Below are 72,089 nucleotides of genomic sequence, written 5' to 3' on the forward strand. Positions count from 1 at the left end.
TAGACATAAGGCTAATTTTAGGATGGAGAACATGTGCTAAAACTGTATAATGAAAATATAGAAGAAGACTGAGTCCCTAATGATTATAGAGTCACTACGACAGCCCAAATTGCATAGATTTTCTCTGCACATAAGAATAGGACCCCCTAATATCTTTGGGCTTCCTAGTTTCTGTTTTTAACAACTGAACATAGTTCCTAACTGATAAAGTCCCTGTGGCAATAGGGACCACTTTTCTCCAGTAGGACCATAATTCTTCATTTACATGCCATCTTCTCAGGAAAGCCTTTTTTGATTGGCCCGTCTAAAATGACACTTAAGTATCATTTCCTCCATCGTTCTCTGTCTTCATACCCTTATTTAATAACATCTTCTTTGGGGCTAAATGAAGTAATATTTATAATTGCCTTGTACAAAGTCATCAAACAATAAATGGTATTCACTATTATGCCCATGTTCACATGAGAAAACAGAAGCTCAAGGAGTGGACATCAGGTTGCTTTAAATCATTGATCACTAGAAATGACAATGATTGCCACACTTTACAGAGGGTCAGTGGAAGTATTTGCTTCCTTAGGGTCTTAATCAACAATGAGAGGTTTTCCTACAGTGGATTATTTGCACATGCACTTGGAAAGAAGTCCAAATTGTACTGAAATTTAGAAGTAAAAGGACATTATGTGTGCAACTTTCTTTCAAAAGATTCTGCAACTTTTCTTTTAAGTTTGAAATTGTTTCCAAATACAAAACTAAAGTAGTGAGGAGTTTCCTAATAGTTTAGGAATCACAGATCTAGTTCAACCCCTGATTTGTAGATGAAAAAACTAATGCCCAGCGACCTGCTGAAGCAGTAATAGCCATCGTTTAACTGTGTCTTAAGATATTCAACATTAGCACAAATATACCTCGCAACTCAAAAGAGAATACTTTAAGTTAATATGATACATAAACTATCACATCCACAATGCTGTTCCCTTCTATTTGTGCTAATAACATAGAGTTAATTCTATAGTTTTTAAAATATCAAACTTCATATTGTTCACAAACTTTAGACCAGTTTGGACCTCCCTTATGTTTTTCACCTTAAGAAAAGGGTCCGTACTTCTCTGGTGCCCCAGCTATTTATTTTGGATGACTTAGAACTGTAATATAATCCTGCCTTGGGGTGTGATCGTGTTCCATGGGCTGGGGGTGGGGGACTTTCTGTCTCTCGCAGTTGTTTGAAGGGGCAGGTGGAAGTTTGAAGGGGAAGGACTGGCAGTGGGCAGGTGGGAGCCAAACTTCCACTCTTTCTTCAATGTTTCTCTCTATGCCAAAGAGATTTTCTTTCTTTCTTTCTTTCTTTCTTTCTTTCTTTCTTTCTTTCTTTCTTTCTTTCTTTCTTTCTTTCTTTCTTTCTTTCTTTCTTTCTTTCTTTCTTTCTTTCTTTCTCTCTTTCTCTCTCTCTCTCTCTCTCTCTCTCTCTCTCTCTCTCTCTCTCTTTCTTTCTTTCTTTCTTTCTTTCGCTTTTAAAAATAGCTTTGAAGGAATGGAAAATTTCTGTTGAGGCTGATAGCAAATACAGAAAAGCTCATTTGCATATAGATGTTTCAGCTTGCAACTCCATAATCCCCTGAGAGAGGCCTTGTTTAAATGGGCAGGCAGGCTGGCACAGGGCTGCCCAGTTCCTAATGAAAACTAAATTGAAACTTGGGAAACATTTGCCTTGGAGGTGGCCAGGCTTTTTAGAGTATTGATTTAAATCTGAAAGACACAGGCAGGCCCATGCCAAGTTGCCCCTCACTTTTTAAAAGCCCTAAGACAGAAGGGAGATGGGGAATGGAGAGAAAACAATAAATGATCGGGTAAAACCTGTGTTAACTAATGTGCCTCTTCTACTTAGAACTCACGCCTGAAGAATTCAAAGCACTGAGCAGGTGGGATCTTGGAGAAGAGCCGAGAAGAGACGCGGGGGCTTCATCTATTCTAGAAAGGCCTTCGTAACAGAAAGGCTCTTTTCCAGATATCTGGGTGAGCCAACCCTCTTGAGACAACTGGTAATCCATTTATAGGCTAAAGACTTTTCAGATTGAATGTTCCCCTGAACTTGACTGTAGGCTAAGCAGATAAGGACAACTCTGAAAACAAGATAATGTGGAAAGAAAAGAGATTACAAAAAGGTCAAAAGATTAGCTGGGGGATAAGAAGAAGTCTGAGGAAAATAAGGGAAAAGGTTAGAAACTGATACCAAGCAAGGAAGATAAATCAAGTTAGCAAGTGGAGGAAGTGAACATAGGAGGAAAACAAGAAATGGAGTCTGGGGAATTGGCCACAGAATAAGAGGACTGTAAAGATGATTAAAAATAAAAACGCAAGAAAACAAAAGAACTGACAATGTGGATGAAGGAGGTAAAATAAAAATATCAAACTGGGTACCTCTAAGGCATCTATGTCTGAATCTAATGAGAATTGGTAATGAGAATTTTTTTTTTCCTAGAAGAACTAGTCTTTATTTGTTGTCATTACCAAAAACATTGTTTTCCTTTGATCAAACTATTTTGTAATCTTTTTTATTCAACATCTGGAATTGAGTATAGTATCCTCACTCATTAGCTAAATCATTACGGGATTGGATCAAGCTTTTGATAAATGAATATCTTAAAGGAGTCTTTAATGTGAGTGTGAGAAAGGTAACACCACTTCTCCAAGGCGTGTGCATGCACACAAACACAGCACATGTATGGATTCTGCCCAAGATTGACTATGGAGAATCCCACCTACCCATAAGGATGCATCTGTTATGCAAAGAGTGAAATCAAAATGAAGAGGACATGACAAGCTCAGCACTTATTTATTCAGCATGAACTCAGTCCCAGGCCAGGGTTAAAACAGTAACTAACCAAGTCCCTATGCTGAATAGGACCATCATCTATAGGACTTGAATAGAAAAATATCTGATCCATCTTTCAATCCATCATTCACAATCCAAGACTTTTTAAAAACGTAATAAGACAAATAAGCAAAACTAGATTCAAACAAGTACAGAATCTAAGTATCTGTAGCTAAATGCATTGTGTGGTAACTATATGTCAGATGCTATATTGAGCACTTTATGTACAATATCTCATTTAATCCTCACAACCAATTTTTTGAGGTAGATATTTTATCTTCATTGTGTAGATGAAGAAACTGGAGCTCACAACTATTAAGTAACTTTTCAAAATCATGATTATTAAATGACAAATCTGAGGCTGAACCTATATCTGTTTCATACCAAAGCTCATGTGCTTAAAAACCTCATAGACATTCTTCAAAATTCAAGGTAGCATATCTTAAAAATTGAAACTATACGTTTTAGTCTGTTTTGTGCTTCTGTAACAGAATACCTGATAATGGGTAATTTATAACAGACCAAAATTTATTTGGCTTGTGGTTCTGGGGCCTGGGAAGTCCAAGGTCAAGGAGACTGTACTAGGTAAGGGCCTTCCTGATGATCATCCCACAGAAGAAGGCAGAAGGGGAAGAGAGCACTTGCGTGAAAGAGAAAGCAGGGAAGGGAACAAAACTCATCCTTTTTATCAGAAACCCACTCCTATAATAATAGCATTCATCCATTCATGTTGACAGAGCTCTCATGACTTAATCACCTCTTAATGGTCTCACCTATTAACACTGTTGCACTGGGGATTAAGTTTCTAACACATGAACTTTGGCAGACATACACAAACCATAGCACCACTTTAACTAGTTCTTTATCATCCACTAAAGGCCTAATACAAGGGAAAAGTACTCAAGTTTAGACTGACAACTCCAGTTGAAATTCATATGAGTAATGTCTATATTATATCCATGAAAATTTTTTAAAAAAGTATTTAATCATTCAAGTGTGTGGTTGTGATATTACCGAGAGAGTTAACTAGCTTTTTCACTTAGGTGTTTTGGTATAGAATTGACACAGAAAATCATCATTGCAATCAATAGTTCAAATTCAGTCCTGAATATCAAAGATGATATAATTATATGGCACATAACTTCAGGATATTATCAAATCTGGCTCTTTTGTCTATAAAAAATATCATTTGAATGTGACAAAATATTCACATATTGTTTGTGTTTACAAAAAAAAAAGAAAGGAAGGAAGGAAAGAAGGAAGAGAGGGAGGGAGGAAAGAAGGAAGAAAAGTAAATGAATCCCTTTGGATTTGGGATTTGGGTGCCTTCCCTTTTATTTCACTAGCTCAGTTGGTATACCTTTATCCTTGTCACTGATCCCAAGTGACTCCAAAACCCCAAGCCAGATTTCTTCTAGGGCATGTCAAGGATTTAAAAAAAAAAAAATTAAGTATTTATAGTTAAACCAAGCAATTAAAGGTAAGATGAAGTGTATATATTAAATAATATTCCCCTATAAAGGAAAAAAGCCAGCTGAAGAGAAATACTTTCTCTCAGGCATTTTAATAACTATTGGACTAAAATCACTCATTACTCTCAGGCGCACTGCATTTTGGTTGACCTTGTGGAATGTCTATTTGATGGTTTTCGAAATCACTTATCCATGCAGTTTTGGCACCTCTGTGCTGTGTTAGCAATCTCAATTTTGTATTAGATTTTACTTCAATCTTTTATGTAGGTTCCAAATTTCCTCCCTTCTTCCCCATCAAAATATGTAAGCAGGTACACTGCATTTGCAGATGACAACAAAGGAGTAATTGGGGGCTATGAAATGATCCTAATATTTCAAAATATTTCTCCTAAACCCTGCAGATACTTGTAATAAAGGTGCAGAAGAAACTCACCATGAAGAACTGATATCCTAACATCTATTCTCCCCTTCTTTTGATCAAAATGTTCTTATCTTTCCTGGGAACCAGACCCTATGCCCAGTCACGTGGTCCATGTGGGACTGACCCCGCTCCTTGGTTCCCAGGGTAGACACATGATGCAGGCCTGGCCAATCAGAGCATTCTCTGACCCTGGCCATCATCACTGAATGGAATGCTGCTTGAAGTCACTGTGTGGGCAGAGATCACCTGACATGAAGCTTGGCTCCTAAAAGCCAAGAAAGGAAAAGGGCTGTGGGCTTAGGGACAATATTCAAATCCCTACCTCCAGTCATACCCTGGATCCTTGAACCTCCCAGGTACAAGAACCAGTAGATATTATGCTTACTTTTGTGTTTCTTAAGCCAGTTTGAGTTGGGGTTCACTTACAACTGAGAAAGGCCTGATGAAGACACACAGACAGCCTTCAAACGGTCAAGAGGCAATGCCGGCAGGAAACACCTTGGAGCGCACTGGAATCTCATACTTTAGTCTCTTGCACTTCCCCAACTAATTATCCTGTACCAAAGCACTAGTGACACCACTTCTTTCAGCTTGGTGTTAAAACAAGGGTGGCATTTTGAAGTTTAAACTGCTCCTTTTTTCCCTGGTAAAGTCCTTGAATAAATACATACTATTTTCCTGCCTTTGACAGTTTTTTGGTGTTGCTATTGTTGTTCTTCCCATTACTGACACATAGATCCGCAACACAGATGGGGCCAGGTCAAGGAGTTTTGTAAGGAACACACTTAGAAGTTTGGCAATGAGTAGTTGTCTTAGCCATGTTAGTCTGCTATAACAAAATACCATGAACTGGACTTATAAACAACAGAGATTTACTGGTCTCGAGGCTGGCAAGTCCACCATCAAGGTGCTGGCAGATTTGGTGCTGGTGAGGGCCTGCCCTCTTGCTCATGATTCCTTCTTGCTGTGTGCTCTTATGGCTGAAGAGGCCAGCTAGCTCTCTGCGGTTTCTTTCATTAGGACACTAATCTCATTCTTGAGGGCAGAGCCCCCACAACAAATCATCTCCCAAGGCCCCCTCCTTCTCTTACTATAAGATTTCAATGTAATTTTGGAGGACACAAATACTCAGATCATAGCAGTGGTTTTATGGATTGACGTTTGTCTTCCCCCAAATTCCATATGTTGAAGCCCCAATCCCCAATGTGATGGTATTTAGGAGGTAGAGCTTTTGGGAGATAATTAAGTTTAGATAAACCGATGAAAGTAAAGCCCCCACAATGAGACTAGTGTCCTTATAAGAAGAGGAAGAAACACCAGAGCTTTCTCTCTCTATCACATGAGGATACGCAAGATGATTACCTGAAAGTGGGAAAGAAAGCCCTTGCTAAAAACCCGACCCTTCTAGTGCCCTGGTCTTAGACATGTTGGCTTCCAGAACAGTGAGAAATCAGTGTCCGCTGTTTGAGCCATCCATTCTATGGCATTTTGGTACAGCAGTCCAAGAAGCTCAGAAACCATAGCCAGGGAAGAGTTTTTCATTGTAGTTCATTGCAGTCATTTCATGAAGCAACCAATAAATTTCTGAGAGTAAGAATCATTGGAAAATTAACAAGTTATATTAAATGTTACTTCTTTGAATATTTTGATTCAAATGGCCACAAAATTCAGGTTACATCCTTTAAAGATGGAGATTGGCTTTAGAGATCAAGTACAAATGTCTCTGTCCTCTAATGTAGAAATATGCTCAATAAACATTTATGGACTTGAGCAGTGAAAACTAAGTACAGTCCCTGTATTAGTCAGGGTTCTCCAGTAAGATAGAGCTAATAGGAGATAGATAGATAGATAGATAGATAGATAGATAGATAGATAGATAGATAGATAGAAAGATTAGAGGAGATTGATTAGGGGTATTGACTCACACAATTATGTAGGCTGAGGAGTTCCATGATATGCTCTCTGTAAACTGGAGAACCAGGGAAGCCAAAGATGTAACTCTCAGTCTGAGGCCACAGGCCTGAGAATCAGGGGGTGCTGGTGCAAGTCACAGAGTCCAAAGGCCAGACAACCTGGAGTTTTGATGGCCAAGGGCAGGAGAAGATAGGTATTCCAACTCCAGGAGAGAGAGAGGGAGAGAATTCACTTTTCCTCTGCCTTTTTGTTCTATCTGGCCCTCAGCCTCTTGGATGGTGCCTGCCCACACTGAGTGAGGGTGAATCTTCCTTCCATAGCCCACTGATTCAAATGTCCATCTCTCCAGGAAACACCTTACAGACATACGCCAAAATAATGTTTTACCAGCTATTTGGGTATTCTCTAATCCATTCACATAGACACTTTAAATTAAGCATCAACATCTCCTGGTCCATAACTAAGTTAAGGTATCAGAATCTCCAAACCAACTAGACCATGGCATTTGTCAAAGTAGGGATTTTGTTCTTCAGCTGGGCCTTTATGTTTGTGTGTGTGTGTGGGGGGGGCTTGTTTGTGTGTGTGTGTGTGTGTGTATATATATACATGCATGTATGTATGCATGCCTCTATCCATCTATCTATAGATGTAGGAAAAGTTGGGTTCAAAACTTGTCATCTTACTTAGCTGTATAATCATGTATGTATTTATGGATGTATGGGTTTATAATCCATGAAAGTTTTATAAGGCACTTTATCTACGAAAGATGTTGCTGGTAACAATGAACAGATCCCTTTGAATTTCAATTTCAGTAAGAAGTCATCAAACTACTGCTCTCTTTGAGATGAATGCCCTAGCAGACATAGGCTGCATTTCCACAATCTGATCAAAATGCAATAAAAAGTAGGAAAATAGTTTGCAAAGCAAAGAATGCTACACAAATACAAAGTGTTTATCAGCAGAGAGAGCATGGTCTAGAAGTCATTGCCAAGAAATTTGGAATTAAAAAGTATATATCAAGGCATTCTGTGAATTCTGAGAAGCATATAGAGGTAAAGGGAGAAGAAATTCTCTTTTAAAAAGAATATACCTCTCGACCAAATATCATTAACATGCATCCATCCTGAAAATAGGCTCAAGGAACATGCCTAAGTTAGATTATGAGGGCCAGAAGCTAGATTCAAATTCAAGTCTCTTTGATTCTAAACCCTGAGCATACATTGCTACACTGCAGAAATGAAACCTTAGGTCTCAAAAAAACAACATCCTAATTCTTGATTTCCAATCTGACACCACCACAACTCATTATAATATAGTCATTATGATCAAAGCCTGATGATGTGACTCAACAAGGATTCATTAAGCACCACAGAATACATTCTTGGAGGAAAGATTATAAAGAAAGGATACCGTCCTTGCTCTCTGAAAACTGTTTTAAAAAAAGCAAATACCCAATTTTTGTGTTGTAAATACTCCCACTATGGCTGACTTGAAGCAACAAGCAATTTATTTTGCTTGGCTTCCAAAATTCTTGAAAATTTAGCAAATCAGCTCTTATGAACCAATGTAAGCCTGGTGATCAGCTCTGTACCAGAGCCACATGCCTGATGTTAGTGAGAAACAGCCTCTGAAAGTTCAGAAAAAAAGAAATGTGGATTGGACAGCCTAAACTCAATGTGCTGTAAAATCCCTGGGAGAAAGACAAGGTATACAAACATGCAATTCAGCCATGACAAATATGTGAGTATGACCACAATACTGCAAAGAAGAATTGAGCCGAACAAGGTATTTCAAGAACCCACTAGAAAGCAAAGATGTTCCTTGCAAAGAAAACAGAGGAATACATTGGAGAACCTGTATGAGTTAAATTTTAAATACCTCGAGCTTGGCTTTGTTCTTTAAGATAAAGTGCGGAAATGGACCGAGTGTTCGCTTCCTCAGGAAACTCATACAGGGGACATTTAGACTAGAAACACATATTAAGTATATTGCTTGTTTAAGGATGGCTGAGGTGCTGAATATGAGTTGTTCAATTAGCACAAACACAGGTGTATTTTAAATGCTTCAGTCCCCAGCAGTTCTCTCACAATAGGCTCTACCTTTGAAGCTTTGTTTTGATCATTTTTTGGCTCCAAAAAGAATTTTCTTTTTTGTTCTGTTATTCTATATTTTGCTTTTTTGATGTGGGGCTTGACTGCCATGTTGCAAAAGCACACTTCACAAGCTTAAGAAAAAACAAACAATGCTCAACACCTACACATTTGGCCTCATTGAGCAGTTTCTTTCCTCACAATTAATCCAAAGAGAGTGGAGATGCGGTGCTTCCTCTATTCATCAAGGCGATTGTCAATTGAAAAGGGGAAAAATAGCATATGAAGCTAGAAGCTTACACTTTTTAGAAGCTCTTAGTGGGGGAAAAAAGCCAGGAAGAGAGGGACTCTTTAGAAAGCATTTAGAATTTAGAATGCATTTTTAATTATCCTGGTGGAATGCCCAGTATTTTCATGTGTATTGCAGATTGTAGAATCTGCAGACATAATATGTCTGCAGATTGAATTATTGAATATGTCCTTTAAATTTTTTTGTGTTAGCTTGAGCTTAAGCTATTCTGAAAAACTTTGCTGACACCCAAAGCAGAGATGTTCTTTGCATTATTGTTTATAAAAGAAAACAATTAGAAACAACTTAAATGCACAAATATGGAGGATGTTTAAGTAAATTACAGTGTATCTACTAATGCAAATTAGGCAGACATTTAAAATGATATTTCTGAAAATTTTAAAAATAATTGATAAATGCTTCTGTTTTATATTAAGCGAAAAATGTACCACTTGAATTTTCATGTATAATATATGAATATTCACGATAGCTTTATTCCTAACACCAAAAAACTAGAAACAATTCAAATGTTCCTCAGAAGGTAGATGAATAAACAAATTGTGATGAATTCATGCAATGAAATACTACTCAACAATAAAAAGAACAAACTACAGATGCATGAATAACTCTCACAAACACTATGCTAAGTGAATGAAATCGAGACAAAAAAAATTACATACTCTATGTTTTAATATATGAATTTCTAGAATGAAAAAATGAATCTATTAAATATAAAAACAAAAAATAGATCAGTGGTAGCCTGGAGCATGGCTTAAGAGGGGAGTCACAGCAAAGGGGCACAAGGGACCATTTTGGGGTGATATAAATGTTGTGTATCTTAATAGAGATAGCAATTACCATGACAGTACATTTTTGTCAAAAATTATCAAATTGTATATTTAAAATTTATACATTTTATTGTGTAATAATACCTCAACAAAGTTGATTTTAATATCTTAGTCTATTCAGGCTGCTATAACAAAATGTAACACTGTAAACTGGGTAGCTTATAAACAATAGAAACTTATTTTTGAAGATTGTATAGATTAGGAAGTCCACAACTCAGGCACTAGCATATTTGGTGAGGGTCTACTTTCTGATTCATAGATGGTATCTTCTTGCTATGTACCCATGCAGTAGAAAAGGGTGAATGAGAGATTGGACCTGTTTTCTAAGGGCACTAATTCCATTCATGGGGGGCTTCCCCCTCATGTATTAATCCCCTCTCCAAAAGCCCCACCTCCTAATATCATCCCCTTGGGGATTAGGATTTTAACATGAATTTTGGGGGGGTAACACAAACTTTCAGCTTTTAGCACAGTATAATTCAATTTTGTAAAATAAAGAAGAAACTATACATAGAAAAATACTATAAGAAACATTAATAAGTGTTAAAGCATTTGCATTCATTATCTCTAAGTATGGAATTAAGAGTAACTTTTTTGCTATCTTCTATTTGAATGAACTGTTAACAATCTATACTGGAAGCATATATCATATTTTTAATTTTATATTTCTATATGTTATAGCTATCTGTCTCTGTATCTATCCAGCCATTGGCCCTCTGTTTTTTCTGCCATCTTTCCATCCTTCCATGCATCCATCCATGTACTCTCTTTTACCTTTCTATATTATAACTCTCTTATGAAGAATTGCAGTAACCGGAATATATAGATATATAATGCTTTCAAGTGTGCTTGCAAGCCCCTAGCATTGTAACAATTCCGCTTCATGATGATTTAACTTTAGCATATCTTCTTGGTTCGTTTTGTGGGCATGCCTGCTGCTAATCAACCTGATTTGGGTAGTCACTTCAGAGAAAAAGAATAAAATTCTTGATCTTTTTAAAGAGAGTCAGGCTCACTGACTGATTAGAATGCTTTGATCACTCATTTTGTCAGGATCAAAGAATAGGGACTATTGATTACCCAGTGTTCTATGCAGACCTACTGGTATGACACAAAGATTACTTGAAGAGCATCGATTGTTGTCTCTGGGATCCCAGTGAAAATGGTTCTCCTGGGAGGATGTCATTCTAAACAATAACAACAACAACAAAACAACATCAACTCCTATCGCTCCCCCCAAAAAACTTTAAAATAATGATAATAGTGATATTAAAATGACTTGGGATACTCACATGTTTTCAAAACACTTACCCACAATTACTCTTGAGACTTGGCAGCCCTGTGGGGTAGGCAGGAGATGCATTTCAGACCTATTTTTCAGAAGACTCTGAGGTTCAGGAGGCACATCTCACAATTAAAATGGCAAAGCTAGCCTGCAAGTCCAGGACTCAAGAAATTTCCACTATATTACACTGTTGGTCTCAATGAATATTAAAATATCCCCTTTTTAAAAATTTCATATAGACATTGATCGCAGTTTCCTTTTCTTCTGGTTTGAATGAACAGAAAAAGTTTATTGGGAGTTTTGGTTGCTATTATTATTGTTATTAAGATTTTCCCTGTTTTGCTCCTAGCTTGAAGGAGGAGAAAATGAAATGCAGCCTATTATAACTTACAAATAGTTTTGGACCAGTTCTATCAAATTCTCTCAACTCTGAAGACTCTGGTATATAAGGACAATCAAATTAGTTTGACCATGTTTTCCTTCTTCTGGCTGAAGTGTCAATATTTTAGATCTAACAGAGACCTGACTGATTTGTGAGTGTGAATTATTGACAGGGGGATAGACATAATGAGTAAGGTAACTATAAGCACAAAGAAAATTTCAATGGAGCATTTAAACCCAAATATCTCCTGATTTGGATAGAGAAATAGATGCTTATTTTTGACTCTACAGCTTACACAGTTTCTGTAATTATCGGTTTTAGGAAGGTTTCCTTCACAAAACCTTTTGTTTCCCAGGAAAAGACTTTTTGTTGCCAGCTAAATTAATGACAAAAAGATATATTTAACCAAAAGATTTGTTATATAGATTTCTTGTTTACATATCCAGAAACATGATTCCTTTTTTCTTATTGGCACAAAGACTTCTTTCTTATCTAAAACTTTTAGATGTGTACCTAATAAGAAAGCGAATGAGAATATTTCAAAGATAAAGTAGTTACTTCTTCATTATTACATAGGCTAAAACACAATGAAATATTAATGCTATTAGCAGCGTAGAATCCTAACCCACATCATCTGGGTTTATGATTTTAATTAACTAACTTTGCTCTTTCCAAAGTAATGCATATCAAAGATGCCAAAATCACTTATGAGGAGAAGGAAACACTATTTCTAAGTCATTAAAGAAAGCCAAGAGAAACTGCCTATGGACAATTGGCTTAATCTAAGAGTTCATCTTTCTCTGCCTGAATTTTCACTGAGCAGATGCTCCATTTTTCTCATTTTTCTTATCTTCTCGAAATATGATTTTAAAAACATCCAGAGGAAAATTTAAAATTTCATGAAGGATGATAGTTTAGGTCTCTTTTTGTACCTTCCAGAATTTTCTTCTTCAGGCATATTATTCAATTGGAGTTCATGTTTGAAAATAATTGTAAACCCTGAGAATTCCTGTGCCCGAAAAGAAAGAACTTGTTTCAGCAAAGTGTAGAACACCAGCAGACTCAAGGGAGGATGACTGCTTGCAATGTAGTTGCTCTACTTCCTGAAATATTTTTTTTGCTCCCCACTTTTTTAGTGTGTGTAGGGACAAATCCTGTCAGCCACATTACCTCCTTCTTTTATTTTTAATTCCAAAGTTAGTTCATGACTCAAGTATAATTTATTTGCTTAGGGTACAGACAGGGATGTTCGTCCAATGTACATGTTCTTCTGCCTTCCAGCATTGTTACCATTATGTAATGCCTGAGCAAAAGGTGGAAATTCAGACTTTGGAACAAGACTGAGAACGTGGTTATCAGAATGTGGGCTGAAGCCACAGCAGGACCAGTAGAAAATATGACAATACAGAATTTGCTCATTTATTCTATTCATCCATTCAACAGTAACTGGTATTTTAAATTATTAAAGTTAGAATATTGCTATTTTGCAAGTGACAAAGTCTGGGTCTTGGTTTGTCTCTTAAGATTAGTAGTTAGAACACTGGTTTTCAGGGGATAACAAGCTCTTTTTAGGCCATTCTCAGGCACACTGTAATGCATTAGAACAGCCAATTAGCCAGCAAAATAGATCTTTTTCTGCCATCTCAACATGATCATCATCACAAAAACATGTTAAGCTTTATCTTTTTATGCATGTAACTGTTTGAAAACAAGTAGAGAGCCCCCCCACCCCCCCTACCCTGCAATAGCTCATCTCTTAAGCTGAAAAGACGACCGAATTGATGTAAGAATGGACTACTTTTATACAAGCAGACTGGGTAAGTTCCTCTTATCTAATGCATAACCATAGATATGCTACTTTACTTTTCTAAGCTTTAGTGTCCTAACATGGAAAACAAGAATATTAACAGTCCCTGCTTTGGAGTGTTATGATCAAGCAATCAACAAGGAACCTAGCATACGTATGCTCAAAAATATTTATTATTAATTTTTTTCATAGTCTAAGTATTAACTAGCACAAAAGCAAATGAAATAAATTTATTTAGCTTTGAGAAATACATATGTATATATATATTACATATATATACCTGTATATAGAGATATATATACTTACCTATGTGTAAGTGTATATATATATATATATATACACATATATACAAGTGTGTGTATATATATATATATATATACAAACCCTTACCTATGTGTTTATATCTCTATATACAGGTATATATGGATATATTAATACATATATATAACCTGTGTGTTTATATATCTACATATGCACACATATATATGTGTAATATTTTTAAATGAAAGTGTCTTTATTGCTGTGTCTTCTAAACAGTTGTTGTAGTGAAATTCAAATAATACAGAGAAACTAACTTACATGTCTGTACATTGACTAGAGGTAGATGATAAAACAGTTCCAATCATCACAGAGGAGACTGAGTTGGGCCTCTGCACTCTGCCTCCATTTTGTAGTAATCACTTCACAGGTAAAAGGAAACCGCGGCATGAGAACTGGACAAATGTACACAAATGAGTGCAGATGCCATTTTATTGTAATAAAGTCAAAGCCCTGTTTGAGTAATCTACATTTTGCTTGACCCTATTTTCTCAAGATTGCATGATCTTTCATGGCATTGGTTGAGAATTATTGTTTTAAGCCTCCATGGAATCTTGTGCTGAGTTGGGGTACCTGGATTAACAAAACAAACTCTAGATTCAAGAATTTCCAGAAGACCATTCACTAGGAGCCTGGACAAAATCATGGTTTTATTTTTGAGACAGAGTCTCATTCTGATGCAGACAGATCTCACTCTGAGTGCTGTGACGTCAGCCTACCTCACAGCAACCTCGAACTCTGTGGCTCAAGCAATCCTCCTGCCTCAGCCTCCCAAGTAGCGGGGACTACAGGCGCTCTCCACAACACGCAGCTAATTTTTCTATTTCTAGTAGAGACAGCGTCTCACCATTGCTCAGGCTGGTCTAGAACTCCTGAGCTCAAGTGATCCTCCTGCCTCAGCCTCCCAGAGTGCTAGTGTTACAGGCGTGAGCCACTGCGCCTGGCAAAATCATAGTTCTTAAAATATGATTAACAAAGATTTCTCTAGTTAACATTCAAGGGATTTTTTCCCCTAAGGTTTTCATGATATTTCATAATTTTCCCTCATAGACTTTTTCTGTCACACTTTCCAGCTATAAGATTGCCCCCTCCTCATCCCTTGGAAGGAGGTTGGGAATAAAACTCACTTCTCCAATCATGTACCATAAGTGGTGCTTGTAGATCGCAGAAGAGAAGACTAGTGTCACTGCTCCTCCCTCAGGGACTTTACACATAAAACCTGTGGTCCAATAGAGGGCGAACTCAATGTCATGGCCACCTCATTTTCTGATACACCAAGACTGGTTCTATAGGAATGGCAGGACCTATGTTGAACTGAGAGAGTGAAACCACAGCAGCATATATCTTGTACATACTAGGGATTTGATGAGTATTTATTGAATAAGCTACTCAGTAATGAATGATTCATAGAGTCTTGCCTCAGCTTTTTCCTTGAGTCTTAAGTTCCTCATCTGTATGTGGCTTGGATCAGATCAGGGCTATACAAAATTTTGGGGGGATGACAAATGAATAGGCGATGGTTGGCCAAGCCATCATCCCCCCGCCAGGATGTACTTAAACCTGGCACCCAAAGCTCAGTCTTCACACTGCAGTGACATTCCTCTGGGTGTCTGTTTTCAGACAGGAGCCCAGCCAGTTGTTGGGAAGGCAATGGCTGCCACCAGCAAGGAAGAGAGGAAAGAGAATATGGGAGCATGTTTTTTCTCCCCAGGGGAAAAGGTCTTTGAGGAGCCAGGCAACACGTAGGGCCTCAGTCCAGAGTTTTGTGACTCGGCAAAGGGCTGAAGTCCCAGCAGGAAGCTGAGGCAGAAGGCCAGGCCATGTGGACCAGGCCCGGCATGCGGAGGGAAGAAGAGGACTACCATTTGGTCAGGCCCCAGGTGCCCAGCACTCACACCAGGAGTACCAGATTCTGAATTTATGGCTAAACAGCTATTTTCAGGCCTCTCCTGCTAGCAGAGCCATGACTCCTCGCATACTGCCTGCTTTGGTTCAGGAAATAGGAGGAGTTTTCTGCAGGTGGAAAAGCACAGCTGAAAAGGGAGAGAGAAAACAGCTCTGACAGACACAGAGCAGAATCCTTTCTATGGTACTAATTTGAAGAATTCTTTCGGTATCGTTGCTTTGAGGGCAGTTGCACAACCGGAGAGACAAAGGTGACATGAAATGAATATTTTCCTCAGTCTGGATAGCAACCCAGGCCACATTGAGACTTACAAAATCATCTGCTGGGGGACTCATGTCCATGTGCCCCCCCCCCAAAAAAAAGAAGAAGAAAAGAAAAACATAGAGTGCAAAGAGTTATTAAAAAATATTATTTTATTTCTGACCAAAGACATGCCCATGGTGTCCAGAATGAGCGCCTGGCAAGCAGTTACAGCAGTTAACATATTAGTTTAACAGAGTCTGTAAAATAGCTGGACCCAAATTATTAAACATAGAAGTAAAATGTGATATATAAACTTTAACATTAACTTCTATCATTGGACATTAGTGTGATTCCAAATCTTAACCAAAGTAAAGAACCCCAAAATTCAGATGAAGATAGGCAAATTTTTCCATTGTGTAAGGGTCAATCAAGGTACAAGACTTGTCACCTTGCTCAACCCTAAAGAATGCAAACCCCAGAGACTTGGGCTGCCTGTGGCAGATCAGGACATTCCCAGTAAAGCCTTAGGGAACTTTCTCAAGCTGAGAAGCCATTTTAGTGCAGCCAATAGATACAGACATACGGGTATCTTTGAAGTTTGTATTTTATTTGATTCCCAGCTGTTGCTAAAAGGTGTGCTTAATCTCCAAATACAGTCACACTGCAGGGTTAGGGCTTCAACATGTGAATTTCGGGGGAGGGACACAATTCAGTCCATAACATTCTTTAATGAATTTGGTTTTGCAAAAGCAAGTGGGAGATACTAGCTGTGAAAACTAGAACTTAATTCTAATGGAGTAAGTTCCCCAATGGAACTTGGAGGCTGAAAATAGCAATGACCCATGTGCAATGTACCTTTATATTTTTTCTCAAAATACCTTTACATAGATTTTTAAAATTTTTCATGATCGCCATGAGAAGTAAATTGGAAAAATATTATTATCCTTGTTTGACAGGCGAGAAACCTGAGGGGGTGATAGGGAGCATGTAAAGTGACTTGCCTAAAGTGAGTCTGAGAGCTCAGAGGAGCTGGAATCTCTATATAGACCCTGCTGTATACTTTCCACAGCCTTGTCTCCATCACTCGTCTTTCCTTTGCATGCTGCCAGTAAAATATTTTTCAGATGTCCCACAATGACGCAACAGGACAAATATCTATAGCAATCCCAGACACCAGCAGTTATTTAAAATGAGTAATATGAAATCATGCCCCCAAAGGTTGAGGCTCTGCAAGTTATTTCACTCTTGGTATAATTTCATTCTCAAAATATTTTCTGGGCACGGTTCCTCAAGTAAATGGAAGAAAAATACCCTGGAGGAAGATAAAACTTTAGTGTGAGATCTATTGTGTGTGTGTGTGTATATATATATATATATATATATATATATATATTTTTTTTTTTTTTTTTTTTTTTTAAGGAAAATGAGCAAAGTTCAGACAGAGACAGAAAAATTGAGCACCTGGGAAGCGGGGGTGGGGGGGTGGGGGGGAGTTTTCCTATGTAGCGTCTGTAGATGATCTGGCATCCTAGCAGGACTGTGACAATAGACTCTGTTTGGAATATTCTCAAGGGCAAAGTGCAGACTCCCTGGGATTTTATGGGAGATATCTCTATGAAAACAAGGTGCCTTGTCCTTCAGAGATTTTTCTAAGCTCTGCTGAGTATCATTGGTCCAATCCTCCTCTTCTTCCTCCCCTTTACTTCCTTGATCTAGCAGCTCTTGTGGATAAACACACATGTGTTCTGGAAAAGGAAAACAAGTGGTTCTCTGATGCTGTCACAGGGGCAACAGGAGGTTTCTTCTGATTGCCAGTTCCATGTTCCAGTGATCCTATGTCACAGACCAATGGATTCCGCTCCGTAACAATGAGCCAGACTTACATTCTCTTTGCACAGGTTCCTCTCCCCTGACCTTTTGTTTGCTTCATTTTTCTTTGCTTTTATTCTTTTTCTGTTAGTAAGAACATCTGACAAACTGCCAGTTTAGGAATGATTTACCAACCAGAGCATGTGGGGTGCTATCACTCACAAGATTGTGTTGGTATATTTAAGAGAACTGCCTGTTATGATGATGTCAGTTCAGCACTATGTTATGTAGATACATATTTATAGATTTGTTGTGTTCGGAAAGATCCATGGAAGGGAGAGTTGGGCTGTGTTATAAACCCACAGCCATGGTACTCTTCAAATAATGGTACTCACCGGACCTGCTATACCTTTGACAATCACAGTATCAATTGCTACTCCATCCATAGACCTGCTCAGAAATGGTCCACCTACGTTACTCAGTTAAGGAGCATATATAACATAGCTCAGGGAGAGTGAAAAATAAAAGCTATAATTTACAGAGCCTCTGCTAGGGGGCAGGTCCTGTCATTGTCTCAATTCATGCTCAGGTTCATTCCATCAGGTGAGCGTTATCATCTCTGTTTCATCAAAGAGAAAACTGAAACTTAGAAGTGTCAAGTAATGTGCTCAAGATTACCCAGGGGCAGAGCTAGGGCTGGAACCCAGGACCATCATCTTGACCAGAAGGGTCCTGCTCCCAGAAGGGTGTCATTACCTTCCTATTGCAGCATGCACTGGCATGTGGTCATTCCACTAAGTGGAATCTTAACACCTCAATTGGTTTGGGCAAGTGGTTTCTTCACACCAGCCGTCTTTGAAATACTTGTGACCTTTGTTCGTCACTCCTGCAATGTTCAATGAAGTAATTAATCTGTAAACAGCTTTGGGAAAAAAAAAAAAAGCAAGTTGTAATTAAAATTTCAGATAGCTGTATAATACAGTGGTGTTCTATGTCATTCCAGAGCACGTGATGAGTGGGAAATGGCTGTCCTGGAACTGCAGATAAACTGTGGTTCTGACAGCAGAATTGAAGCCCATTATCAACTCAGAGAGAATTCACTGTTCATTACCAGAAAGATTACAGATTGATTGTATCTGTCCTACAACCTACTTTTTTTTTTTTTTTAGCATTTTAAAATAACTTGCTACACAAACACATAACAATATCGATGGAATGCAAAAGAAAGGGGAGAAAATTACCCACGATCCTAACACATTTTTTAAAAATCTATTTTCATTTCTCTCTATCCAGTCCTGGTGTGTGTGTGTGTGTGTGTGTGTGTGTGTGTATATATGTGTGTGTATTTATATATATATATAATTTTTACAATGTTAAAACCTAGCAGAGGTATAATTTTTATTCTATTTATGTTCTTTCAATAAACATTAGAGCAAAAGCTTTTTCCATGTTTTTTTCAGAATCTGCAACTGCAGCAGCTATGAAAGGGAAGTGCCCACCTCCAACTGTGGCCAGGCTATGGGCAGCATGAGGACCCAGGAGGGCAATATAAATTATTCTTGGGAGGAGCATTTGCTTCTTTTGCTCCCCATTATGTTTTAATGTAGCCAAGTTGAGAAATGTGGCTATAGTTCATTTCCTTTATCTGCCACGAAGTATTTCATAGTCTCAATATACCATAGTTTATCCATATCCAAAAAAGAATCTGGGCAGATGGGTAGGAATGGGTTGGCCAGGGGAAATAATTCAGCACTCAAAAAATCTGGATTAAAGATCAGCTCCTGAAGTCTGAATGCTTTGTAGAAAAGTGTTGCTGTAGAGGTGAGGAGGGAAACGAAGGGAGTGCCTAGTAAGCAAGCCAGGTTGGAAGCCAGAGGTAGATGCTGGGGAAAGGAGGAAGGTCCCATTAGAGCTGGGAAAAAGAAAGTAAATGCAGTGATTTCTCAGCCTTCAGATCCAGGCAAGTCATCACCAGCTAGAACAGTTATTTGTTATTGTTTCTATTTATATTTGAGTTCCACAAAGCTCACTGTACCTTTGTTTCTTATATAAAAATAGCTGGAAAATATTAAATACATTCAAAGTTTTAAAGAATAACATAACAGACACCCATGGACACACCACACAGCCTAATCAAATGTTAAAATGTTGCCATGTTTGCTTCAGATATTTTTAATTTCCACCCCTCTTATGCAGAAACGATTGCTATTATGAAGTTGTTATCTTTCCCATGCCCGCTTTTAGAACATAGCATGTGTGGATCTAAATGTGACATTGTTTTACAGATTTTCTACTATATACAAACAATATCATACTGTTTGTGTCCCTCTGCAACTTGCTTATCTATAGTTCATTCGATTTGACTGTTGCATATTGTTCCATTGTGCACACATCACAGGCTACTCATTTTCCTTTTGATGGACAGTTAGGTTGTTATTAGGATTTTGCTATATTTAAAATGTTGTAGTTAACATTCTTGTGTATGTCTCCTGGTGAACATTGATGGGTTGAAGCAATTATTTGATAATGCCAAATTGCTCTCCAAAGTGTTTTACATTTCTCTCCATATCCTCATTAATTCTTGGCATTAGAAATTTTTTAAATCTTTGCTGATATGATTGATGTGAAATGATATCTCATTTGGTTTACTATTAATAATATTTCCCTGTTTACTAGTAAGCTTGAGCATCTTTTCGTGCATTTATTATCAATTCTGATCTACTCTCCTGTGAAGTCTCTCTTTGTAAACTTTTCCTTCTTTTCCATCAGGTTGTTTGACAGTTTCATAATTACTGATTGGATTTCTTAAATCCGAATATTAATCTTTATCAATTGTAAGAATTGCGAGTGTCTCTTTTTTGGCCTGTTTCTTGTCTTCCAACCTATAGAGAGAGACTTTGAATAGACATTCTGATGTTATTGACTTTAGCAGTCGATTTTTTTAAAAAAAAAAAGTCATGATTGTGTTTTTATGACTTTTTAAGAATTTTTTCCTCTATCCTGAGATAAAAAGAAAATGTTTTATAAATTTTTTTAGTTGAACATGTGTGTTTTTTATGTTTATATCTTTAATCCACATGGAATTTTATTTTGTGCATGGTGTGAAATAGCCATGTGATCTTACTTTATTTTTTCATGTGGTTGGTCAATTTCACAACATCTATTGCTCTCTGATCTGTGATGCTATCTTTGTCATATAGTAGGAATAGGACTGTATCCCTATCTGGGCTCTCTAATCTGTTCTATTGGTCTGTTGTTTATTCATGTTCCAATACCACGCTGTCTTCATTACTAGAGCTTTATAATAAGCCTTGGTACAAAAAGTCTCCTAACCTTGTTTCTCAAAATTATTTTAGATTTTTGTTGTTGTTTGTTTGTTTGTTGGATCTTTTTTCCTCCTTATTAGTTTAGGATCACATGAACATAATGATTTCTTATCTTTTTTTGTAGTTTTCATCGCACTTATCTTTGAATATCCTAGTATCCCAGAACCTCCTGTATAATATTGAATAAAATAGTGGACATCCTCACATTGTGGCTGCTTGCAGAGTTGCAACATAGAGCATGGATGATATTTGATGTAAGTCTTCAGTACACATTATTTATCAAATTCAAGAAATTATGTAGTGTTTTCTTATAAATTTTTTAATCAAGCATGGATGTTGAATTGTATTAAATGTTATTTCTTTATTTATTATAATAATTGTAAAAACTATTTCTTTTAATCTCTGTTAATAGATTTTTTTAAGCTGTATTATCTCTTTATAATTAGGTAAAATCTATGTTTGGTAATCTAGTACTTATTTAATAAGCTGCTGAATTCTATTTGCTAATTTTTAAATTAATATTTTCATAATTGAGAATGGTATCTAATTTTTGCTTGTTTATTTAGTTTTTTAAATTTTATTTTTCCTATACTGTATTTGGTTTTGTTATCAAGGTTATATTAGCCCCATAAGACAAATTAAGCAGCTTTTTCTATATATATTAATAGTGCAATTTTATAGGATTGAGATTCTCTGTTGAAAGAAGATTTGGTAAGACATTACTGAAGATTTAGGAAAAGAATATATAATCAGCTGGTATTGGAAAAGTTTGGACTGAGATTTTTTATTACTAATTTCAATTTTAATAATGGTTATTGATTTCTAGAATTTTTCTTGAGTCATTTCTAAATAATAAAAGTAATATTTCTAAAAGTAATGTCAAAACTTTTAGAAAATTCATCTTGGCCTTTAAGTTTGTTCAAATGAAATTGTTATGGTGTCCTCTTATTATAAATGTAACTGTTTCTCTTTTTGTCAGGTTTAGGATTATTTATTTGCAATTTTTCTTTATTTCTTAATCACTTTTGCCAGAGCTTACCTGTGCTATCTCAGAAATGTTCCAATGCCACCTATAACATTGAGTGAGTTTGCTGTTTCACCACGAATACTACAGATTGTTAATAGGTAATACATTTAAAAAAGGAATTATGGGATCAAATTAACAAGCTATTAATATGTCATTGTTTATTATGAATCACAAAAAGCAGAGTTTCATGTGTAATATTTCCCAAATGTATCTCACAATGGAAAACATTGCTAGGTCCATTTCATGTGATTAGCATTCTGGTGAAACTTGGGGAAAATCTTGTCTTGCCTAAATTATTTTATATTAATAAATGAAGAAACTCATCGTTGACTCCAAGAAGTTACATGCTTTGACTAAGGTCATTATATTGTATTTCTCCTTAACTAAGGCATTGAGTTCACAACAGCAGGGATGAATCAAAGCAACATTCACAATTTACCAAAGAGATCTTTGGTAGAGTTCTTATTTCTTCTGAATCATTTTATATAATGTTGGAAAAATCATTTTAGAAACTTAGGTTTTTTAAAATGTCAGATTGCAATAATTTAGTATTAGAAAACTTTATAATTTAACATGACCCAGGACTGGCTAAATTAACTTCACTCATTACTTTCAATAAGAGATTCTTAATATTGGACTGGGGAAGGGCAGCCTCCAAATAATATTTGTCTTATCACTTCCTACTCAATTATGAAGAGTATAATATCATCATTTCTAAAAATAAGATAACATAGCATAGATGTGTAGAGACCAAGAAATATTGATTGCAGATTGCATATTTTAATGAAACAAGAATAATGGAAGAGGTAATATCCAAAATAGAATGTGCAATAATAATAAAAAAGACACCTAATATTGAGTCAAAATGCATTTTTATTTGTATAATATGGTGTGTATTAAATTAACATTAAAAAATCTTTGTGTTGTTAATAAAATCTATACAAGGATTCCAAACAAATGACTTGCTAGAAGACTAATATATTATTCACAAACATAGTAGAGAAGAACATCCAATGAAAAATTCTATCATGATGAGCAAGAAAGTGAGAGTATTTTATATAAAATTCAATAGTTTCCTGTTATTTCTGTAGAAAATCTGTGTAGGAATAATGTCTGGTCTTACATCTTTTTTGTTACTTGCAAAATTTTTATATCAAATAGGAGTATCATTACCCATCAACATACATGATAGACCTTGTATGGTTCTATATGAGAACTTGAAAAGAAGATTAAAATTATTATTCTATTTGAAACACAACTCTCACACTTCCAATGAGGCCATCATGGAATAGGTGATATAACAAATGCCAGCAAAATAGAAGACAGGCAGAAAATGTTATCACAAGTAACATGTTTCAGCTGAGGCTTTGTAATGTTCTTGGAAGAGCCTTTACTCTTCTCACCTTTGGTCCAACCTCCAGAAGGCTTACAATAAAACCACTCAGAAAAGAGTAGCCATGTTCTATCTGATATTTGGATATCAAAGACCATCGTTTCCAAACCAAAACTGGCATACATAATCTGATAAATATAAATGAACTCAGTGGGTCATAAGGCAAATATTCAAAGCTGAAACCAATCTGAAGAAATCATCTTTAAATACTCTGGTTAAAGTATAGCTTTACTGAGTTCTAGTTTTTTAGTTCTAAACATTTAACCTATTCACTATCTTTGATTTAAATAGTGAGCACTTTAGTAAAGTGTTTTACATTTAACAGCCTATGAAGTACTATGCAAATTTACACAAGGAAATGATATGTGTAGATACTGCGTAAAACCTGTATATACATAAAACCTGTGTAATACACTGTACAGATACAGGGTAAAACTGAGGACCATTTTGTAAGATGTTCCCCCTCCACCCTGTGACTATTTAATGGAAACAGTCTTGTTGAGTGGCATTTTCAAATGAATACCAAATGAACTTGAAAAAAATGTTAAACATAAATAGTGACTGGGCAACATTAATTCAGCAACATAAACACTATAAAAATCCATCTATTCCAGAATGACAATAGTTGAAAATATTAACATGAAAAAGTGAAGCAGAATACTGGGTGGGTCTTTGGTTTTTTGCATCATTATTTTCTTTTCCATTCTTTATTTTTTTAAAAAATATATATATATATACACACACATATATATATATATAGAGAGAGAGAGAGAGAGAGAAGAGAAAGAATAAACATTGTCCATCACCTAAAAATAAGTTATATTTTATTTATATTTACTTTTAGTTTTTTTAAAAGAATATCCTATAACCCTATGAATGCAATGAAAATCCATTGTATGTCCCTCTTTTCAACCCCCACCCAGTCAACATTGCTTTTCTCTTGTTCCTCCATCTCCCCACCCCATCCCCCAACTAAAAGCTGCAGGGTACTAGGGTAGAGTGTATGGGGGAGCTTTCTTCTAATGAAAATCATTCTGTAAGAATTGAGTTAAAGAAGGAATTTGAAAAGAGAAGAGGTGCAGGTGGTAGGATTTGGAGTTACCTGAAAGGGGAATGAGCCTTTTTACAAATGAAGCAGGTTTTCTTTTGCTTCCTTTTATGCCTTCCTATTTTTATATGTTATCATTCCCTGAGGCTCTAAGCCACGCGTGTGCTTCTTTAAATAAATCTCACAAGATAAAAGCCAAGTGCATCAAAATCACCAGGCATTGATGTCTGTCTGTAAAATATAATCACACGCTAATCATGGAGTATAGATTTGCTTTCTTCCCCTAGGCAAGACATTCCCTGGCACCTGTGGAGGTGAGCCCCAGCATGAATGATCTGCTTTTGACAGCCTTTTCGTTCACGAAAGCTCATTGACAAGTCACCTAGGCACACAATTTAGCAATCCCAACTTGCACTTGGATTCGCTGAGAAACGGTACAGCCGGAAGACCAGGAGGTGCTTCTTGAGCCGCACTCCAGTGTGTTGCAATCCTGAAAAGTCTTAACTCTGCTCTCAAATATAATATCACAGGCCACATGCAGGTATTTAAATTAAAATCAATTAAATTAGAAATCGGGCTTTTCAGTCACACAAGTGACATTTGAAGTGTTCATTAGCCATATGTGACGAGGGGCTACCACACTGGACAGTGCAGAAGCAGGACATTTCCACCGTGGCAGAATACTGTATTATGCAGTGCTACTGGTCCAGCATGAAGTGGCTATTATAGCAATCGGTCCCGATCTCTTTGGCAACAGGGACCAGCTTCATGGATGACAATCCTTCCACAGACGGGGGAGGGGAGGGGAGGTGCGGGGAGGACCCAAGTGCACCGTATTCGTTGTTTCATTGTGCAGTGGAATCTCCCTGCCAATGACAATCTGCACTTGCAGCCGCTCCCCAGCGCCAGCACCACCGCCCCAGATCCACCCCGGACCTTCAGGCGGCGCCAGACTCTCACAAGGATCAGCAACCTAGATCTCTCGCATGTGCAGTCCACAGTAGGGTCCGCAATCCTATGAGAATCGAATGCCTCCGCTGATCTGACGGAAAGCGTTGCGAGAGATAGGGAACAGCCTCAAACACAGAAGCAGCCTCTCTGGCCTGCCCGAGGCCCACCTCCCGCTGCGCCGCCCAGCCCCCGACGGGCCAGGGACCCACACAGGTCCACAGCCCTGGGTGTTGGGGACCGCGGCATTAAAGAAACATTATTATTCTCCATGCGTCTGAGTAAGAGTCTTCTGCAAGCATAGTTCTCCTTGGGGATTGGTGGATCAAGACAAAATCGATCATTGTAGACTTTGGGGACTTCTTCCCCCATTGCTCAAAGCTGAGCAAAAACTGGGAATGAGACCAAAGAAAAGACTATAGTTATTTGCTGCTAAAAGTATCTGATACCCTTACACATAATCTCTTATTTACCTGAAAAAAAGAAATGTAAAGAACTGGCACAATATTTGACATACAGTAGGTGCTCAATAAGGTTAGCTCCTATATCTATCAGGGCCCAGTTAGGAGACAGAATCCACACCACTTTTAGGAATACAGAAAATGTAACATAAAGAATCATTAACAAGATATAAAGTGGAAATAGCAACTGCAGGAAGTAGTTTCTATTCCTAGGATTGAAAGAACAATGGTAGAGATTGGGATTATTAAAAGAAACTCAGAGGAAGGCCGTTGGGGAGCTGAAACACAGACCTCCGAGGAAGAGGATCTGCTTTGTTGGAACTGTTTCTTTTGCAAGCGTTGAGAAAGTGCAGTTTGGATTCAGCTGCTGCTATATGGGGAGAAACTGCTGCAGCCATTGTGAAGCATCATTGCCAGGGCGACGCTCACAGGGAGCTGTGACAAGACCAGACTACAGGGAACAAATGGAAAGGAGCCAGTCTCTCCTACCTCTTCCAGCTTTGTAGCTCTCTTTCACACCCTCCAATGGCAAAGCCTACCAGGGAGCAGGTGGCAAAGCTGAAATGATATTTGCAGAGTCCCAGCCCCAGAATTAAAAAAGCCTAGTACTGGAAACTGGGCTTGAGGCTGAGAGACAATAACTTATGTACAGCTCAGGCCTTAGAAACTCTAAAATCTTTTCTCTGGCTAAGGTGGGACTTCTTTTCTTTCCACATGGCCATCTCAATCTCTCATTATTTCCTTATTCAGAATGCTGTTAATGATGATTAAAACCTAATTATCACAGACCAACATACAGAAATCACTTGCATTTATATATGTGTACAATGAACATCTGCATTTACAATTCCATTTACAATAGTATCAAAAAAACAATAAAGTAGTAGAGTTAAATTTAACCAAGGAAGTGAAAGACTTTTACACAGAAAAACTACAAAATGATGTTGAAAGAAATTAAAGATCTAAAAATAAATGAAAAATATTCTATGTTCATGGATTGTAAGATTTAACATTGCTAAGATGGCAATAATACCAAAGAAATCTATAAATTCAATTAAATCTAACAAAATTCCAGTAGTCTTATCCAGAAATGGATAAGCTGATCCTAAAATTCATATGGAATTGCATGGGACCCCAAATTGCCAAAACACTCTTGAAAGAGAAGAAAAAAGTGGGAGTTTTCACACACTTTCTGATTTCAACATTTACTACAAAGCTATAACTAATTAAAACTGTGTGGTACTGGAATAAGGATATAGACATATAGACATATGGATTATTGGAACAGAATTTAGTGTCCAGAAATAAATCCATACAGTTGCATCCCTACTTCACACCATGAAAAAATTAACTCAAAGTAGATCAAAGACCTAAATGTAAGAGCTAAATCTCTAAAACTCTTAAAAGGAAGCATAAGTTTAAATCTTCTTGAACTCAAATTAGGTAACGGTTTCTTAAATATAATACCAAAAGCACAAGCAACAAGAGAAAAAATACACAAATTTGAGTCCAACAAAATTTAAAACTTTTATGCATAAAATGACACTATCAAGTGTCCCATAGAATGGCAGAAAAGGCAACCAAAAGAATGGAAGAAAATATCTGCATATCATATATCTGATAAGGGTCTAGTATCCAGAATATATAAAGAATTCTCACAACTTAACAACAAAAGGAAAACAACCTAATTAAAAAATAGGTAAAGGACTTGAATATATATTTCTCTAAATAAGATATACAAATGTCCAATAAGCATAGAAAAGGTATTTAACATCATTAGTTATTAGAGAAATTCAAATCAAAACCACAATGAAATATCCCTTTACACTCAGTTGATGGCCATAATTATAAAAAAAAAAAAAAAAAACACTAACAAGTGTTGGTGAGGATGTGAAGAAATTTTCATCCTCATACATCGCTAGGGGAAATGTAAAATTGTACAATAGCTGTGAAAACCAATTTAGCAGTTTCTCAAAAAGTTAAATGTAGAGTTATATGAACCAGAAATTCTATTCCTAGGTATATATCCAAGAGAAATGAAAACATATGTTCACACAAAAAATATGTGAATATTCATAGCAGCATTATTCTTAATTGCTAAAAGGGAGAAACAACCCAACTATCCATCAACTGTTGATGGATAAAAAAATATGGTATATATAAAAAATGAAATATTATTCAGCCATGAAAAGGAATGAAGTACATGCTGCAAAATACAAAGGCCATATAGTATATGATTACATTTATGCAAGATGTCCAGAATAGGCAAATACATAGAGACAAAGAGTATATTAGTAGTTTCCAGGGGTTGGTTGGCAGCGGTAATCTGCAGTGATTGCTAAATAGGTATAGGGTTTCTCTTTGGAATTATGAACATGTTCTAGAATTACTGGTGATAATCACAAATGGTGAGTTTTATAATATATGGATTTTATATCAATAAAAAAACTTAGTATCACTCATATTAAAATGAAAATAAATGCTATATGGGAAAATACAAAAATGGTTTTAGGGATAGCCTTGTGTGGTTTACCTTTGGTTAAGTACAGATGAGGCTTTTGCATTAAAACAGTGTTTCATCTGATCAAGATGCTATTGGTTGCAAGTAATAAAAAATGAGTCAAACCAGTTCAAATAGTAAGTAAATATATCATCCTACAGTGTGAGACCAGAAAGAGGTCAGGCCAAAAAAATTGTTATTTTTTGGTTAATGGTTAACGTTACCAGAAAATAAAGTTTTTCCATCTCTGATCCACTTTCCAAAACCTTCTCCTCACTGTGGTCTTATGGCATCTGCCAGTTCCAACTGACTGTTGTGTTTTTTGAGTAATATTCAATAGGAGAGAGACGATCAGATAACTTATTCTCTAACTGTGAAATATCACTCTTTCCCTTAGTACTGAATTGGCCAAGTTTGGTTACATGCTCATACTAGAACAAGGTGACTTAAGTCCTACAATGCAGCTGGGTATAAAGTGGATACCTGAGCAAAGTGGGAGTATCTGACTGGAGGGAGAAGAGATTAGGCCCCCAAAGTGTCTGATATTTTATTGTAACCTTAGGCATCAGCTGTTCCTGTTGGAGAAGAAGTTGTCTTTGCTTAGGAAAATACTTTGGCCACTTGGAGATAGAAGAAGAGTGATACCTAGAAAGAAGGCATAGGTTGGCAGGAAGCAAATGAAAAAGAGCTAAATTATTTTTCATAAGATATAAAATGAAACTTGATAAGAGACAAGTAGAAAGCAGATCAGAGAAAGCCAGAATGAGGAGGAAAAGAGGACAATGACTGAGAACCATGAAAGGAGGCCCAGGGCTAATTTAGCTGAAATTATTAAAAGACTTTTTAAAATATGTACGTGATACATTTAATTTTAAATATTTAAAGTTCTGGATACAGATCTCCATGTCAATGGTACACTCAAGGCCAATGATCTTTTGTGGATGGAAGTCATTTGTTTTGGTGAAAATTAGAGTAGGTTTGCAAACCTGGGTCAATAACAAGGGCTTATTTAATCATTTCTCCTTTTGGTCCTTGATTTGTGTTTAAAACTTGTGTGAGAGCTGAGGCATGAAGCAAGAAAAATAGAAGACTGGTAGAGTGTTGGGAAGCTCTATGTGGTTTATTTCTATGGCAGAACTATGAGCTCTCTGAGAAGGAATTCATCCCAAGGACAGGAGTCATGCTAATTCAATAATAGCCTCCAGTTGTCAGGGCCATATGCGGGGGGAGGGGGGAGAGGTCTGTGTGTGTGTATCTGTGGGGAGACTGCCATTATGAATAAAAAATAATCATAGCTATCATTTGCCAAGTGCCTAATACTGTATTTAATTCTCACCACAAGTCAATTATGCATGCATAATATATAAAATTGAAGACGCACACACTCACATACACACACATATTTCTCCAAGCTTACCCAGTTAGGAAATAGGTGTGAACCAACACAGATATGTGTGATCCCAAAGAGACACTTGCATGATAACACCTGCATGTCTGTCTCTTGGTTTTGCACTCACAAGTGACAGCCAAAACTCTAATAGTAAAATATATGTTATAGACGGTAACATGACCCCATTTAACAACCCAGCTTGTGTGGAGTCTAAAATTGTATTGACTTTACAAACCCTTTCCACAACCCATTGCAGAAAAAGATCTTGTTTAAAACTAATATTAATAATAATGAAATCAACCACTTTGCTTAAAAATTGCAACAGCAACCAAAAAATGAATAAACAAGTCTTCCCCAAGGTATATTGACTGTTCTAGTATGGGATTGGCCCTCATAACATCTCTCTCCTAAGCATCCCAGCCCATTTTCTGCCACAAGCTTGGAAACTCTACTATGTCTTTGAAGCAGTTCTGCCCTCTTACCTGGATGCTTTTATCTGCCATGTGACCATATGGTGGCTGTTTAGCTAGATTGCTGCTGTCTGTCCTCTGCACATGGCCATTAAAGCAGTGTTCTTACAAAGGGGCAGCATGGAGGTCTTTTTTATACTTCTCCTCCCATCTAGTAAGAGTTTGGGGCTATACTCTATACTGTATTGTATAATAGTATATATTATAGTTTTGTTATATTATATATATATAAAAGGATGTTGACTCACTCAAGGGAATTTTTATAAATAAGGGCTCTACTTGTACCTTGAATATTAATAAATAAAATCCATCCTCCTCTACCCATTCTATAATACTGCACGGGGAAGAATAAGTATATCATAGTAATGCATAATCTCTCTTACTCAGCAAACATGGATTAGGCACCTGCTGTAGTAATAATAAATTATTAAGTTTCCATTATGTGACAGGCACTTTGCATTTGCTACTTCTAAGAGTCTTCAAAACAACTCCATAAAGATGATATTAGTCTTATTTTACAGTTTAGGAAACTGAGGGTCAGATAATTTAGGCAATTTATTTAATATAGCACAATTAACAAGAAGCTGAGACCAGATTTGAACTGCTGTCTGAATCACTCCAAATATAAATATTCTTCTACTCTGCTTGCCCGCCTTTCTTCTTTCCAGGCACTGTGTGAGATAAGTCACTCCCTTGACTCCTTTGAACACTCCCTTGAAGCGCGCACAACCTGATGGGGAAGGTAGATCTTGGACACTTCCGTTAGGATTAACTGGGGTAAGCGCTGTGGAGGAAAGATGAGATTGCCTTTAGTAGCCCATGAAAGAGCATCTAAGAAAATCTGAGGTTGTGGGCAGAGCTAGGGGAGATTAGTCAACAGAAAAACATCTTGGGAGCAAAACAAGAAACTTTTGGTAGAGAAAGGAAACAAGAATTTGCTCAATTTTTTCCTTTGTTGATTTAGTTTGTTTCTTCATAGTGTGTCAGAAGGTCAGCTGGGAAAGATACAGCATATGCCTTTGTCACCCTTTCCTCTCCAGAGAGATGACCCAAACAAACTAGCAAAGTGGTGAGTTGGAAACACTAAATGAGATAAATTTCATTTCCACTCTCAACCCTTGTGTTTTTGTTTTTAAATATAATCCTGCCCTTGGGGATTTGCCACATGTGCTCTGCAGCACAGAGAATGAACTAATAGGGGTCTCAAAGAACACAATACACAGACATACTCAGGAAGGCATTTTTGGGTAAGGGCTGTTTTCCTTCAACCAGCCCCAGGAGGGACTTCAACCAGGAGGAGAATGTTTGAGAGAAGCAGCACAATCAGAGCTAAGGCTGGAGGTGGCAAAGCAAAAGCAAATCCTTCCATGATCACATCCTTCCATGTCTGACCCTCATGTGTAGTCGGAAGTTTGCAAGCTAGAACCCATCCTCTGGTGGATTCAAAGCAAGCGTGCGGATCAAAACTATAAAACATGTTCTTTGCTCCTCCAGAGTGGTTGTGAGTCATCCCTACCCTGAGGATGTCACTTGAGAGGTTTTATTCTGAGTTAGGAAAAGCTCAGGGTGACTGAAGCCGTCTTTGGACAGGATTTTTCTTAGCGTACTTCTAATACTAACTTGTCCATGACTTGCTGCGTAACCTTTCTGTGTCATAGGAAATAATCATTCCTGCACTATTGAATATTAATAAAAAATAGCTTATATGGTTTTTCACATACTCAGTTTAATTTTTTGTATTTTAAAAGTTAATTTTTTAAAATCAAGTATGTATTTACAGATACATGTATTTTCGGTGTGCTGGCACCGTACTTAAGCCTATTGCTCACATAATTATTTCACAAATCTTCACAAGATCTCTATAAGGTGATTATTACTACTGTATCTGTTCTGCAGATGAGGAAATTGAAGGTTAGAATATTTAGGTAACTTGCCATAAACCACCCTGGCTGTAAGTAGTTGAGTCAGGGCCATTTTATCTACATTCGTAGTTTATGCTCACATCATAAATCATCAGGATACTGTAAGTAACAATATAAGCCTCTTACTAGATTCCAAACTAGTCATCTCTGTATCTCTTAAAGCATCTTGCAAAATATTGGCACCTAGGAGGATCTCAACAAGTTTTATAATTCAGAAATATAAATGAAAGAATAGATAAGAAAGTTATTGCTACCATTATCATTATCTGTTTATTAATAATAGAATAGGAAAAGTCAGGCTCCCTAGCAACTATGATGAATTATATATCAGAATATAGAGACCTAGAGAATATTGGTTAATTATGTCACATTATTTTTCCCAAAATGAAAAGAGAAAAGCACAGTGAGAGTCTACTTGGAAAGGTAATGGCAGCATCACACTCCAAGAAGATGTTATTGGATTTGAAATGGAACAGCCCACATATATCTTAATGTTTTAAAACTTGGTCAGTGAACCCTGTATTCAAATGGCACAAATGGTAATTTTATAGTATAACAGCTTTCTACATTTTACAGTTGACAATATGAATTGGTGACATGAGAGGTGTACATACTTGATTTTATGCTTATAATTAGGCCTGAAACTTATACTATGGCACTACATTCTGGAAATTATTTATAAACCAAATTTTAAGTTTATTTTAAAGAAAAGACCAAGTAGAAGTACACACATGCACACACGCACACACATTAGTGTTGTGTGTGTGTGTATATATATGAGCATGTGTGTATATAAATACATATATTTCATGTATATGAAAGAAATAATATTGAATATTTTTTAAAATTCAAAAACCTGCTGCCTGTACGTAATCTATGGAGTTTAAAGAGCAGTAGATAAGGGAGCAGAGCAGAATAACTTCCATGTTTAAAATACTAGCAAAAAATGTGCTTTGAACAAGCAAGTAAGCAATCTGCACACCTGAGCATTCCTCTGAAGCCACATGTGCACTATCCATGTATGTATCTGTCTGTTAATTAATGCTCCATGAAAAAATGAAGAGCCAGTATTTGTCTAAATTGAGAGGGAATATTTTGGATGATAAGAGTTAAAATAAAGGCTACATGGCATATGCAAAATTACTTTGGGGAATTACAAGGGTCACCTCTAAACAGACAATCATCTACAGGTGGCTGAAACTGAGAAGGCCCATAAGTATTAAGACACCATGCAAAGTCACAAGAGCAAACATTCTAATAGAAGCTGATTCTCACATGGGTAGCTCTATATGGTAGGAGCAAGTAGCACAAAAGATTTATTTATTTATTGAGAGCTATGTTTTCCCCTAAGCTTTGATTAGTAGTCCAAGCAGTTTTGAAGAAACTGATATTGCTGATCTGACAGGTTTTATTATTTGTAAAGAAGAAAAAAATTTTAAAAGTTAAAAAATAAAACGAATTCTTCAATAGGTATATTTGGAATCCTGAAGGTAAATCAATTCATTGTCCACCTTGGAATCATTTTGCTATCTTATTTTATCTCCTCATTTCAGTCGTATGAATAAAACCCACCTATTGTCCTAAGAAAGTACTGACTGCTTGTTATTACATCAGCACTGGCGTTAAACCCATTCCAAATGAACAGTTATACTTGAGCATTAAAACCTTTCTTCTGAGAGTCAGCCAATCAGCGATAGTCCCAGCTTCTGAGAGTCAGCCAATCAGTGATAGCCCCAGCTTTTGAGAGACAGCCAATCAACGAGTGTGCTCCAGTGACCAGGACTCCAGGCTAAAGGCCCATAGATGAGCCTCTTATGAGGCTCTTCTGAAAGCTCAACAATCTTGAATTCCACGCTTTCCATCACCCGTATTTGATCGGAATTTTCTTAAGCTATGTACTACAAACACGGCCCTGCCTTTCAAAGTAAGCAACAAATTCAGCTTCTTGTTTCAGATATTGTAGTGAGGGGCTTGTTCCTTCATTCTTTGAGAACAAGTGACATTCCTAGTATGTGGATTGCAAGAAACAGAGCATAGTCTTCTTTTATCCACCAAAATCTGGTCCTGCCAGGAGAACTGCCTCAACTATCCCTAATGTACAGGGTGTGCATCTTAATTTACTAGTTTATATTCCTTTTCTGTTTCCAAAACAAGATGCATGTGCTACTCATGGCTTGGGAGACTGTTTTGTTGATACACAGATGAATTTAAATTGTGTGTGTGTGTGTGTGTGTGTGTCTGTGTGTGTATGTATGTATGTATTCTTTAACATGTATTGGAATAATGTAGAACTAGCATATCAAGTCAGTGATTTCAAGAATGTTATTGCTTAAGTCAAAGCTACTGTTGGATGTTGCTCTGGTCTGAATGTTTGTTTCTACAAAAAAATTCATACTGTTGAATTGTAATCACCAAGGTAATGGTATTTGAAGGTGGGGCATTTGGAAGGTGATGAGGACATGAGGGCTCAACCCTCATGAAAGGGGTTATTGACTTCATAAAAGAGACCACAGAAAGCTAGCTAGCCCCTTCCACCATGTGAGGAAGGTACCATCTATGAACCCCAGAAAAGAAACATTCAACAGGCACTCAATCTGCTAGTGCCTTGATCTAAGACTTCCCAAACTCTAGAACGGTAAGAAATGAATTTCTATTGTTTATAAGCCACCAGTTTATGGTGTTTTGTTATTGTAGCCTAGCACATAGAAAGTGTTCGGTAAATATATGTCAACTGAATGAAAATTTCAGATAAGCCTCAGAATAATCAAGGACAATCATATCATGTATGACTGTAATATCAGACAGTAATGGCTGCAAGAGGTGAGCATATATCCAGCTCTGTATACTGTCTCTAATGAAGTCAAGGATGTATGACTAGAATGACTTCATTCAGACAACCTGCTGAAAACCCTTCATATCGGTCTTCCTAACTTATTTGAAACTTAAGTGTATTCTCTTTCAAATTAACAGAAGCAGCTCATTATTGTTTGTCATTTTAGTTCACAAAGCATTTTCATATATTTTCTTATTTTGAAATGGTTTGATAGCAAAATGAAGGGAAAAATTCCCTTATTTTACCTGCTTTCTATTGTTAAGTAGAACTGGATTTTTTTGTGTGTGTGATGGTGAATTTTAATAATAACATAAAGCGGTGGGGTTTTTTGTGACTTTTCTTTATTTCAGCATATTATTGGGGTAAAAATATGTAGGTTACATATATCACCGTTGCCCCTCCAGAGTCAGAGCTTCAAGCATGCCCATCCTTGACGGTGTGTACCATACCCACAGGTATGAGTATACCCATGCCCCCCCCTCCCGTCCACCTGACACCCGATGAATGTACTACTGTATGAGCACTTAAGTGTTGATCACTTAATACCAATTTGATGGTGAGTATATGTGGTGCTTGTTTTTCCATTCTTGTGATACTTAGTAGAATGGGCTCCAGCTCTATCCAGGATAATACAAGAGGTGCTAGATCAGCATTGATTTTGTGGCTGAGTAGAAAACCATTCTTTAGGGCAGCCACAAAAGACGGTGGTGGCAGTGAGGAGATGGATGGAAAACTATTGAATTGTGGCTTACCTGAGCAGGGAAGGCTCTACCCCCTCAGGAGAATCACTGGAGTGCCCCATGGGTGAGTGGGGCCCTGGAACATCCAGGGGAGTCCTTTTCCTCGGCCACTGTAAGGCAGGTGGGAGAGTGAGGCTGGGCAGGGCTGGGTTGGGTGAGCCTGCCCTCAGGCTCCACATGAGCTGGAGCATAGCTGTCTTGGCAGACCTCCAGGGATGGTCTCAAGTGGCCCCACGAAGCCAGAAACTCTGCTTGTGGAGGCAGGTGCCATGTGAGATCCACAATCTGGCTGCCAAGAGTGGGTTTTGCTCTTGTCCTCCCTCCCCTGCTCCATGGTTTCCCTTTGGCATCTGCTGGTAGGCAGGGGCTCAGACTAGCTCAGCTCCCCAGCAATGGCGCCGCAGGCTGGGGAGCTTCCCTGTCCTGGATCCTGCTCGGTGCTGAGAACACAGTCTTCCTGTTTGGGGAGAGGGTGCTGCAGCTGGAACCCACGCTGCACTCTCTTTTCAGTTTGGGGCTCCCTCACCTCCCAAGGTTAGTTCACACATCTCCCCACTATGCTCCCGAGCAACATGGTCCATTCCTGGAGGTACAGGATCTGGCCTGTGGGCCTGTCCCCAGGTCCCTGAAGATCGATCCCTGACTGTCTCAGGGAGAATCATGCTGGTCTTTAATTGCCTGTGGGGTGCTCAAGCAGGTTCGATGTGCCTCTGCTTCAGGGTACAAGCAGCACTGGGGAGGGCTGGTGAGCAGGGAGCTCACAGTCTGAGCACCCCTTAGTCCACTGCAGGTCTTTAAGAGGAAAGGTTTGGGCCCCTCTCTCTGTGGAAGCCTCAGTGTGGTGGGCACACCAACAGGGGAAGCAGCTCCTCCTGAGAGCCTTGGCTCAATCGTCTCTCTTGGCAGCCATAGGTGGGGGAGGGGTAGAGGAGGCAAAGAGTCTGGGTAAAGGAAAGCTGGCACTCTGGTCATCTCTTTCCCTCTTTCCAGAAGGTAGCCGGTCCAGTATGTCTAAGCTCTGGGATCACGCAGCTCCACAAGGACCCACCAACCCCTGGGGCTCCCCGAGTCTGGGCCAGAGCTGGGAATTGTTTGTGTGGGAATGAGTGAGATGAAAACTGAGGGGTTGAAGGCCCCCCCCCGAAAGTACAAAGGTGCACGGTGGGTGGAGAAGCAATATGGTGCCTGCCGTCTTGGCTCTGGTCTGTGGTGATGGGAAGCACCCCAAGGGGGCTGGCAGCCTGGTGCTTTGTCCTCAAGAAGCTCCCAGTTCACTGGCAGCATCCGCTTTGGAGCTTGTGAGGCTAGAAAGGCTCTCCAGCAGCTCTGGAGGCTGCTGACTGCCAGAGTTGTGAGGGAGGGAGACACAAACTGCTCCACCTGCCCTTTTCTCTGGATTCCCAGCCTCTTAGGGGTTGACCTCTGCTGATAGGTTGCTCCTTCTTCTTCTGCTCCACAACTTCTTCCCATGGAATCTCGTGTAGGTTTGGGCACTTTTCCCTTTGAATTACCCAATCTATGTTTGTTTGTTTGTTTCTTTTTCATCTAAAACTTTTCCTTCTTCCTGAGAGAATCTGGCAGCTTGTGTCTCTGGGCCGCCATCTTAATCTCTTCTCTCCCAATTTCACATATATTATGAAATTGTTTTAGCAACTTGACAAGATAGGCAAGGCATGCCTTGCCCTATTCTGTTTTGAAAAAACTAGAGCTCCTGGAGGTTAAATGACTTGCTCACATTGAAAAAATATTTATTAAGCATTTTCCCTGTATAAGGCTTAAGTAGCTAGAAATTCCACAGGAAGCTTGTTGGGTTTGTGGACCTTCATTTTGTAGGGGAGTTTAAGTGTTGCCTATGTCTAAATCCTTGATTTGCTTTGTGACTGAAATGACCATAAATTATTATGATAATAGGTGAAAACTAGGATTAACATTTTTAATTCTGTAGAGTTAATACAAATGGAGGGGAAAGGCTCTGCGTTTTGGGAAAACGGTTTAAATAATTATGAAGCCAATATCTTGACTCTGTAGATAATACTTTTTCATCTGTTCCTATTGTTTGAGTTTTATTTTAGAAATCGTTGAATTTTATCAGTTTCTCAAATACCATTCGTATGTTTATATTGTTTCTTTAATTTGTTGATACAGCGATTTATATTGATAAATTCCCTGATCTGGGGCCATGATTAAAATTCTGAAACAAACATTTTTAGTCATTGTATCTTTTGACACCATCTACATTCCATTTGATTATATCTTATTTAAGAGTTTTATATACATATTTATTAGGGATGTTGGCCTGAGGATTATTGTTTTACAGTATTTTAAATAGGTTTTGGTCTTAAAATGATTATGTCATAAAATGAAATGAGCAGCCTACCATCTTTTTCTAAGAGATGTAAATTGGAAGGTAAGCTCTTTAAGGACAGGAGTTTTGCTTCATTTAATATTGTGCCCTAGGCCGGGTGCGGTGGCTCACACCTGTAATCCTAGCACTCTGGGAGCCCGAGGCGGGCACATTGCTTGAAGTCAGGAGTTCAAAACCAGCCTGAGCGAGACCCTGTCTCCACTAAAAATAGAAATTAATTGACCAACTAACAATATATATACAAAAAATTAGCCAGCCATGGTGGTGCATGGCTGTAGTCCCAGCTACTCAGGAGGCTGAGGCAGAAGGATGGCCTGAGCCCAGGAGATTGAGGTTGCTGTGAGCTAGGCTGAAGCCACGGCACTCACTCTAGCCTGGGCAACAAAGCGAGACTCTGTCTCAAAAAAAAAAAAAATGTTGTACCCTAGAGCTGCAAACTAAGCACTTGACAAATTTTTTTCTAATGTAGGAAAGGAGGAAGGAAGAAATGAAGGAACAAAGAACAGGAGAGTGAATGAGAGGGTCTTTTTTTTTTTGGAAGTTTGGTAAAAATCAACTGTAACGTTATCCAGTTGCTATTTTTGACAGTAAGTATTTACATTATTTTAACTTCTTCTGTATTACCTCGTCTATTCAATTTTTCTAATATTTATCTTGAGTTATTTATATTATCCAGTTTCTCTAGGTTTTTGAATTTGTTGCCATAGAGTTCCATGTAATATTCTTTTGTCTCTTTGAATTTATTCTTTTTCTACATGTGATTATGTCTCCTTTCTCATCCATACTCTTGTGGATTTTTATAATTTCCCTCACTTTTCCCCCCTTAATTTGAATTATAAGATGTTTATCTCCTTTTAGGGGGCCTCATCAAAGAGCTAGCTTTTGCATTTCTTGTCTACTATTTTCATATTGTTTTGTTTTCTAGTTCATTACTTTCAGATTGCATTAAGTTAATTCTCTTTTCCTACATTGCTTTGGTAAATTCTGTTGTTTTGCAAGATGGATGTTAACTCCCCTTAGTTTTATTCTTTCTTTTTTAATATAAAGGCATTTAAGGTTATAGCTTTTGCCATGAATATTGCTTTTGCTGTTTTTTTATGTGATAGTATAGAGGAATTTTTATTTCTTTCTTTCCAAATAGAATGTAATTTTAGTTTTACACCCCCTTTAGGCCAAAGGTTATATAGAAAAGTGATTCATAACTTCAAAGAAGATAAGCTTTTACCATTTAAGATTTTTTTCTAATTTATTGTATTTGTTTATTTTCAGAATGTAGCCTTTATGATAAAAAAATTATTGAAGTCTTATTTGTATCCAAATATGTGATTGATTTTTACAAATTACCATTGAATATAACAAAAATATTTTCTAATGTTCCAATTTAAGATTGCACACACATTTAAATTGAGTTGATTGACCATATCACTAAACTCTATGTCCTTACTAATATTTTGTCTATTAGATCTTTCTGATTCTGAAAAGTACAAACTGAAACATGCTACCGTCATTTATTTTTTACTTAGTTCTCTTTGAATTACCAGTAGTTTTAGCTTTATTTATTTAACTATTATGTTGTTTCGTATCTACAGAGTCATGATGGTATTTACTACTTCATAAATTATACTTAATATTAATACAATGTAATTGTTTTCTATTTAGGAGTTTTACTTTTAAATTCTACTCAGTCTGATAGTAATATGAACCCCCTGAGTTTTCAAATTATATTTGCCTAAACGTTATTTATCTCTTTATTTTCGAATTTTATCATTTCATTTTTAACTGTGTTTCTAATAAATGGTTTATAGCCTAGCTTTGATTTTTTTTACTCCAGCTTAAACATTCTGTCTTTACTGCATCATGATATACTTGACTTTATTCCTTCTACTTACTTTATTATTCATTTTAATATTTTTCTTTTTCCTTAGTTTACTTATATGATTAAGTTGTTGTTAATTTATTAATTTGCTTTTTCCTCCTTGCTAACTTGGAAGTCCTACTATTATTTCACCTTTCATTAATAGTTACCTTTCTGTTCCTTGTGTACATAGTTACATGCATATTTATTTAATATTATATGAAAACCAGATCATAACTCTTTCCCTTCTAAGGTTCTTTAGTGTTTTATCTCTTCTCTTCTGTCCAGTAAGGCAAGATCTTTGGAATATTTCCACTTGCCCACTAGCTTCCCCTCAACGCCATCTGCACCCCATATGAGACCTCTGGAATGCTTTTATTTTATTCTTCTTTCTCCCACCCAAATTCCATCTCAAATAATTTAGTACTTTTAGTTTCTGACAATTATTAGAATTTTCATTGCAGTAGGCCTCTTCTATTTTAAGAATTCTTGTTTATCACTTAACTTACAAAGTCCCAGATTGCTTATCATTATTCAATTATATTTAATTATAAATATGTTACCAAGTTTTTTTGTTCATCAGTTTTACCTCTTCATTCATTCCATCTGTCATGAAGATCACATTGATTTATTCTCTGGTTTGAGTTCTTTCTTAAGTGTTTCCTCAGGTGGGATATGTGGGTGAAGTAATTTCTGCAAATAACATTCTTATAAGCTTTCAGTGAATAATATCTTATCACAGATCCAATCTATTATTCTAAAGCATTTGTAGATACTATTTTACTATCTCATAGCTTTGGGATTACAAAACTTCATTACCAATCTGAATCTTTTCCCTTTGTAAAATACCCATTTCTGTCTGGATGCATTAAGTATTTATTAGTCTTTATCATCACAGTTCAGGAATTTTATAGAGATATACCTAGGGCATGTATTATCTCAGCAGTCTTATCTGGAATTTGATGAGCTATTTAAATTTGCTAATTCAGCTCAGAGACATTTCCTTTAAGTATTTGTTTAATAATTGTCTTTCCTTTATCTGTATCTTTTTCTCATTCTGGAAATTCTATTTTATCATGAATATATCTTCAACAATGTACCCATTTCCCTTCATATTTCCATATAGTTTTTTCTTTTCTTCCTCTGTGATTTAATATATTTTTTCACCTGATCCTCTGAGCCACCAATTTGAGCATCCATGGTGCTAGCCCTCTCTTTCACTTCACCTATTAAATCTTTACATTCAAAAAATCATGTGGGTTTAGTTCCAGAAACTGGGCCAAGTGTTATATTTGGATCTCTTTACGTATTCCTCTACTTCTTTTAAATCTAGCTTTAAAAGAAGCAGCTCTATTTCTTTAGTGGTCTATTTGGATTTTTTCTGTTCAGTCTGCTCTCTGGCTCACAGGCCCTATTAATAGGATGTCATTTTTCCATGTCTACTCATCCGGACGCCTTACATGGGAGCCCTCCTGAGAGCGGTGGAAGCTGCAACCATCTCTGCCCTGGGCCTCATTTTACACACAGCAGACTGTCCCTCTCTCCTCTCTCAGTGCACAAAAGCAGAGCTTCTCCATTCTGTGATAGCTTTTGTTTTCCGAATCTCAGAGGTAGAGATGAGTAAACCCAACTGTTTCATTTCTGTTCAGTTTCTTAGGGTCAGGCAGTCCCTGTAGTTCAGGAAAGTTAAAGTTCAGGAGAGCTGAAATTGACTTTCTCCCCAAGAAGGGCAGTTTTCAAATCTTTGCCTTAAGCTTTTCTACTGAGCCTTAAAGTTTCATCCCAAAGGGGAGAAAGTACAGAAACAGGTCTTGGCTTACTCCTGCTGAAATGGCCTCATAAGAAATGGCTGTGTTGGGGTCACAGCCCTGAGTAGAAGGATGTGAGATACTACAAGCCACCATCCATCTAGAGTTTCCTCTATGTTCTTTTTGGGGGCAGTATTTTTGAAAGCTCATCAATTTAAACTTAATAGTAGTCCTGCCTTATCCACTAATTAACAGTGCATGTTTGAACTAATCACCCACCTCACTGGTCTTCAGAGTGCTTACCACTGAAATAAATAGGTCCCTTCTTCTAGTCTAAGATGTCTGTTCCCCATCTCTCAGCATGCTACTTGGCTCAGCTGTGTAACTGCCATATATTCAAGTGAGAATTGCCACTCCCTATATCAACTCTGAGTAAGAAAATTATTTTGGAGTAAAACTTGGCAAAACAAGATCGTTAGTTGCCAACAAATTATGCTGCAAGATTTCAAAACATTAAGTTTTAGCATTTACTCTCAAAGTTAAGCCAATTTTGCTTAAGGGAACACTATTGTTTGAGTTGAAAAAAAAGCAAACCTAAATTGTGGTTATGCATCTGGCATTTCTAATATAAGTACAAAAGCAATAGATTTGCCTGTTGTGCTTTTTTTTTCCCTAAATCACACAAGCTGCAAAAATATATACACATATGAAATTTCTTTTCACATTTGAAAAGTTAAAATCAAATTGTGACTGCAAAGACTTGTTCTTTAGGAGTATAAGGGAAAAATGCCTAAGAATATTTATAGTGCATTATTCTTTTGTAGAGATGGCTTTTCCCTTTGTTTTTCATTGTTATTTCTATTTTTATTTTTTTTTAGGTTGTATTTAACCAGAGACAGTTGTTGAAGAAGCCACAAACCTAAGTACCAGGTGCACCCTCTTAATGCTTCATCTGGAGCATTTTATTAATCTCTTTGACTCTGGTATGTTCTTTCTGCCTGGAGTGCCCTTCCTGTCTCCTTCCTATACTTACAATTCCAAGGTTTAATGGCCTTTCAGTTCCTAATGTTGACTCCTTCAATTCCAACAGCCATGGCTGTTTGGGTAGGAATTTGGAAAATTTAAAATTAGATCCCATGGCCTCAAATACAGAATTATAGAGGAGTCAGTAAATTCTGGAAGCCCCTTTGATGCCCTTCATATTTATTATCATTATATATGTAAACTTTCCCTCTCCCCTCCCAGATTATAAGCAGCTTGCTAGTGGTGTCTATGTCTCTGTCATATCTGATCCCCTTAAGGAATAGGACCAGTCTTTTAGATCTGTGGTCCCCAACCCCCAGTTCCAGGCTGGTACCAGTGAGTCACCTGTTAGAGACCAGGCTGCACAGCAGGTGGTGAGCAGCAAGTGAAAGAGCGAAGTTTCATCCATATTTTCAGCCACTCCCCATTGCTCATATCACCATCTAAGCTCCGCCTCCTGTCAGATGAGTGGCAGCATTAGATTCTCATAGAAGCACAAACCCTACCGTAAACTGCGCATGTGAGGGATCTAGGTCATGCACTCCGTATGATAATCTAATACCTGATGACCTAAGGTGGAGCTGAGGTGGTGATACTAGTGCTGGGGAGCGGCTGCAAATACAGATTATCATTAGCAGAGAGGTTTCACTGTACATAAATGTAACGCACTTGAATCATCCCCAAACCATTCCCCACAGAGTCTTCCATGAAACTGGTCCCTGGTGCCAAAGAGATTAGGGATTGCTGGTTTAAACAATAGATGTTCATTATTTGGCATCAAAATCATTTGAGTTACTATCTTTCCCACTCACAATTCCATGATGACTCAACCAGGAGAATTAGTGTTAGAATCTAAAGATCCTGGTAGGTAGAAGCTGCTCTCCCCCAAGTGCCATTTAAAAATGCTAACCATTACTGTCACTGTTTGTTCATTACTGAATGTTCACAAACCTTAGACTTTCTCCACTGAAAAGTGAGAAACTATTCTAAGGTCAAAGAATCAAACCAAATTGCATCACGATTTTCCTTGACCTGGAATGGACAGAGCATTTCTTGATTCAAAAGTTTTGGGGTTTTTGTTTTGTTTTGTTTTGGTTTGGTTTTTGACCTCCTGATGTCCTAGACTGTAGTTTAAGTGATGGATAGATTGGAATCAATTGTATGCACTCTAACTATCCCTGCTATTGCTTCTGTGCAATTGTGCCGGAGCGGCAAATGAAGGATTAGAGGGTAACTCTCTGGGGGCAGCGAAAATACACATCAATCTGTTCCTGCTGCAGGGTAATATGGATGATGTAAAGCCCAGGTAGCCAAAGATCACAGCGCATTGTTCTTCTGGAAGGAAGGGTCATCCTGAGAAAAAATAACAATAACAACAACTATTTAGTTCTCATCTCTGGCTGTTCAACAGCTTCTCACTCCTGACACACACATACTCACACACGCGTCCTTACACATACATGCACAGAGCAAAATATGGGATATTAGGAATTGTCATAAGCTGTTGATCACCAGATTGCCATAAAATGGCAACATACTCCATTCCACAATGAATGGCACAGAATAGGTTTGGCAAGAAAGGCTCTTGTTCTTAACTCTAGAAAGCTAACATTTTGCAAAATTCCCTCCCTGCCTCTCTCATTTCTGCTGGTGGTTCTTGCAGAAGAGAAGTGGACATTTCCGCCCAGTCTTTTCTCCATGTAACTCACAGCAACTGCGGGGAGATTCACTGAGTTTGTCACCAGCAGAAATGGCAGCTAAATGAGTGAATGAGAACTGTGGGAAAGGAGTAACCTGGGGATTTTCAGAAATGGTAGCTAGATTTGTGTTGTTGTTGTTGTTGTTGTTTTTATTGTTGTTTCTCTTGTGGGAAGGAAGAAAACATCAGCCCATGGGAAACACTGGAAGGCAAAGGCCTCCCTCTCTTCTCTCCTTTCCTCTGCTCACTTTGGAGTATTTGGGAGGTCAGAGCCAAGAATGTGAAGGAGGTTGGATAAAATTCTGGTATCTCGGGTATCCTAGGAAACAAAACACACAATTGAGTCTTCAAGAGAGGCCTGAGAATCTGGAGTGCGGGTACCATGGAGCTAATACAGGGAAAAGGCAAGAAAACCTCTGGGACAAGTCATTTCTTTGCCTTTCGAACAACCATAAGTTAGGCAAAAGGTGTCTAACTAAGTTGGGGTTTTTTGTTGTTTATTTTGTTTTGTATTGTGGGTGTGTGTACTTGGTCTTGGGTTCAGCTTCCATATATCATCTGTGTAATAGGTCGTTTTCTAAATAGCAAAGCTGTAAAGCATGTTAAAAGCATGAGCCTTGGAGTTAAAAGACCTAGGTTCACATTTCAACCCTGTCGTTCACTAGCTGGGTGATCAGCAGTTCCAGAGCCAAAATAGCCGACATTAGTCCTAGCTCTACCACTTACTAGTAGAGGGATCCTAGGCAAGTTGCTAATTCTGAAGTATTAATTCTTTTTATCTGTAAAATGGAGATAACAATAGTACCTAATTAAGAGTAGTTGTAGTAGAGACTTAATTAAATAATGCATATGTGTTTATAGTACTTTTGAAGTATGGTTGAATCACAGTAAATGTTCAGTAAACACTGATATTTTAAAGCTCATTCTATGAGCTTAACTATGTGTGCAAGTCTGGGGAGAAATTTTGCTGTCTAGGATAGTATTTATTCTCAGTGACACTTGGTAGTTGCTATGCCAAGTGAAGTGGGATACCTCTCTATGTCTGAAAGTGGACTTGAGCCCACAAACACACACACACACACACACATTTGGACCTTTATAATGGAGATGTAGATACAGGTACATGGATTGTATCTGTAAATAACATGTCATGGTGGTGATTTCACTTATGGATGAATCAAAACTCTTTCATAACTCTAACCCAGAGTAATAGACAGTACCTTAGATGACCTCCCCACCAAGCTTTTGAAAAGTAAAATAGTCCTGCTCTCAACTTTTCTCCAAGTCTAACAGCCTGCTGCCAAAACAAACACTAATATAGATGGTATTTGAACCTCCTCATTGTGATTCTTGAAGGCACAACTGTATAATAGTACACCCACATCTGAAAAAGGAAGGAAAAATCCTCATACTCTTGATTACTTCTTTTTGCTCATATGTTCTGGCAAGCCACTTAAGTTAGGTTTTAATCGCTATTGGTGACACTTCTGCTCGAGCTGTAATGAATTATGTCTCTACATATGTGAAACCTCAGGAGGAAAGAGCCTTCAGACAACACTAAAGCTCTGGTCATGTCTTCCCAGGAAACCACACAATCCTCATGGACAACTGGGAATAGCTTCAGATTTTTACAGATGCAGTTGCTTCAAAAGAGTGACCTTCTGTGTAGTTCATATAATCAATTCCAGGCTGTTCTCCCTGCCCTCTTTTATTCCCCAAAGGGGAATAAACTTGTAAAAATCAGAAGTGTCTAAACAAGAAAGGGAAGACACCATAGCATGGAAAGAGGAGAGAGGATCAGGGGAGAGAGAGGATGAGAAGGTATCAAATGGTAGATCTACTTGTATCACTTTAAGGTATCTCCATATTGTTTTCCACAGAGGCTGAACCAGTTTGCAGTCCCACCAGCAGTGTAGGAGTGTTCCTATCTCTCCGCATCCACGCCAACATTTATTGTTTGGGGACTTTTTAATAAAGGCCATTTTTACTGGAGATAAGTGATATCTCATTGCAGTCAATTCCACTACTGGGCATCTATCCAAAAGATCAAATGACACTCTACAAATGGGACACCTGCACTAGAATGTTTATAGCAGCACAGTTCACAATCGAAAAGGTGTGGAAACAACCCAGGTGCCCATCAATACATGAGTGGATTAATAAAATGTGGTATATGTATACCATGGAGTACTATTCAGCTTTAAGAAACAATGGTGATATAGCACCTCTTGTATTTTCCTGGATAGAGCTGGAACCCATTCTACTAAGTGAAGTATCTCAAGAATGGAAAAACAAGCACCACATATACTCACCAGCAAATTGGTATTAATGGATCAACACTTAAATGGACATATAGGAATAACATTTATCGGGTGTTGGGTGGGTGGGAGGGGGGAAGGAGGGCATGAGCAATATACATAACCTTAACATTTGTATCCCCATAATATGCTGAAATAAAAAATAAAAATATAAAAAAATAAAAAATAAATGAAAAAACTTTAAAAGTAGAGGAAAGCTTACAGAATAAATAAGGACACAAAGAAAAAAAAAACAACAAAAAGAGAGAATGAGAAGGTGTAGCTGAACTATGAACAAAGAAAGAAGTGTGAGCTCTGAAAGAAAGAATCACAGGGATATTTCATAAGTCACTTCCACAGTAGAGTCAATACTTCATTCAATGGAATGAAACTCCTCAAGGCCAACTTGGCAGCATATGCACTTTTTAATCTATATGTACAATTATAATTCTGATAAGTCAAGTGGTAGATAAGGAGGCATGTCATACAGATTTCTCTTTGAATAGAGACTTGTTGCCCAGCTGTGGACCACAGCTGCAAGGAGCCTGCTCATCTGAGGTCACAACCCATACCTGTGTGTTGGGACATGAGGGACTGTAGACATCCAGATATTTTGGCCCAACTCGGGACATCTCCACCAAGCAATCTCTGCTATTGATGTTCTCTACCTCCATTCTGGCATAAGTTGGCTGATGCTTTTTGGATCCACATCAGTTTAGCATCTCTCTCTCTCTCTACCCAACTGTGCTTCCTTCTTCTAACCTTCATGAGTGTCGATCCCTAATAAACATCTCGCCCCTCACACTCCATCTCAGCATCTGCTTCTGGGGATGCCAGTCTGTAACTAGACATGGCCATACTTTCTCACTATAACATTGCTTTCCAACTTTTCTTCCAGAATCTAAGGACCTCCCTCCCCAGGGCTCTAAGGTACACAGCTTGAAATCATTACGCTGATATTCAGAATTGAAGTAGCAAGGACTCCCCAACTATTTTGTTGGTGTCTAATGTCAATTTAGTGAGAACAAGGTGAGTCCATACAAGATGAAGTGAAGGCTGAGAAATTTACTTATCAACTTATTGAGGACTCGCATTAGTGTGTAGAACTGGAAATGGAAATACTGTATAAATAATACAACACCTGACTTCAAGAGGATCACAGTCTAGGAGAGAGTAAGAGACTAAACAAACCAAGTATGTCTGGCCAAAAAAAAAAAAAAAAAAAGCTTAAAAAATAAAAATAATAAAGGATTGGAAGACATTGGATAGACAGAATAAAGACAGGGAGACAGAGTGGAAAATAAATGGCAAAGGAGAAAGAGGAATCCACGTCAGCTTAGCATCCCAAGATACCAGATGAGTTATCAGAGGAGAAATGTTTCTCTCGACTCAATACAACCTAGTCTCATATGATTGTTCTGAAACTAGGTTGTATTTCTAAGAAAGGGCATTCATGAAACACCACCATAAAAAATGGGTTACATAGGGAAAAGAGAACTCTTCAGCCTCCTTAAAGAGTTGTGGGTGACTTTCCAACTAATTCAGAGCAACATTATTTTCTTGTCTCTCCTCAGTTAGTGCTTCTTTTGTAGGCTCCCGTCATTTTGGGGGACTTTACACAGCAGGGATTCCATACTTCCACCCAAATGCATAAGCGTCCCTTCTGGAGAACCAGCCACTTGCATTTCATCTCTTTGGTCCAGGCAGATGGGAGCAGTGTGGCCAAACAAGTACATTCAGAGACTTGGATGGAATCTAGTTGACTGCTGGGCCCCTGTACTACATCGAAGTGAACACCAGCCAATGTCACATTAGAGGATGTACAAATTGACTGCAGACGTGAGGACAGAGCAGAAGAAAAGAATCAACAAAATTATAATATTAAGGAATAATCTTAAAATGAGTCAGTTTTGAAGGAGAATAGCTTAAGTATTAATAGTCAGCCAGAGGAGATTAGGGAAGTTTAAGAAGTTAAACAAGAGGATAAACAGATGGGGAAAATCTTAAGATTTATTCATGAATAAAAAATAGGAAAAATAAGACAGGATAATAGCAAACCCTTCTATTGCTAAAGACTAATTTTTAATGCGCTTCAACCTACTCTCAGTTTTTTCTAACAACACCCTACGAAAACTATAGAAATGGCAATTTTTGCCTTCATATTTTAAATGAGGATACTGCGGTCTGAAGAGGATAACAAGCTCGTTTTTATAAATTGCATCCCTAGTTAGTGAAAAAGCTGGAATCTGTGTCCTGCTCTCTTGATTCTGAGTCTAAGATCTCTTCTCATTAGACCTTGATAAATGTCTTCTAGGATTGAGGAGGGTGAACACCGAGCTACCAGGACCCCCATTTTTTTTATACAACCCAAGGAAACTTGAAAGAAAATAAAGATCTTTGTCCTTAGAAACAAGCCATCTGTTACAGAGCAGATCAAAACAGCCAGGCATTCATGAGCCTCACATCAGTTCTGCCAGGATCAGGCTGGGCAGCCTCTGTTGCAAGCTGTTTATTCTCTAATTCTTGTGAATCAGGAACAATATCAACTGGTTGGTGGACAGTTTGGAGAAGTCTAGGGCAAAGTAAATGCAATAAGAAACACCAAATTAACTTTAGCCAAGACCAGCTCTGCAAATTTTTTCCCTTCCTTCACATTTACCTCTAGCCAAATGCCTGTACTACCAAGAGGAATATTCATGCCATTCAACCCATGATGTTTAGACTTGTTTAAGAAAATGATTAACAAGGATGATCATTCTCATTTTTAAAAAGACATATATTAAAATCTGGGCTTGTTTTTATTTTCATTTGCATAACATTTTTTTTTTAGCAATTCTTTATAGTATATCTGTAGCAAAAAGGAATGATAGCAATGTATCTTTTATTTCTCACTCTTTCTTTTTAACTGTTCTTAGTCTTATCCATCTACTTCTTTCTTTTTAATTGTGAAAGAGAAAGTTACAGAAATGCTCCTTTAAATTGATTAGAAAAGAGACACGACAGATCATATTTGAATACTTTACATCTTCCCAAATTAATAGCAGAACTCAAAGATGGGTATTGTGTGATAAACAGACATAAACTACTATGACTTAGGTAGAGCAGCACTTCTGGGAATGCCAGGCGTGGTCCTACCTGAGTGGCTTTGCAACTGCTGTACCCTCTGACTGAACACCTTTACCATAGATATTTATCTTTCTAGCTTTCTCACCTCCTTCAAGACTTTACTCAAACTACACACCTTAGTCAAGTCTTCCTTAATTGCCCTATTTAAGATTGTAATCTCCCCTAGCATGCTCTACCCTCTTTTTCTACTACATTTTTCCAATAGAAATCATTGCCTTTTGATATCCTCTGTAATTTACTTATAAGCTGGAGGCAGTAGACCTGAGTGATTGAGAGATGGACTCTGGAGCCGATCTCCACGTTCTGGCTCTGTCTCTTACAAGTTCTAAAATCTTGAGCAAATTGCTAAACATTCTCTATAAAATGGAAATGGTAATAATAGTAACTATCTCATCAGGCTATTGATTAGATCAATGTCTGGCACATAAGAAAGAAGCACAATATAAATATAAGCAATTATGCAATTATCTCCTGCCATTAGAATGCATATTACGTAAGGGAAGTAGATTTTGTCTCTTTTGTTCACTAATGTATGTCCCGGAACTACTTTAGTTTCTGGCACATAGCAAGTGCTCAATAAGTATTTATGGAACAAAAGGAAGGACAAATGCATGAAAAGACAGGCAATCCTTTTTGTGTGTGGGGATGAGTATCTATAGTTAAACCACATTTAGCTGCATACAAAGACACTAAGCTTGGTTAGTTTCATTAACAGTTTCTCACCTACCCTCAAATTTTTACTTTAGAAGCCCCTCAATGTGTACAAGGTAGAGAATTGATGTATTAAACTTTTCCCTCTTGATCTAGATATTCTAGTATCCAGGTTTGTAAGAAAAAGAGACAGAGAGAAATTGCATGGGGTAAAGTTTCAGAATTTGTAATTTCTTCCAGGATGGAAACTCATCTTTCATATCTGCATGTTTGAGAGATTATTTGGCAATGGGAGCACAGTTCCACTGAAGAAGGGGAGGGTATGAGGATGGCATGAGCAGGAGCAGAATGAGGAAGAACAGGAGGAGAACCAGGGTCCCAGCAAAGCATTCAAGGCAGAAAGAAGGTAACCTGGTATGCAGTGGATACAACTGGTATGGTAAGATAATATTTTGATATATTAACTAATGTGGTTCTTCTTCCCAAATCTATTTCTCTCAGATATTGCAAAAGAAAATGCCAAAAGAAAAAAAGAGTCAAAGCTTAGCTTTGGACTTTCAAAATAAACTTTTGAATATTGTGGCAGAGACCATGGAATAAGAGAAAAGGAGTTATGGGTTTCAAAAGCCTTGGTTTTGAGTTTCAAAATCCACAGCCCTCAGGGACACAGGGCATGAAGTTTAGGGACAAAGCAATAGATGGGAAAAAGTACAAAGTTGGCAAGAGCTAGTTTTCCCCACCCCACCTCACCACCACGGCAAAGTTAAATTTCTCTAGGCTGGATGAGAGAGTTAAGCCAGAGGAAAGCAAGACTTTAAACACATAAAATACCATGAAAGGGGTCCAGTACCTGTGCCCTCAACCCCTGGCTAAGACTGGGAGCTGGGACTTTAGAATCCCAGATCAATTTGGGAGGTAAAATGGTAGGGTCAACCTATGCCTTGCTTTCTAATCAGATTTGGAAGAGGCCACCAGCCTTGGCTTTCTCTTCTTGGTCACACAAAGGAGTTGAGATGACTAGAAAGACTCTCCCTAGGTATAAAATGACCTTATGAAGTTCCTGTGTCCCCGGCGTGGTATGAGGATGCTTAGAACTTTCACCAAGGGCCTGATAGCAATGTAGATATGGCCTAGAGAACAGGGATCAACAAGGCCTTGCAGTCTGAAGAGGGGAGCGTAATAGCTGTGTCTTCTATTTTCTGTGTTCTGATGTTTACATCCGGGGCCTTGCTGAGCCTGGAGGGACTACTCCAGCCAGGGCTGGCCAATTCCTAAAGACAGTAAAAACTTTGCCAACCCAACCAGCTGGCTTTTCAAATGCAAACCAACCAATCCAGAGCCCATACTCCCAACCACCTCCTATACTGGGCTCTTGCATTCTGGGCTGCTATCTACCCAACCTAATTGCCCCAGGGCCAGGTACCAAGCAACTAGGCACAGTCCCTACACACCAGAGCCCTTTTAAATTACTCAAAGTATCAGATGCTAAACCTGCTTAGTCTGCCTTGCCTATTTCTTCCCATGGAAACCACAATAAAGTCTCTCATCCTTAACTTCTTTCTCCCCCTCTGCCTCCTGACCAAGCTTGGCATTTCTCCAGGCCTCCCACTCCCATGGCATGACATGCCCCTTCCTCTTGGGATATGTGAATGTCACAAATTATCTTCACAGTGGCCTGATCTGTTGGCCTTACCCCACTTAAATAATAAAATGTTATAGGTAGAATAAAACCTGTATTTAAAAGGGAGTGCATTGTAGATCAACACACAGAAAACAGAAAGATATTAAAGCAAATGGACAGATAAAAGCAGGGGATCAGTTACTCCCTCCCACTAACACATGGCACTAAAAGGGCCTTCTATAACATACACAACTGGGAAAGGAAGGAAACATCCTGAGTTGATGAACAAAACGCTAAAATCAATAAGATAATCTTGAATGGATTATGAATGAGCTGAGATAAATCTGAATTGGCTGATTTAGTGTTTACCACTCACAGGAATGCAGAAATTAATTTAAGTTAAAGTAAATAAAATTGTAGTTCCTGTACCTATGAGCTTGTGGACTGCAATTTGGATACTGGGATAGATAGAAGAAAGATTTGGTAAAGAAATAAAGAATACAGTTCATTGAACTAAAACATTGTATAGGCCACATTGCAAGTCCAACCTGTTTTTGTAAATAAAGTTTTATTGGAACAGAACTACGTCCATTCATTGACATATTATCTATGGTTGCTTTCCAGCTACAAATGCAGAGTGAAGTAGTTGTGACACAGACCTTTATGTTCTGTAATGCCCAAAATATTTACTATCTGGCTCTTTATGAAAAATGTTGACCTTGAACTAGAGTATAACATCAGCAAAGGCTAAATTAATCTTTTGTGATTGTGCTTTCCTGACATACAGTGTTTAAAGTTCTCCTATTGGGAATGAGTTTGGCCCCAGAATCTAGGGTAGGTGGTCCAGTTGCAGACATTAAGAAAAATGTGAGTAATAGGAACCTGAAATCAGGGACACATTATTACAGTTCCTCTCAAAGCTCCTCATGTAATCCTTCTCTTGCATTGGGTGTCTATTTAATACTTGATTTGATTTTGTACTTAGAAATGCATGTTGCATGTTTCGAATGATATCTGTGATTTAAAGTGATTTCAGTCCTATCTGTGAATTAAAGTGGTTTTAGTAGTTAGATAATCTTGTCCTCTGAGTCCAACTTCTCCAAGGAGCATAAAGAAACAGATGGTAGAGGTCTTAGTTTTTATTTTGTTACACTTCCTGAATGACTTCATACAAGTCACCTTGACCAGTAGCTCTCAATGGAAGATGGGAGTTTTGTCCCCCACCATGGGGGACATTTGGCTCTGTCCAGAGATATTTTTGGTTTTCACAACTCAGGATTGTGGTGCTATAGGCAGGATCTAGGCAGGTGGTGCTGGGGTTTGGGCCATAATCCCCAAAGACACAATACCAAATAACAAAATCCCAAATGTTGAAATCCTAAAAGATCAAAATTCCTAAAGTCTAAAATCCTCAAAATTAATAACAATCCTGAAAGATCAAAATCCTGAATTCTGGAAAAAAATAATTTTAAAAATTACTTAAATGATATTTATTTACATTTTTTAAAGGGGGATTTATTTGAGAAACATATAACAACATGACAGGCTACTTCACAGGTCACTTTGCACAATAATTAGGCAATAATACCATACATTATTTTTGCAAGCATAAACCCTCAGGTATATTGCTGATAGTCTTACATGTACAACAACTGTAAGCAGACAAACCATATTAGTAAAGAAATAGCTTATATAACTGAGGACATCCGAAATATCATAATGGACAACCTAGGTCTTTTGATGAGATCTATCAAAAACCAGGATGAGTCACCACTGAATATGCAATCACCTAAAGAATTGAGATCTCGAGAAATTGTATCTTTCACAAATGCAGGCAGATGTTCAAAAAGAACATCTCTTCATTTATTGAGAAAGTTTCAATGTTTATAAGCACATGCACAATGCTCACACACGAAGTCAACTTTGTGGTAATATACCTTTGTGGAGCTAAATTTGCAAAAGATGCATAAATGAATTAGAACTCTCTAAAAGTCTTTACACACTTTATACCTCCAATATTGGAAATGATGCAAAGATGAAATACAAAGCATATAGAATTGTAAAAAAAATAATAATAGTGCTGACAATTTAAAATAGTGGGAACAAAACTAAAAAAAAAAAAAACACTAAAAAGAAAATATGAAAAAGTGTATTATAGGAATAGATTATGAGCAATTGCACAGAGGTAGTCTGTAAGAGCTGGCCAGCTTTCACAGTCATTAGCTACATTTTGAAGTCATGCATCACGATAAATAGCTGCTGTTTTTCTTTTAGGACATGGCTCTCCTTGGAGAATACATTTGCATTCATTTTCTACATGGCACTGCTCCTTTTGAAATTCTTCTATGATTCTGATAGACATCAACATGAACATTCTCTATTAAAATTTCCCATCATCTATGTCATACTTCTATGTTGTTTTGGGCACAAGGAAATCCATTTTGCATGCGCTCATATATAGACCACAAATTTTCAAAAACAATACTGGTGATCAAACAGCAACTCTGTTGCAAAAGTGTCTTCTTATCCTACCATGCATATAATTATTTTTGAACCAGTCAGTAACTTCTCTGGCTTCTTCAGGCAAATGTGGCTTTAATTCATTAAAAGCTCCTGGAATGTTATCAGCTGGAGGGAATGCTAATGCAGGCAAATGACGCATTCATTTTTTTGTCATTGCCATATTTCATGGCCCACTCATCCAAGTTTTCTGCCAAATGCACTGGGCTAAATGGACAAAACAAATTTTTGGTAACAACTTGAATTTCACTTTTAGAAGCTTTGATCATACTTAATTCCAAATCTGTTCTTGTAGTTTGAGGATTCAATTAGATGTTAGGGATTTGGATCTTTGGGATTTTAACATTTGGGATTATGGCATTCAGGATTGTGTCTTTTGGGATTGTGATTGGCATCGGTGGCGCTATATAGGCAGGCAGAGGCCAGAGACACTGCAAAACACCCTATGGGGCACAGGACAGCCCCCAACAATGAAGAGTTATCCAGCCCAAAACGTCAACAGTGCTGAGATTGAAAAAGCCTGATTTAGACTCTTTAAGGTTTAATTTCCCCCATACACGTACGTGTACCCATCTCACAGCAACTTTTCTGTTTTGAAATGAACATGATATTCATGGATCCTGGAATTAAAAAGGGGAGTTAGACGTTTAAAGTGCTTATAGATCTGAGAGATAGTATTGGCATTCTAGTTAAAGATGAAAACTCCCCCTCACTTTATCTTCCCATTAAATATAAAATGAGTACCAAAAGGTTTACTGTAATGCATAACAAATACTCAGAACACAGAAATGTTCAATTTTATGTTTTTTTAAATTATCAATATGTTAATAATTTGTTATTTGAAAATAAAGTGAACAATAAAGAGGTAATAGCGGACCTTTGTCATTTTGGGGGATGCCAGTATACAATCCCTTTTCTCATTTGAGAGATAATAGTCACCGATACAGAATCGTCACAGCATCGTGTTTTTCCTTCCATTATGGAATCTAAACAGGGAAGACTCTCCTTCTCCCCCATGGCTTTATAGCAGGGCACAAGCAGTCACAAGGCCTGCTCTCTGCCAGCTGGACAGACCTTCCTGGGACTTTGAGTTCCTTAACAAAAGGAGAGGTAGGATTTATTTATGGTAACTGTGAGAGTCACCAGCAGCAGTTGTGTCTGCAACAGTGGCAAGGGTGTCTTTGCCAGACTGTTCCAGTTAAAGATCCTTGTGTTTGCTATGCTCCTTCCAAAAGAACTCCTTTTCTTTTTTTTAAAATAGCAAAATCAGTTATAGACCTGCAAGCAAGAACCTGACTGATACTGTAATTATTGGTCGATATACATATTTCTGTTTGCAAAGTTAGGGTCAAATAAAGTTTATGAAGTCGTATGACAAAAAAATAGGTTTGTATCGTATGTTTTTTTTCTACCTGCTAACCCAAAGCTAATATTTTTAGTACTACGTTGACAACAGGCCCCAGAAAGAAGAATGGAAATATAAATAGTCCCCAGTTTTGCATTTTGGAATTTGAGGCTTGTATAGTATGAACAAAACAAACTCCTGCTGCTTCTATGAATTCTTTATGCTTTTCCTCTATAATACCTTTTCAAGCAATGGGTTTTCTGTTAACCAAGACTGTACACAAAATGAATTCCATTAGTCCCTTTTATTAAATTTTTCCTTTGTTGTTACTAGTTGCGAAATTAGCAAGAGCAGAATTTCCTGCCGGACCGCAGTAAATACACGATACCAAAAAAGAGCAGCTTTGATACAGCTAGTGTAGATAAAGCTGGGACCTCATGAATCAGAGCTAACACACACAACGATAATGGAAACATCTTATCCATATCTGATTTGCTCACATATAGTTATTTAGATAACAAATTTCACATTCCTGGATAGGGAGCCTCCGATTTGATTTCAATCTCATAGCCCAAGTAAATATAAAATGACTGCCAACCCAGCAGACATAAATCTCTAGTATCTCATTTTCATCACAGTCTCTGCATTGGGAAAAATGTGAGTGAAAAGGCATTTTCTCCCACCTTGTTTAATAGACAATTACATGGTTTAAAAAAGATAAGACTTCCAAATTGTTAGAATGATAACATTACTCAAATGATTCCCAGAGAAGCTAAAGTATTCCCCCTCCCCCAAATGTAGGCACAGCAAAACAGAACCAATAGGAATGAAAAATGTTAATTGTTTCATGTTCTTTAATTTTGGATTTAATGGCACAGGCTGTGTGCCACTGAGTAAAATACTCATTTGGAGAAAAAGACTGTTGCATGACATATTTCTGATTAAGGACAATTTAAACTAATTCTAAGAAAACTCTTAACATACTGCACATGCCATAAAATAAGCAATCCACTTAGAAACCAAATGAACATGTATGAGCAATGTGGGTGAATTATGATTGCCCTGGGAGTCTTGGTGTTACTTCTCCTTGCCCTTGTAGATTTACATGATTACTGCAGCGTAGATATTGACAAATGGATATGGTTATATGGTTAGGCCTTGTGGCTTCACTGAAATGCTGTTGCTATGAAAATGCTCAGCTATCTGAGTACCAGGAAGTGTCCTTGGGCACATTTGCTAACTCTGCTAACTCGTTCAGTTGCCTTCGCGATGCTGGCTTTCTGATGTGATCTTTGCTAATCCACCTACCTCACCCTAGCACCTGTGTCGGTCCTCAGCCACAAGCAAGCAAGTCTTGCCACTTAACCAATTGCTCCATGTTGATTTTCAGCCACCGCAGCTTCTTGGTTCTCTGCTGTAAACTCCTGTTTTTTTAAACCTTCATAGAGCAGGTCTAATCCAATCCATTCTCACAGTTCTCTTGGGACTATCTTTGCTAATGGCAGCCACCAGTGAAGGAATGATCCTGCTGCTATTTTATCAATGTGGTTTAACCCTGTCTTTACCAATCTATGATTAAGTTCATCAGGGAAAGGATCTATCTCTTCCTTCTTCACTTGCCAGGGTGACCACAGAAGGAATACAGACAGAATAACCTATCAGGGAACAGGCATTTTCATAGAGCAGAAGCATCCTCACTTTCTATCATTGGAGAGTTGCCCAAGGTCTTCTAGGTCAATCCCTCTTGCCTGATAACACCTCTGTCTTTCCCACGATCTGCCTGGCTCCTCACATATTAAAAAAAAATCCCACAATTTACAATTTACAACTTTAATAGGCAGTTAGGACTATTCACTCCTGGAAGTTTTAAACTGTTAGTGGGGTGGAAACTAATATTTCTTCAAACTAAATCTTATCTGTAATCCCAATGAAACACTTTGCACAAATCCAATCAATCTTTAATTGTGTGTTTATATGTTTAACACCCACAAGGGCTGGCCTGTGTGTGTTTTGTTTCCCTCTGTACCCCAAACATTAGTCTAGAAATCAGTGCACAGGAGACCCTGCTCACTCATACATTCAGCAAAGATACTAAGCAGCCACTCAGTGCCAGCACTGTTCTAGGTGCTGGGAAAATGGTAGGGCACAAAAGAAACACATAGTCCTGACCTCCTGAGCTTAGCCTCTGGCTCGTACAAAAGTATGAGCTAAGATGTCATGATGTTTCATCTGTGCCTGTCACTTTTTGAAGTACATTACATATATTTTAGACATTTGTTCTTCAAACTTACCTACAAATTAGGGATTATTAGTATCCTCATTTTTACAGATACGAAAACCGAGATACTTTTCTTAATAAATACATACTGATTATATGTTATATATAATATTATATATATTATTATAGTATATAATAGTATATATAATATAATATATAATATACATATATTATATAATAGTATATAATATACTATAGTATTATAATAGTATATAATAGTATATGGTATATAATAGTATATATGATATAATATGCTATATATAATATACGTAGTATATGTTATATATAATATACATACTGATCATATGTTATATATAATATACTATATATATAACACAATATGTAGCATATATTTGTTATGTAACATGCCATATACATACACATAAATACACACTATAACATATGGCACATACTATATATAATACATATCACATATACATTTCTGCATGTATATATTGCATGTGTATATGTGCATATATATAAATACATATATTCACCCACACCTATATAGCATTGATAAAAATGAAGTTGCTCTAGTTGTTTGTTGATCTGTGATGAAGCCCAAGGCTCAGTTAATTTCCCCTTCTTCATTCCACACTAGTCTTCTGATTAAGAGAAAGTGCTTGACCATATCCACCAAGTGCATATCCACCCCAGGAAGTGGATGATTGCCTCCCTCATGTTGAAACTATTACCACTCAATCATATTCCAGGACCATATAGAAGGCATGTCCCTATTCCTTCTGCTTAAACTGGTTTCCAAAATAAGTATATCAAAGAGGATAAGAAGCATTTTAGTTGCTCAGATGAGAGAAGAATATTATGAGGCAAAAGGAATTGACTTATTCCACTGGATACAGACTAAGTCTGGGAGTATGATTGTACCACAATCACAGTGACTTCTTTAACCACTGACATTCCTGAAGATCATGACTGAGTAGAAGTTAAACTGACCTACGCAAGGAAGATTTTCCTAAATCAGCCCCTTTGCTATATAATTTAGTGTAGGTAGCTGGTCATGTTTTCTTCATTGTTTAATATATAGAGGCTTCACATTTAGAAATAGAAAGAGGGACAGAAAGAGGTAAGTTAATATCAGAGAGAGGAGCAGATTAGAAGGCAGAGATATGATCATAGTGCTGTTATCGCCTTTGGTTTATGATAATCCCAGGAAGGACTAGACAGGCAAGAAGGAGAATCCCAGGTCAAAGAAACAGGGATGACACCAGAGTCAGGCCATTGGAGGATGCATCACATGGTAAGCTCAAAGGCTCATGCCAGCCAAACATCTACACCCCACACAATGAGAACTGCCTTCTAGTGATCCCCAATTCAACAAACGTTTATTCAGTGTTCCTACAATCCAGGCTTCGTAGGTGCTGGGAACAAAGAGATGAAGAAAACATGGGCTCAGCCCTCAGGAGGCAATATTGTCCGTAAGGGGTTAAGAGCTCAGGGTCAAAGGCCAAACTACTGGATTTGAAACTTGGTTTGGACACTTACTGCCTGAGAAATCTTGGGCAAGTTTCTTAACCACTCTTCCTAGATAAGGCACATCCTAGATAAGACCCTTGCTATAAGATGGAATAGTCATGGTATTTATTACAAATAGATAATAATTGGTGAGGATTCATTTGGGTTGACACATAAAAATGACTTGGAATAAAATACCAGCAATATGTAAGCCATATATATCTGAAATATATAATATAAAATTATATATATATATAATGTATAATGTCAAATTATATATTTTATATAATAATATCAAATCACACATGACATGGTTCTAGAGGGACTTAGCTGTCCACCTTCCAGGGACAATTGTGGTCAGAAAGGAGAAGAGCGCAGAGTGAGGGAGAGTGGTGAAGGTTGTCCATGTCTCCTGATTATATATAGGTCCATACAGGAAAAGACACAGTTAGTGTCTCTTCCATTATGTGTCTACCTGGCAGCAGGTAGGGACTTCTCTTACTCTCTTTATTACTCTGTGACAGTGCTTCTATTTCAATAAATATAAATAACAACAAATACAAAAGTCTAAAACAGAAAAAGGAGGGAATTATCATTAATACATTTCTTTAATGGCTCTCTGATATCTAGCTGCATATGTAGCTATCCTGGGACAAGCACAGTCTCCTAGAACCAGCTTGGATAGCCACGCTCCAAAGGCAAGAGGTCACCCTGGCTGGGCAGGCTTCCTCCAAAGGATGAGAAATGTCGCCAGCAGACAGAGTGCCATCGCCTGACCATGAAAATGTTTCTGTTGTTTATGAGTTAATCTGAACTGTTCACGAATGAAAATGCTGTTAGTCCTCTGAGTCTAGTTTTTCTTTCTCATCCCTTCACTTCTTTTCAAGACAGCCAGCTTTCCAATGAAATTCACATCCTAGATAAGACCCTTGCTGCACGGGGAAGATAGCAGACATCAAGGCTCACGGGCGATGGAAGTTACGACCAAATCAAAACCGCCGCTCTGTGTCCTGTCCCACAGAGATATGACATTTATATTAATATTTGGCTAAGTTTCGCAATTAGTGATTGATGAACTAAAGCTCATCTTCGTAGTGAGGTGATGTGATTTTCTTCTGTGGATGGTATTTGCATTATAAATCTTTTAGAGGGCAGGAATGGTACATCCTCACCATGTAATAATATCTCAAAGCAGGACTATAGTGAGGGGAATTTTTTTTTTAATAGAGTCTAAGAAATAGTGCATTTCATATAAACTTTTTGAACAGATTGGATGGGAGAACACTTTATAACTAGTTACTGTGGCAGTGGGAAGTTATGAACTGCGGGAAGGGATTTAGGCCTTTCAAATTCCCAAGGCTCCTTGTGTCAAGGTGTGGCTAGAATGCGGTAAATACCGTAATAGGGAACCCTGGACTCTCAGGTGGGAAATGCTTTGCAAATAATTAGATGTGCTTTCTCTAGAAAGCCTCATGATTTCCTTAGCCTAGCTATGAAAATGGATTTCACTTCATTTTTTTTTTTTTTTCTGAAATGAAGCCTTTCCATTTAATGGCAACTTTAAAAAGCTCAAGAGTTTTTGAGTATTTGGCCACTTCATTGTCTGACCCAGTTTTAAGGGGTCAGCATTCTAAGCAGAGAGTCACTATCTGGGATAAATTTTCTCAAATTTCTTTAACAAGAAATGGACATGTTTTTACTTAACTTTGAAAAAAATCATTTTTTTCTATTCTCCTTGATTAAATGTTTCTTTAATTAGAGTCTTAAAAATAACATTTACACTGCTGGGCTTGCAAACATTCTCTAGATTTTGTGGATAACATTTATACACATTTCTCCACTGTTTGTGCAGCCACAGAAGTGGCTTTTGCTTTGGGCTTTCTCCCCACTTTGATTTTGGTCAAAAATGAAGTGCTAATCCCACACATGTTGGGCAGACATCTTGCCTGCTCCTCCTAAAATCCTCAGTCGGCAGTCGGTGTTCTTCAGAAAGCTTTAAACCGTCTCTCTGGCCCAGGTGACAGAGTGGGAAATGGACTATGAAAAATCCAGGAACATGAAGCCTTGCTTTCCTCTCCATATTGGAAAGCATATGTCCCCTGATCACAGGTGAGGAAGGGGCATTTTCTTGGGTCCTGGCCAGCACGATGCCACATTCTGCTTTACTCTTGGTGAACATTTGTCTGCCACTACCCGAAAGTGGTTTATTGAAAAAGCCTCAATGAGTGTGCTTCCAGGAACGTGTAGATGTTCTACCTCCATGTTGCCTTGGTCAGGAGCACCCTCCCTGCATATGTGGAGCTCGCATATTTGGGTTTTCACATTTAAGGGAGAGTTTTCACATAATTGGAAATGAAACTCTCATCCTATCGAAATAGCCCAAGACCACCCACATGGTAGCAACCTGAGGCCATTTATTTAGAGTAGGCTACAGCATGTAGTCAGCTGCTATCACCTGTGTTTGATAGAGGTTGAGAGGCAAGCATGGGAGTGAGAAAGCTTTGCAATAAGGAGAAGTCTCCAGGTGTGTGCTCTGATGGGAGTCTGTTGTCATATGAAGCTGGAGGCAGCTGACTAGAAGGAGAGTGTCCCATGTGACTGAGGGACACATTTGACTTTCTCAGGTTGGTCCTAAGTTGGAAGGACAGGGTGGAGGGGTTAGACAAACTGGTGGTTATTGACTAAAGCCTGATCATTCTGGACCAAATTGCTGCAGAGGTCATGGATTAGCTTGCTGGGCTTCTTATGTGGATCAGAGTTTATTGTCATATATGGACTGGCCATTGTCCTTCTGTATATTGAGTCTCTCAGTCAATATAAAGGCAAGACTACCATGTCAGTAAAAAGTAGAACTGCGCTCTTTAGTGCAGTAGCCATTTGGCCTTAGGTGGCTATTGAGCGACTGAAATGTGGCTAATTGGCAATGAGATATGCTGTAAGTCTATAATATGCACCAAATTTCAAAGCCTTTATATAAAAAAAAGAAAAAGATGTCATTAATAGTGTTTTTAATATTGAGTACATGTTAAAATGATAATATTTGGGATATATTAGATTGACTAAAATAAATTATTAAAATTCAATTCTTTTTTTTTTTCACTGTTTTTAGTATGGCCAGGAGAAAATTTAAAATTTCCTATGTGGGTCACATTTGTGGCTTGCATTACATACCTATTGGACAGCACTGGAATAGAAGACTGATATATTAAAGTCTCAGGGGTGAAGGTGATGTTTTCCTGAAGAAATCTTTTACAAATCCTCACATAGTATTAATATATGTACATTTTCCATAGCCAGGACAGAGCAACAGCTCATAGTGACTCAGGAGCTGAGGAGAAAAGACTGACCTGTTCAAATATTACTGTTTAAAAATGTCATAGGCTTGATTCAACAAACCTTTGGGGTGAGCCTGAAATTTGGTTTAGGAAATCTTTTTAGAGTACTTTTTGATTATATAAATGATCGAATAATAGAAGAGAGGAATTGACTAGAGGAATCTCTTACCCAGTATGAGAAACCAAAAGAGAAAGAAACTAGGGGACAGAAACAGGAAGAGGATCCTGGGATGCAGGGAGGTGGTGCTGAGGGTAGTGTCTGCAGTTTGAGGATGAGGGTGGCCCACGGCACAGCATGGCAGCCAGCTGGGAGCCAGGGAAGAAGCTGGCTCGGGGGACCTGCTCATGGGGGGACTTAAAGAGAGGGGCTGATTAATAACCAATGTTAAGCTCTTCTTCCTTTCTGCCTTGTAATTCCTTTTTTTATATTCTCAAGTCTATAGCAAAGTCAGGCATCGTGATTGAGACTAGCACTTGTTTGGAGAATGAAAGGAAGGGCTGCATCCACATTTGAAGAGGTGCAGCACATTCATCAAATCCTCCATTTTCATCCAGCTCCTCTGTAGAGCTGTTTGTTTAAACACAAGTGTTTAAAAGAAGACACCCAATTTTAATACCATTGGACTACCCGTTATTGTTTTCCTTGACTCTTTTTCTATTGGCTCAAGAATGCAAAACTGCAGCAATTCTCAAAGGCTTCATACTGTTGAAAGGATTGCTGTACATTAAAAATAGCTCCATAGTTTATCTTTGGGTGCTGGGGTATTGGTTTATTTTTCTCACCAAAACAGGCTTTAATTACAGAGCAAAGAATAAACTGGACTCCATTGCTCCTCAGAAAGACTGACATTTCAGTCTCTCCCACAAAATACTTATTGATGTTGATGTAATAAAAAAAAAGAAGAGTCAGAATACAAAAGAGCTTTGTGTTGCCAGCAGTTGGGGAAACATCCTTTGTCTTCCCAACTTAGCAGTGTTGATATGGAAGTCAATGCAAGATAAAAAAAATATCAAACACAACATTGTCATTTTCGCAATCTTTTTTGTGACTGTACATTAGAAAACACTCACAGTAAGACAATGGATGTTTCTGAGCTGCTGGAGATAAAAAAAGGAAAACAAAGAAGACAGTCAACAAAACTGACCACATCTCAAATTCATACTTAGGAAAATATATTATTTGCAATAATTATAGCTGCATTTCCCACAGATGCTGAAACACAGATGATGATTTAACATTCAAATGAGAGAGAAAAACCCTCATTCAAAATAATTGGTGACATGCAAACCCCTCTTTGAGTGCAGCTTGGGATTAATTAAAATGTATGTGCAGTGGTATATATTGAAAAAAACAGAGTGTACTGGGTATTCAGAGCTAAAGATGTTGGGACTCCTTTCCCATCCCTAATATTTCCTTAGAGAAATATTCCTTGCAAGTAGGCAAACACCTGCTATTAGCTAGATAAAGAAGGTAGACAGCAAAGGATAGTGTGTAAACAGAAGGAGATCTATCTGAAAACAATTCTTAAGTACACAGGTAAACGGATCACATTAGGAGCAACCATCACAGGGGCAACACAAATAGAGACATGTTCATGGAGAAATACTCCTGGCTAGAAATATTTTCTGATTTTGATAACAAATGCCAGCCTCTCAACTTATTGGCTTAAGGTGCTACTTTCTTCTGTATTGTCACAGCAAGTCCCAACAAGATGGTGGGGGGAGAGAGAATGAGAGGGGAAGAGAGAGAGAGAGAGAAAATGAGAGAGGAGGAGAGAGGGAGGGGGAGAGAGAGTCTTTCATCAACTCCAGAGAATTCAAAAGCAGGACTTTTTAAAACATTAGTTTCCAAAATGAGAGAAAAATGAAACCAAACATGATATTTAAGAAAATAAAAATGGTGATGTGAAAAAAAAAAAATCTCTAAATTCCACAGAGTTTTTTAGCATTCCTCAAAAGAATGTGATGTTGGTAGGAAGCTATGAGGATTCCAAAACAAGAATTCACTCCCAGTCAACTAAAGCTAGTTCTTGGCACCCTCAAATCCTCATCGTTCTCAAGTGTGCAGAAGGAATGCTTTAAATAACTCGTGAAAATGGCAAAGTAGAATTTCAGATTTCAAAACATTTCCTTGTGAAGCAACTCAAAGGAGCAGCATCAAAATCATCATTCTGCAGCAGTATTTCCCCGCCCCAGGGCCTGTGGCAGTATTTTAAGATACAACACAAAGCAAATGGAGCATAGGTACTCCTGCTTTTTAAAGACAACATCAATAATTATTTCCTTTTAAATCTGTGGCACTTAAGTAAAGTGTCCTTTCACAGAGTGACAAAACAAAACTTGGACGACAAAAAAAAAATCATTTTATAAACAGTAGGATAATCAGCGATGTACACACGATATCCGATACTGAGACCCACTTCAAAGATAAATTCCTACAGGAAATTTAGTACTGCCAGAATTACGTCCGACTAGCTTTAAATGTATAAAACATTGTAGCTATTGAGCATGAGCTTCAGAGATATTATTTATTGAATGGTAGGCTAACAAAATAAAACAGAAATTGTTGAGACAATGAGTTCACTGCTTTCGTGTAAATTGAGAAAATGGCTGTAATCTAGAAGAATGGTCATTGCACAACTTGAGGTCTACTGACCTCAAAATGTGTGACTCCCAGATTCTGCCTGTCATTACCACAGAATTGGCTGCATCAACCTGAGCCTCTCTTACAAGTGGGAAATCCAAGAGGGAAAGGCAGAAGTGTCATTTTGGGAAGGTACCTTGAATTCCCGCTTTCTGGAATAGTTCCATGGGCCTGAATTCACAGATGCTATGGTGCTTTTATGATTACTCAACTCCCTGGGTTACAGTGGCTCAAATTCTGCCATTGGCATTTTAACCTGTGCCCCAACTGTTTTATTTCTCATATTGCCACCTGTGCACTTAGACCAAAACAGAGGAGATGGCTAGAAGCCATAATATTCATGGTTGAGGTCAAAAAAGTCATGAAATACCATTGGGCTACCAGTGGAAAGGGTTTCTATCTCTGCACTCATCTCAACATAATAACATTCTTTTCATTAAGAGTTATGATAACTATGCCCCTAAAATAAACGCCTTTCTGCAATAGACTTGCTTATGCTGCAGTCATTATTGTAGGCAACAGAAATATTATCTCTTCCAATCTGTAAACAGCATTAACCACCCTAGAAGGCACATTTTGCTATAATTTATTGAACTTTGTATAACTGAAGTGCATTCCTAACAAATACATTATAAATGCTTAGATTAGGTGCCTGATCAGACAAACAAATTTCTCTCCTCTTCAACATTGTATAATTCGTCATCGTTTCTTTATGATGTGTTGTAGATAGGGATAAATAAAATAGAAGATCAGATTGGGAAGATCTTACTTTAATGTATAAATAGCCAGGTAGAGGGCTCTTATATCATCAGTCTTAGGTATGAGGCTTTGGAACATATAAACCATTAATAAAAGAAACACTCTTGGAATTTGATCATAATGAAAAAAACATTTATGGTTTCTCATGTGAGACAGACTAGCAAAATCAGCTTAGTTGCAACAGATACAATTGGAATGAGGTAATAATTGAAATTCATCCTCTAAATTATCTTAAGGGTCTATACCAAAATCTGGCAACAGGGAACTTCTCCTTAGTGGAACTAAATGCTATAACTGCTTCCTGTTGAAATTGTTTTTGTTTTTTGGTTTTTTTTGCCCAGAAAAAATAAAAGGTCTTTTTTAAAGAAGCAATTTTATGATGGAGGTCTTCTATCACTTTGGATGGTCTTGATCAAGCCACCTTACCTCACTGGAACTTAACTTTCATATTTATAAAGCAAAGGATATTGGTCTCTGAGTTTCCTTCTAGCATCAAAAACATTAATTCCAAGAAATTCCCAATTGCAAGAATAGCATCATAGTACAAAGAAAATGATAAGCACAACTAAGATATTAAAATAATACTATTTTTTCTGCTCATGACTTGTGCATTGTCAGCGAACACATGATATTCTGTCTGTGTATCATAGATAACTACTAATTGCTACTGTCCATGACAGAAATTGGAATCTTTTCTTTAAAGAAGAGTATCTATTTTTGGTAAATTGAATGGACCTTGATAGAGGTGCTTATTCTTTGTCAGAATTGGGCATGAAATCTATCTTTTGGTGAAGTTAATAGTCTAGGAACTGGTTCTACATCAATAGCCAAACCAAAAGATGCTCTTGTTTCAATAGCACTTAGTATCCTGAATTAAAACTCGGATTACTCTGTCTTTGAAATATTTTTTTTACTTTTTAAATATTTAATGGGTGAGAGAATTTGACCTATTGTAATGATAGCCTAGAATCTAATCTGAAATATGTAATCACAGAATTTATTTAGATGAAATATTACACTTTGTTTTTAGTATTAAAACATCTAAGAGAAACTTAGATTGACTGTATTTATAAATATAAATGCTATGAATATAAAATATAAATATATATATACACATATATATATAAAGTCAACAGTGTGTAAGATTTCCCATTGTTCCACAGCCACATACAAAAAGAAAGTTAAACAGTACATCAATAAGGTTTTATTTTGAATATAGTACATTTTAATATGAAGTAGAACATCTTTGAATATTATTTGATGTTTGCATTTCCTCCTCTGTAAAATGCCTATGTGTTTTGACTAATGTTATGTTATGTGCTTTGTATTTTTCTTATCTTTATTAACTATTTTTTTTTTCAGTTATTTGCGTTGCACATAACCATTCCAATGTTGCTACTTGGCTTTTCACTTCACTTTCTTTATAGCGTCTTTCAACAAACGAATCCACCTTTTCCTTTTGACCAGCCATATTCCTGTTTAAGAAACCCTTTTCCATCTTAAAGTATCAAAGATGTTCACTTATATATTCTTTAAAGACTTTAATATTTTGCTTGCCCATATGTCTTTTTCCTCATGGAAGTGACTTTTGTCAGTGGTCTAGGATTTGAGTTACAAATTAATTATTTTGTCTTTATGGGGATTAAATTGTCTCAGCAAGTTATATCCTTTTCTCCAGTTTTCTCCACTGCGATCTCTGTCATGTATCAGGTTTCCTTTTATATCTGAGGAGATAGAGCTTATTCCGCCAGATGTGAGGACTGTACCCAGAACAATGTGGTGTTGGCACAAAGATAGATAAATCAACCAATGGGATGCAATGTCTTTGAAATATTTATCATTATATTACTAAATACAGAATCATGCTGCGAATGTGCAAAGATTTCAGCAGAACCTAATTTCTATTTCACTGCATGAATTTCTCTTTTTATTGAAGTTTTGTAAAGGTTCTGAATTGTCTCTACTTCCTGTAGCATACTTAGCACGTGTTCATGGAAATATTAGTAGAAAGGATACTACCTGCCTACCCCTCCCCTACAGAGGTAACAACTACCAGAGCCAAAATGAAGTGTACTAGGTTCGAGTGGTAAAAGGACTGAGACAACCAGTTTGTGTTTGTTATAAGAAAACGAGGTCTAGTCTAACTATCTGAATGGTACGAAGGCTAGAAAATAAATAGCTATATGTCTGGGAGTTAGAAACAGGATTGCATTTGCAAAGGCTAGTAAAAGAAATGAAATAAATATATTTTTGAATTATACTTTTAATGAGCATTTCTGCACATCATTATAACCTCACATTCCATGAACTTAAGTCAATGAGGATTGAGATTTTGACCTTAATCAAACCTTACATATTGGCAAAAGTCTTCTCGTTATTATGGCAGATCTTTTTGACTTATTCTAAAAAGAAAAGGAAAAGGCAGCCCATTAGCTGTGCTCCAGAAGAATAAATCAGGATCTGATTACACAGTTTAGCTGGCAAATTAATTCATGAATTTTCCAACATTTTTAGAAGCACACGTGTTGAAGTGTTGAACTCTTGCCCCTGGTGAAACTTTTAGGGCCCTTTTGAGACACACAGATACAGACAGAAAATATGTAAAACCATGAGAAGCATTTTCGCAATATTTAGTGATATTTGCTCCTCAGAATTCTATTAATTTAAGAGAATGACTTGCAACTGTTACTGCATTAAGAAGCTTGGCAAGCACTAGAGTATAATTATTTCTGCTAAGCACTTACACACACAATAGAGAGGAAACCATTCATGGAATGTGTGTATGTATTTATGGCTATTCTTATTTATGTTATTGTGGTTTACAGCTCCCAGAAATTTGCCTCCTTTCTTCCTCCATGCCCAAGAAGGAGGTATACACAAGTGGCATCACATTTCTGATGATTGGTATCCTCCTGAACAGCTAGTCTTAAATAGGAGATGCTGATTCCTGGGAAAGCTGTTAATAAATTATTAGCATCTGCCTTATGGATGTTCCAAAGATGTAGCTCTTTCTTGATAGTATTCATCATGTTTGCTTGATACCTAGGCACTGTGGTCCCCAACCCCCATGGTACCAGTCCATGGCCTGTTAGGAACCAGCAGGAGGTGAGGAGTGGACAAGTAAGCAAAGCTTCACCTGTATTTACAGTTGCTCCCCACCACTCACCATCCATTCCTGCCCAAGTCTGTGAAAAATATTGTCTTCCATGAAACCAGTCCCTGGTGCCAAAAACGTTGGGGACACTGCCTAGGCAGGACAATTTTTCACCGTGTGGGATTGTCCTGAGGCTTTTAGGGTGCTTCTCATCCCTCACTCCTCTTCCCTTTACTTACTAAATGCCAAGAGCTACTGGGACAACCTGACACACTCCTTTTCCAAACTCTTCCTGTAGACTTCCATGTGAAGACAACTACAAAGAGGTCAAACTTCAGGAATGATGTTCATGTTCTCATGGGGTGTTCTGGAGGAGGGCTGCTATACTAAGCTTTCTCTTATGATGCCTTGCTAATTATGTAGAATGTGGGAAACTCAAAAATGCCTCCTCTTCCTGGGCCTTCTGTAATGTGCTTTATATTATTAAAAGTAATTGCTTTTTGCCTGCTGGTCTGTCACAAAATTAAAGAAAAAATAAAATAATAGCACTCTCTTTACTGACAGCTGGGCGAATCACCTCACCCTGCTATCACCAAAAGACATTCCTAGGAAGGGTCAGGTGAAAGAGTTATTTCCAGAATGTCTGTTCATCAGGGCACAGATATTGTTGTCCTGAGGACCAGGAAAGCCTTCTGTGATGACTCTGCTTTACAGCATATTTTTGGAAACTGAGTCAGTGAGCCAGAAATTAACTGAAGAAGTCGGGGCACATGGAGACAGGGATCAGAGTTTAAACTTCTATGACCTGCCTAGCTCAGTAAATTGAATTGACAACCATCAGCAGGTTCTGGTTTCAAATAAAGTCTGGAGTTCGGCTAGCAACAATGTACTAATGTCAGACAATGCGCAGATGTATGTAGACAAATAAATGCACTGTGGTTGTGTAAGATGTCATCGATGAGGGGAACTGGGTGAGGGGTATACAAGAATTCTGTGTGCTGTCTTTATAACCTGTCTATGCATCTAAAATTGTTCCAAAATAAAAAATATTATTTTTTAAAAAACCATTGCTTTCTAAACTTATTCACAATGTCCCATCTCCTCCTCTTCTCATTCTTTTTTCTCCTCACCATACCTCGCTCCCCAGTTTCCACGTCCCCCCTGCCGACTTCCAATTTGATCTGTTTTTCTTCTGCGATTGCTGCAGAGGTCTCAAGCCCTGACTCTGATTCTTTTCTGAATTGTGAATTTCTTAGGATTTTCCCCTTTGAGCCCACCCCTACAGTTCTAACCCTCTGCTCTGCCTTGCCTGCTTGCTTGCCTTCTTGCACTCTCTTTTTTTCCTTCTCTCTCTTTATTTCTTTAATTGTTTGGGTCTTTATAGTTTACAAAGCAGCTTCACACGTACTCAGACATTTGATCTCCACAGCATCGCAGTGAGTGGATCATAATTATCACACCCATTGAATAAATGAGAAAAGGGAGGTCCAGAGAGGCTAGATAAGTGATTGGTCCAACATCATTTATCATTGATAGCAGAGCTGGGAATTAAATTCAGAAATCTTGACTCTCTCACTTTATAGCACATTGCCTAGAAGTTAATTAACGTTTCTTTTTTCTGCTTCTACATTTTCCCACTACTGCTTGGAATTTTGGAAGGAATTTTGAAAGAAAAAATATGACTCAGTATCTTAACTTGATATGATCTACAACATAAAGACAAGTAGATGAAAAACTGAACACAATACTATGGTTAAAAATAAACTCAATCCTCTCGAATGCCAAAATGAGGTCAGATTCTCTCACTGAATGCGATACTCATAAAAGAGCAGAATTGGAAAGGCTGTAATCATCATCTACTTGACTGTACCTCTCAGAGATGAGAAAACTTGTGGCAGAAACAATGCTATAAATTCAGGAACATATTTTATACTTTTCTTGGGAATGCAAGAAGACTAATTTGCCAGCACTGCTTGAACCTATTTGCTACTGAATTCTGTCCAATGGAATAGGCAGAAATGAGGCCTGAACTTAGAAAGTCTTGCACAATCTTCTCTCTGTCTCACTCAGCAGTCGTTCAGCTGGAAGGTCAGGACCCCTCTGCTAGAGAAAAGCTGCTGGGAAGAACATTGGACTTTGTGTGACTGAGAAACCAGCTCTTCTTGTATTAAGCCATGGGCATGCTGGGGGCTTACTTGTCACCATGGCATAGCCTAGCCTATGGTGACTGATAAACTGAAATCCTTAGCTACTTAGTAGCTTGCTTAGGTTTACTTGGGTAATAAACTCTTTGCTACTACTGGTGGTATTAGCCAGGTGCCCCGAATCAAGTCATTGATCTTTACAAATATTCACCTGTGTCAACATAGACCCAGGCCTTGAAATAGTCCTTTTTTTATCGCTTTAACTACAGATGAACTCACTTCATTCTAGATTTTCAGAGATCCACTGTTACATATATATACACATCAGTGCATAGGGAAAGCCCTAGAAATAATGATGGGGAAAGGAATGGGATGGAGCTAAGGGGGAGAGGTGAGAAGGA

This window comes from Microcebus murinus, chromosome 12 (assembly GCF_040939455.1).
Source record: "Microcebus murinus isolate Inina chromosome 12, M.murinus_Inina_mat1.0, whole genome shotgun sequence".
Taxonomy (NCBI): Eukaryota; Metazoa; Chordata; class Mammalia; order Primates; family Cheirogaleidae; genus Microcebus; species Microcebus murinus.